The 72,089-nt window shown below is 39.9% G+C and overlaps 5 protein-coding genes across 7 annotated transcripts in view; 1 reads left to right on the top strand and 4 right to left on the bottom strand.

Annotated features, from left to right (window-relative positions):
* Window positions 1-959, bottom strand: part of LOC124276229 — a 2,226-nt gene extending 1,267 nt beyond the window's left edge. The window contains exons 1-2 of the mRNA XM_046711899.1: window positions 652-959; window positions 1-31 (exon numbers count right to left, since the gene is read on the bottom strand). The exon at window positions 1-31 is cut by the window's left edge and continues 1,267 nt beyond it. Coding sequence (XP_046567855.1) covers window positions 1-31; window positions 652-868 — 248 coding nt within the window. The 5' untranslated portion in view covers window positions 869-959. The remainder of the gene's footprint in view (window positions 32-651) is intronic.
* A 3,151-nt stretch (window positions 960-4,110) lies between these two features.
* On the bottom strand, window positions 4,111-9,914 carry LOC124276177. The gene is made up of 3 exons (XM_046711839.1): window positions 9,596-9,914; window positions 5,196-5,333; window positions 4,111-4,405 (listed from the first exon to the last, which is right to left on the bottom strand). The coding sequence occupies exons 1-3, from the start codon at window positions 9,777-9,779 to the stop codon at window positions 4,218-4,220; spliced, it is 510 nt and encodes a 169-aa protein (XP_046567795.1). The 5' UTR covers window positions 9,780-9,914; the 3' UTR covers window positions 4,111-4,217.
* Window positions 9,915-20,840: 10,926 nt separating this feature from the next.
* On the bottom strand, window positions 20,841-33,729 carry LOC124276198 (proteasomal ubiquitin receptor ADRM1-like). Its single transcript, XM_046711853.1, has 10 exons — window positions 33,502-33,729; window positions 29,093-29,209; window positions 28,330-28,456; window positions 26,433-26,495; window positions 25,102-25,186; window positions 24,321-24,598; window positions 23,989-24,009; window positions 23,187-23,347; window positions 22,218-22,320; window positions 20,841-21,274 (listed from the first exon to the last, which is right to left on the bottom strand). Exons 1-10 carry the CDS (start codon window positions 33,697-33,699, stop codon window positions 21,174-21,176), a joined length of 1,254 nt encoding a protein of 417 aa, XP_046567809.1. The 5' UTR covers window positions 33,700-33,729; the 3' UTR covers window positions 20,841-21,173.
* A 682-nt stretch (window positions 33,730-34,411) lies between these two features.
* Window positions 34,412-57,478, top strand: LOC124276199 (phospholipase ABHD3-like). The gene is made up of 10 exons (XM_046711854.1): window positions 34,412-34,729; window positions 41,630-41,793; window positions 45,056-45,174; window positions 46,646-46,706; window positions 48,187-48,232; window positions 49,709-49,821; window positions 51,967-52,140; window positions 52,999-53,047; window positions 53,835-54,000; window positions 55,868-57,478. The coding sequence occupies exons 1-10, from the start codon at window positions 34,637-34,639 to the stop codon at window positions 56,038-56,040; spliced, it is 1,158 nt and encodes a 385-aa protein (XP_046567810.1). The 5' UTR covers window positions 34,412-34,636; the 3' UTR covers window positions 56,041-57,478.
* A 13,607-nt stretch (window positions 57,479-71,085) lies between these two features.
* The window catches only part of LOC124276200 (uncharacterized protein C2orf50-like), a 23,103-nt gene continuing 22,099 nt past the window's right edge, over window positions 71,086-72,089 (bottom strand). For all 3 annotated transcript variants that reach the window (XM_046711855.1, XM_046711857.1, XM_046711856.1), the window contains exon 4: window positions 71,086-72,089. This exon is cut by the window's right edge and continues 403 nt beyond it. The gene's annotated coding sequence lies outside the window, so the exon portion shown is untranslated.

Below are 72,089 nucleotides of genomic sequence, written 5' to 3' on the forward strand. Positions count from 1 at the left end.
GGGTTTGTTTCATCATATTTGTTTCTTGCACCTGAAATATCATAAGTAAATGTTAAACACTAACATTTACCTCATATTATTTTGTTGCAGTGATAAAGTTTCAAAATCGAAAATAATGTTACAAAATCAGCTTGACTATCTACCTCCGCATGAGACTCAAATTGTTTTGATATAGATGTTAGATTAAAGACCTAATTTGAAAACAAACAGCATACCACATAAACTTTGTTAACTTATGACAATTTCACAAGTAACTACGATGTATACATAAAATCAAAACACCAAAACATCAGACTTTACAGAGTGAAAACCATGTCAAACTTTCTTTGTAGGACAGACACGGTTGATATACATTTCATTGAGGTATTATTATATATCTACTGTACATATGTTGATTAAATTGTTGCCATTCGATAAACAAGCAACGGAAAATTAAACAGAAATTATGTCATTGTAGGTAAGATGATTCCTCACAAATGTGCAAAACTTGACTTGGATCTTACGAAAATGAAATTCATGAAAAACATTTAGGCTGCACTAAATTAACATGTAAGTCTATGGAAATTACGTCAAGTGTCCGAATACTTTTTGAACGACTCTGTATATGTAAAAAGTCTGTTGAATATATAAAAATGTGTGTATAACAAGTACCTGATATGAAATGATCAGAGCACACACGAAGCTTGTTGCATGTTTTTTCATCGACATCCGCCCGGTTGATTGCAGCAAGCCAGAGTCGTCTACAACGCTCGCTTTTCCTCTCAGTTGCTTCGCCTTGACCTTTGATGACAACTGGGATACGATAAAAGCTAACCTTATCGCGACCCGACCGGTTGTGACACTTAACAACGGCACAGGTAGTCGGCATATTTGCATAACAATAGGACGACTGAGCCTTTGTTGACACAGACCGCCTACCAAAATGGCGGCTGGTGGTGCATTGTGGGTAATCGGGAAAAGGCCGGAGCCCTCTATAGTGGGCAACATGTTTCACTGCCATCTCTGTCGATTCCACAATCCGGCGCCATGGTCACTTAGCGTAACATAATGTTTCCACCAGTGATGTTAGCCGAATGAAGCAACTGGAAACCAAGAAACGAGGTGCAACGGAGTATTTTACTGTAGGAGGCTGTACGAGGCGATGACAACTGACATGCATCGTGACGTCGGTTACCATGGCAGTGACGTCATTAGTGTGACGTCATGCAAATATTGTACTACAGTACAAAACTCTTCCGCAACCTCTTTATGAAACCGGTTTCGGTTTGAAACCAAAAACATAACAAAAATACGCTATTTTGTCAATTTAAATGCATGTAAGACGTGGGTAATAAATAAAATACAACACTCGGTCTCATTACATACGAATTATACGAAACTCGTGACCTTCCTATGTTATCTGGATGATGTCTCAGTTCGACTCACAATTAAACAGCGACACGGCAACGTTCGCGATGTTTACATTCCCACAATGCATTTAAGTTGTAGAATGAATGAATTCACGTGTTTGTTATGAATGAAAAAATAGTTACGTCAGAATGTGACCTAATTGAGAGGTCATCGGTTATCCAATCAAATCGTTAGAATCTCAGGTCAAGTCGTTACGACACAGGTCAACGCGATACGACACACGTGTGACGTACGAGATTAGTATGCAACTACCCATACGTTGACCACGTGGGTAATAAATAGAGAATACTACACGAGGTCTCATTACATACGAATTATACGAAACGAGTGTCCTTCCTGTGGTATCTTCCGAGGTAACATAACTGCTGCAGTCTGTATGCTTTGTGAGATGTGAGGACAACTATAGGCTGGCCGCAACCAGCGAGTGTGTCATTTCCTGTGCGGAGTTGGGTCCCGAGACAGTTTCGTATTCCGGTTTCGTATTGCCGATTATTTTTTGTTTCTCTGCACCACAGCCGTGGTTGTGATATTGAAAAAATGAGAGATTCGGTGTTCTTATCAAAACAAGACTTAGGTCATTTTCAATTTTAATTCACCTTGAGGGCATATACGTACACATTATTAACAGACATCATCAGACCACTGTATCAGGCCTACCAAAGAAAACTTCCCCACTGGGCAGAAAAACGCAGAAAAGCCCACAATAATCGTGGAAATAGCAACATAAATGTAATACCTCGCTACTGAAACAGTAAAAACGGCAACTTTAAATCGCTAACACAGCATCATAAAACGAGGAGCCCGCAACTTCGATTTTGCGCATGCGCACATGGAAGAGGAAGTCTCGACCGCATGTTGACATTTTCCAGCTTGGACAAAAGTTACATTGCTTTTTAAGTATTTCTGTTGTGTTATTTGGCACTTATCATCATCATACTTGTGTGCGCACTTGTTTAGTTTACTTTCCATTCGTATGAAACGATTGACAGCAATTATTTCGACATATTTAATACTTCTTCTACGCCAGGCGATTCACGGTTGCTCGGAAATTGGAAAGAAGCCGAGATCGTAATGCGCATGCGCAGTAGAGGTCGAAGTTCGCTGATATAATAAATGTTGCAGTTTCATAGTTTTTCGTTGCCGTTTTTACTGTTTCAGTAGCGAGGTAATGTCTGTGGAATATGAACTAAACAGTTTTGAAAGTATGAGTCAGACAAAAGAATGAAGTAACAACCCTTCCCCCAACTCTCTTCTCACTCACTCTCGATCAATTTTCAATAAAGAATTTCACCCATGAGATTAAAATGCATCTGCTGAACGCAAGTTCCGAAAAGACCTACACGCGACATCGTACAAGCGAGCCTCGAGATACTTACACGAACAAGAAAAAATATACATATGACTGTTTAGCTTCTACATATATATATGACCCGTGAAGATCCGGGGTAGAATAGGTCTTCAGCAACCCATGCTTGCCACAAAAGGCGACTATGCTTGTCGTAAGAGGTGACTAACGGGATCGTGTGGTCAGGCTCGCTGACTTGGTTGACACACGTCATCGGTTCCCAATTGCGCAGATCCATGCTCATGCTGTTGACCACTGGATTGTCTGGTCCAGACTCGATTATTTACAGACCGCCGCCATATAGCTGGAATATTGCTGGGTGCGGCGTAAAACTAAACTCACTCACTCTACATATATATATTTTAACCTGGATCTTCACAGATATTCCTGATACAGAAGTATCAGGACTAAGCGTGGGATTAAGGGGTGCTTGTGTAAGGGCTAAGTGTCTTTACACCTATGCTACAGAACGTTCCCACGCTGAAATGAGAGTCGTATACTAGTGATAACGTTTGTTCCGATCAGTAAATTTGCTCTGGTGACTGTTTACAGAGATATGCCATTCGAACGAAACTTACGACAGCTGATGGCTCCAGGACATGTATCATGATGGAATTGAGTGTGAGTGAGTGAGTGAGTTACAATTTAACCTATCGGCATTATTGCTGCCATATGGCGACGAAACCAAGTTTATATACATACACAGTAACATTATATATATACAGAAGTACTTGAAATAATATTTTCATACACATTTATACATAACAAAATAGATTTAACACATGATACACTGGCTAATGGAGCTAATGTAATAACTTTACTAACATTATATGACTGGGATGACTCTGACCCAGGAAGTAACAAAATCCTCCTGCTCCTTAAGATTCCACGATGGATAAATGACGGGGTCATATTTCAAATTCAGAGGGCCCTCGGTGAGTTCATCTCATCACAGAAACTTTAACGATGAAGCAAATCCTCTATTAACACCCAATATTAGACAATATAGTACACAGTGTAATGGCTTGAATAAACAATTAAACCTCGTTATTCCGGACACCTTATCTAACGGGTCACCGTGTTTGGAATTTAGCATTTGTGAGTATTTTAATGCTTGCTACTTACACGATTAGTGTCCGGATACGTAAGGAGACAAGTTACTACTCGCTTATGTGATTATATATGTATGTTATGCCATCTATGAATGTTAATAAATGAAGACAAGTATGTATTGTTAGTATTTTTTATTTCTGTGAATATTTTTACATACGATGAAGATAACTAGATCTACCATTTCTGATATGCATGCAAAAGTATGACGATCATGACATTTAGTAAACATTGATATTTTCACACAAATACATTAATCCGACATTTTCATTAATCCGACATTTTCGTTAATCCGACATATTTGTCTGCAACCACAAGTGTCGGATTAACGAGAGTTGACTGTATTTCATGTTCATTTGTTATTGGAGCCTAGGACAGGTAGGTATTCACTGGCACTGTGAAGCCTCCTGTACTCCGACCAAGAGAACAATCCTGCTAACAGGAGTCCGACGCCTGCGGGAAACTCAATGTAGACTGCCCATGCTTTGTCGTCGAGGATCTTGGCGAGGAATGTCACCGCCCCGATTATTGTTAGGGCACCTGAATAAAACATTATTAAAGATTCAGCAGTTTATATGAAATTTATCATACCTTGAAAATTAATGCCACAACAAATCCTATCCATATCAATTTCTTCTTAATTCCATCTTCAAAAGAGCCACTTTTTTTGTGTATACTCACTTGTATTGTTAGTATTGGCTATTTCAATACCTATATTTATATAGATAATATCCTAATTAATTTCTGTGATGGATTTTCTTGGTCGGTCAGCATTGGGAAACAAAATGAAAAACATCTTTATTATTTGATTAAATTCTTCTCTTACTAAAAGTGAAATAAGATCTATATGATTTAACATAACTGCAAACTAAAATTGCTTGAAAAAACAATAACATTGAAATGAAAACAAGATATTTCTATTTACTCATTGAGTGATGTATGTACCAGACAGTAAACTGGACTGGCAAGTATGTTGGTATACCTTGACTGCAATGCCTAAGAATCCTCAGAACATGTACACAATGAAACACCGTCATTCCGGACCCTGCTAAACCAGTAGTTATACAGGGATATAACTACTACTACTACTACTACTACTACTACTACTACTACTGCTGCTGCTGCTGCTGCCACTACTACTACTAACACGGCTACTACTACTGTTGCTACTACTCCTACTACTACTCCAGATATATAATGAATTGTAAACGACGGTCTATGGCTTGGGGGTACAATTGCACGCCATCCAACAAGTCACCGAGTAGCGAGTCCAAGTTGCCTCTTCCCAGAAGCATTGTCAATCGAAACAATTCTTTGATATGTGACTTACCTGCTGTGATAAAGAAGGACTGACAAAGTCTCATCTTGAAAGGGGAAGGGTTGAAGAGGAACCAGGCTACTACACCAATTCCCAGAACACTGAATATAAACGCAATAGCCTCTAAAGCCTGCACCCAGTGGAATACACCTGCGGCAGAGAAATAGGAAGGGCGTTAGTGATATAAATATTACAATGAATGAGTATGGTTTTACGCGCTTCTAGCAATATTCCAGCAATATCACGGCGGAGAACACCAGACATGGACTACACACATTGTACCCATATGGGGAATCGAACCCGGGCCTTCGGCGTGACGAGCGAACGCTTTAACCACTAGGCTACCCCCACCGCCCCTCAGAAATGGGATTCACACAATGTACCCATGTGGGGAATCGAACCCGGGTCTTCAGCGTGACGAGCAGACGCTGTAACCATTAGACTACTACCGACCCAACAAAACAAGAGAAAATCTGTAAATAATAGAGGCTGGAACTCGTTTTTTTGTTTTGGGGTTTTTAACCCCGCACCCAGCAATATTCCAGCTATTCGAAGCGGGCGGTCTGTAAATAATCGAGTCAGGACCAGACAACCCTGTGATCAACAGTTAAGCATCGTGTTACGCAAATGGGATACGATGACATGTATCTACCAAGTCAGCGAGTCTGGCCATCCGGTCCCGTTAATCGCCTCTTACGACATTCTTTGGTTGAAGCCTGTATGTAATGATGTGGTTCTGAATTCGAGATTATGCTTCTGACATGGGTTTCACCAAAGTTGCAAACATCTACCACATATATTCTTTTAGAAATTTCACATAGTGCTATAACTTACTACTATTCAAAGCGGTGCCGGGTCGAACCCGGATCTTCGGCGTGACGAGCGAACGCTTTAACCACTAGGCTAGCCCACCGCCCCTCTATATGATGTAGAGAAACTAGCGGTTATATTGTGGGGAAGTCCATTGGTTAAAATGGAATCTTACGTGTAAGCATCTGTACATATGCAATGGGATTTCTTTTTGACAGAACATGCAGTGTTTTGGAAACTAAAATTCCAAATAACGATATTTATGATACAATCAAGAGAATTAAGAATAATTGTTATTCAGCCATTTGATTGGAAATTGCGCAATATTTTAAAAAATTCTTTGATAAAAACAAACAAAACAACATCATGTATGTAATGACATTTAGAATTGACTTGTTATGGAAAAATCTTTTTCGATAAGGAAATGTTGAACAACGAGGTGTGTTCTATGGATATACAACTTCTGAACTGTTGTTTACATTGAGTCTACCACACTTTTCCTGCTTGATGTTAACACAATCATATCATGCCGAACTTCCGTTTGCTTTGTCATTTCACTCACTGATGGTAGTATGGTAAATACATCTGTTTACGTGAGATCATTCCCTCCAGCGTGCGTTATAGAAACTGATAGGGAAAACAATATTTAAAATGGTTGACACCACTGTGGTCGTTTGAGTAAATGTTTGAGTAAATGTTTGAGTGAGTGAGTGAGTGAGTGAGTGAGTTTGGTTTTACGCCGCTTTTAGCAATATTCCAGCATTATCACACCGGAAATTGGCTTCACACATTGTACCCATGCGGGGATCGAACCCCGGTGACGAGATAACGCTATAACTACTTGGCTACCCCACCGTCCAGTAAGTGTTTGAGCTTTATAACTTGACGTGGTATGAAAACAATCTTTGTACCATTTCTTCCCAAACGTCACACTGTATCAGTGCAGATAAAACAGTATAAGTTAGTAAAAGGTTATCAAACCGATGAGATTAGAAAAAGTCTCAGTTGGGATGAAAATTTGGTATTCCCCCAACCCCATGTTCAATAGTTTCCATTTGTAAGATATCTCTTAAAACTTGAAGGTTAAAAAAATATATCTGGAGTAACATTTTGGATTTCAAACATGAAGTGCACAATAAGATTATATAACGTACTCATGCCAATAATGGTTGTCACCCCTTCAATTTTTTTTATTGGAGAGGGGGTGTGGGTGTGGGTGGGGTTGGGTTTGGGATGGGGGGGTGACAACCATTATTGGCATGAGTATAGTAATACTGACATCCCATTTTGATGTCTAATAAGGGAATGAAGTCATTTGGACTTACACTATGGCTAATGGTAATTGAACCTGATCAATTAAATATTGCATGAGACAATGGTTCTCAGGAATCGGTTTCCATGGCAAATGGAAATGTTTTTTGGACATTGTTAAATACTAAATCTTTTACAGGCGTTTAGAAAACACGAGGACATGACACGTATGGCTAAAAAGTTCCATTTGTTTGTAACAACCTTTATGGCTACTTGCGAGTTGCACCCTCGTCGGGTATCTACAACACTCAAATTGTTGTTGCAAACAAAGAAGTTTTATCCATAACGGTTTCGTGTCTTCAAACGACATAACCTGTGAATATCCGAGTAAAATTGTGTCTTCAGTAGCCCCAGTCTAAGTAAACTTAGGCTCAGTATTATTCGTTACACTGCTATACTGTGTCTAACAAAACCCAGTAGAAGGTCGCGAGGGTGTCCTCCCATTACGCAGACAGCCAGTTCGCAGACACCTTAAAACAACAACATTTACGGTTCAGTGAACAGATTATCTACTACCTATTACCTACTCATTACAATGGAATAGTCCAAATAAAAACACAATATCAAGACATATGACGAGTGCACCTAATTACGATTTATTTAGAATAAATATTTAAAATATGACGCATCATGTCAATGTGGCCATGGATGTGAGAATTCTTTTCATTACTTCCTTGAATGTCCATTGTATACTACTCAAAGACATAAACTGTTACAATCTTTAGAAAGTATTGTTGAAATTAGAACACTGATAGGTATTAATCGTATCTTACATGGCAATGCGGGTGTCTCATTTACTGCAAATCAGAATGTTTCCAAATATGTACATATCTATATCTCTCCAACAAAACGTTTTCTCAGTTAACTTCTGTTGTACATATGCTATTATTGGGAGGGGTCTTTTCTATCAATAAACACAATCAAACCTCTAAGTAACAAACCTGTTTTTATATTCGCTAGTAATTGATAGTAAAATCAATTTTGAGAAAAGAAATCATTTATCATTTAATCACAACAAATCTCTGTTTACCCACAATCAAACTTCTCAGTAACGAACCTGTTTCAGGCTCACCTAGACTAAGGCTTAGTCTCTGAATATATATAATTTTGATAGTAACAAACAAGCCCATTTATATTGAAAAGGAGCCCTAGTGAGACCAGAGATCGGGGAACCTGAGGAAACCTAGACTTGCTTTATTTAGGGTTTTAGCACTGCAGAGAGGGCTTGGCAGTAGGGAAATTAATGTGGTTCAGGGACTGTGAGACAGACTAAGGCTCACCCTGCTCTACTCACTAGACAGTGGACTGTTCCATTATACCCATAGGTGTTACCCTAATTAACCTTCTAGTTCAGTGTCTGTCAAATGGGTGTCTGTCAAATGGGAGTTAACTTTTGAGCGACCTATGACCGTCCAATCAAACGCGAGACGGCCGAACAGATTTAACCAATCAGACAACGACTACTTGTTAGGGTTCAGCGGGACTTACAAAACGGTTTTTGGATTTTCCCTTCCCTGGTCGCTGACACTGATCTATCAACAAACGAAAATCCGCATAAAACACAGATATTTGGCCTGCAGTATATACGCTTAGGGGTTTCTAATGACATGGTTACTATTTGCTTATATTTTCGAAAGATGAAATCCTTGAATATTGACAAAAACGCTATTTTCAGCGACTGTCTACTCATTGCGTGTATCACTCGGAAACGATCGTGCGGAAAAAAGCATTCGGAATCGTTCGAGTTTTTGAGGTAAAGGTTCAAACGGTATGTGAGAATGTTAACTTTCGCGATTTGGTAAGCTGTGTTCTGATTGGTCAGTCCAAAAGGTTAGCTGACGCGACCTTCTACAAGCCTCAAGGTTTTGTTAGACTCAGTATAGCAGTGTAACGAATAATACTGAGCCTAAGTTTACTTAGACTGCAGTAGCCCCTGCATGTCGTAAGACTACTGAGAGGGGACGAACGGATTCGTTTGGTCAGGCTCGCTGACTTGGTTGACACGTCATCGTATCCCTCTATGTAGAGGGGCGGTGGTGTATCCTAATGGTAAAGCGTACGCTGAAGACCCGGATTCGATTCCCCGAATGGGTACAATATGTGAAGCCCTATTTCCGGTGCCCCCTTCTGTGATATTGCTGGAATATTGCTAAAAGCTGCGTAAAACCAAACTCACTCACCCAATTACAATGTATATAAATCGATGCTGATGCTGTTGATCACTGGATAGTCTCGCCCAATTTCGATTATTTACAGACAACAAACAAACAAATCAAACGAAATAGACTCACTGGGCAAGCCGTCGGGGGCGGCGACACACGTCCCAGCTCCACACACAAGCCACAAACCGCCATGGATGTTGTAGCCGGTGAACCAGTAGGGGGAAGCAAATGCTATAACCTGAATCACAAATCCAACAGCACAGCACAGCAAGGCAAGTTTCACCTTTGCAGAATTCAGCGTTTCAATCGCCATGGTGAAGTCAGTTTGCAGCTTTGTCAAAAGTTAAAACTTTACGATTTTAATTCCCTGTTCAACTGATGAACAGTTTCCGACTGTCTCTCTATATGTTGCGTACTGCGCTTCGAACGAGGCTTCCTGGTATTGTTGGGGACATCCGGGTTGTAGCTGAAATCTGCGTATGGTCAGTTAGACAGAGGGTGACCTTCCCATGTTCCGGTGATTACTTCCGTCACTGAGACCCCCACACGTGCAGACGGCGAATAGTGTAATGGATGCGCCATGTTTGTTCCTCAGTTTGTTTGCAATATAACAAAAACTTGCAAAATTGATGTTTATATATATTATCAGGGGACTTGTAATCATTATATTAAAGGCACTATTTCACTACACACTTCTCTTAAAATACATAATGCATTTCTCTCAATCATACTATCAGCCCTTAGGGAAGCTATCATATAATTTATTTTTTAAACAAAATACGTATTTAGATTAAAAGTTCGAATTAATGAATGCAACGTTGCATTAAATCGACTCTCGCGCCCGAACATGATTTCAAGCGAACCCCATATAGTTATGTCCCTTGGAACGCTCTTTACCGATACCCTATTTATAACGCAACTATGGTGATTGAAACCAGGTCGGCAAACACCGACAAAACCGCGTGCGACAGTTTTTGATGTATGGAGCAATGTTTTGATGTTTACATTCCATATATGACATGTGTTCTCTGTTTGGACGCTGTTCAGATTACGAAAACGTACCCTGGGACTATTGCATTCAGCACTGTGTGTTTTCTTGATCGGATCTGTCATACGGTTGTATGCATTTGATTGAGTTATAAAAGAAACGACCATACACAGTAACGAATATTTCGCGGTGCACAATACCTCTCGCAATCAGCTGAACGGGAACAACAATAACATATACGGTTTCGGTTTTGGGTTGCGGAATATGGACTCGTCCGCCGTTTAGGGTATCGGGTACGTTTCTGTATTTTGACTTTGTTTAGGGTACATTTCTTTGTACAAAAACGTACCTGTGGTACAGTATCTGTGCCGACAACGACCCCTTTAGCATTACTTGGGTTCCAGCAACCAAATCTTCATTTTGAAAACAGGATATTTGTACCGGACATATACCTAGTGGCAATGGAGGCGGTGTCGCCCGAAGGTAGTTTTTGTTTTGAGACGTTGAGTTGAAGTAATTGTTTAGGTGCAGGGGCGGTGGGGTAGCCTAGTGGTTAAAGCCTTCGCTCGTCATGCCGAAGACCCGGGATCGATCCCCCACATGGGTACAATGTGTGAAGCCCATTTCTGGTGTCCCTCGCCTTGATATTGCTGGAATATTGCTACAAGCGGCGTAAAAGTAAACTCACTCACTCGTTTTTTTATGCCAGCTGAGCGCACATCATGTATACAACGGGGTGGATAGTTATTTTCAGTGATCCATTCATAAAAATTGTCACAGCTATTTTAATCGGTTTCATCGGATTATCGAGACTATACTCTGGCGTATATTTATCAACCAAAGAGGAAGAAGCGTTCGGTCGTCATGCCCAAATTCCTGTTCGAATCCCCAGTCTGAGAAGTATTCACCGTGTTCACCAAAAGTAGTCGCTGTATGATTGAATTATGCAGATACGATGTTAAATGTGAACTCCCTAAATCGTGTGGTCTTTGTGTACGATAAATGGCGTTTGGGGTAAATGTACCGAAATTGGCAACATCGGAATCTTATCCATATCCACCAGCAGTTTCATACCTTCAATAGAAATAGTCTCGACTCATTCTCTACCATAGCTTCGTGAAGCAGGGAATCATGGCTTACAAAAATGGCTTACAAACAAAATTAATGTCTGGTTTGCAAAGTTTCGCTTCAGAGGGCATCTCATCTCAGAAAATTGGCATATAGCGAGCTTTTCAAATAATTAGACAGCTCATTTAAGGTTCACGTATTCGAGATTTGGGAACTTATAGGGCCTGTGAGTCTCGTGGGCGCTACTTCCGGTACTAAGCTGGTTCCCGTCTCCCTTTGCGCGCGCCAACTTGCTATATGCGAACGGGGCCAAGCTTACTTACGGTACCAGATTTCGGGTGAGAAGCGTATATTCAAGAACCAGTTCTTGTTCCAAATTGCGCGATCACCAAATATGACTTTACTTGACCGGACCAAGTGTACAACCATACATGGGTGTCATAGTTGTTCACAGTCCTAATAGTTGGATTATCCGCGGATGGTTAGATCGGAAATGTGTTATTCCTGCAAGGATTATCGGTTCCTTACTGTCAACTGACAACCATGAGACCATTCAAAAAAGTATGAAACGTTGTTTTGCACCGGAAGTACTAAGGTCTCGCGAAGTGCCTTGACCTAGTTTACGTATTCGAGATTTGGGAACAAGTAAGCCTAGGTATGGACGAAAGAGAACTGAGCCGGGATGAACGAGGGTGATATGTACCAAGTTATTGCTGCAGAGTAGACAACCACTGCCTGATGGTGGACGTGATTAATTTTCACATTAGGTGTCATGTACCACTCCACGATGATAAGCCATGAGGACAGACATCCATTTCTCTCGGGACGCGGACAAGCACGAACAAGACATTTGAATGTATTTGAAAGGTCACAACATTGCTGCTCCGCTTTGTCCATGTCCTGATCTCTTAGCCAGGGAAAATGCTAGAATTACACAAGTTTCTAAGGTAATAATTAATAGTTTAAATTATAAATTAAAAAAATATATAAATAAAAAGAAATCATTGTCTGTCACCGCTGCAAATATATGTATTAATAGGACAACTCTTACGGTTCCAACACGGCAAACCTTTTCTGTGTGATTTGAGTAGAAAACTGTTTTCTGTCACCACCACTGCTTCTGCTGTTGCCGGTTAAAAAACCGTGTTGCGACACTGAATAACCAACTGAGAAACTGCATAACATTGCAATCCGTGAACATCCGGGTTAGAATCGATCTTCAGTAACCCATGCTTGTCGTAAGAAGCGACTAACGAGATTGGGTAGTCAGGCTGGCTGACTTGGTTGACACGTCATCGTATCCCAATTGTGTAGGTCGATGCTCATGTTGTTGATCACTGGATTGTCTGGTCCAGACCTGATTATTTACAGACCGCCGCCATATAGCTGGAATATTGCTGGTTGCGGCGTAAAACTAAACTCACTCACTCACTCATAACATTACATGCCCCTGTCACCAGGTTTTCTGGACTTTGATAGCCATGTGACTTACTCCTCTAACATACTAGTGTCCCCAATGAACTGTCCGCATAGATGGGCCAAGTATAGAATTACTATACAATGTACATCGATGGGCTTAGCATTCACTACAGCCTTGGAGACCGCCTCCGTGGTGTAGTGGTTAGAGCATCCGCCCGGAGAGCGGAAGGTCGCGGGTTCGATCCCGGACCACGTCATACGTTAAAATATGGTACTTGTTGGTCCCTGTCTGGCGCTCGGCATTAATGGGTACGACAAGGACTGGTCGGCTCGGAGTCAGTATGATGTGTCTGAGTGGGGTATTCATGCTTCACTGCGGCATGGTATCTCAGTGGGCTAGCACTATAAAACCAGCTTAAGTCTGGGCTAGTACAAGCAGCCGCACATACACATACACACGCATGCACGTCGTTATATGAGCGAAATATTCTCAAGCACGACGTTTAACCCAATTTCACCTCACCTCACTACAGCCTTGGACCAAGGCCAGAAAATACGGACTTCTTTGTTTATGTATTTAATGTTCAGTTAAGCGGTCTCTTAAATATTGGCTTCAGTTCTTTCTGCAGTATAATAATAATGGCATTTGTAATGCGCTGAATTCCGCAATTCGGCGGGGCACGCTCAAAGCGCCACAATCTGATTATTATTACCCCGGAGAACCCAAGCTGCCTGTGAGGCGCTAAAAGGTTAATTGTCACATGACTTATCCCACCGGGTACCCATTTTCTGCTGGATGAACAGAGGCAAGTTTGAACAAAAACCCACAGTACACCAATACAAAGCTTGCGAAGAAACCTGGACAAGGATAAATGAACACTTTTACTTCCGTGTGGTCCCTTATATATGTTCCCCAGTATATATCATTATCAAATGCTTACGCGGTGAAGCGGTAGATGTTAATTCCTTAATATTTCCGCAATGTAAATAACTAAATAGGAAAGACATCATTACACGGGCTGTGGCTTAACATTAGTACTATTTGTACTATTAGTGCGCCCCAGGGACACACACGGCACACATACGACGTTTAGCATTATCAAACCCACCTGGAAAGTCAACAATATTTGAAAAATTATGCTGCATTTTGAGGCCTTTCATTTGCACGTGAATATTTAAAGAACAAATAAACTGTTTTTTTTGTACTCTTTTAACCATTACATATGAACGATTCGTGGTTAGTCTTATAAATGCGGAACACCAAATTCATTCTTAAAAAACTTGTGGCTAATTAATACCGAGCGATTAATAGTTGCCAAAACGTCGCCTGCTTCACTCTCGCCCGCCAACGAAACCACAGACAGGTTATGTAACTCTGTCGCCAGAGCCATGAGGAAGGATTTTCAGTTAGTGGTATATAAAGTGTGTAGCAAGCTCGTCATTTTGATGATTTATCGACATCAACGACGACATGCCGAATCGTTGGGTTGTCGTCAATTGCTCCTTGGGGTCGGGCGATGGTGTCACCATCTACAGATTTCCACATGACCCCGCAGTTCGTGCTAAATGGGTTATGTTTGTGAGTGCGAAGCGAGCGTTGTGAAAGCCTGAAACGATATATTACTTGTGTTCAGTTCGCTTTACGGAAGTTAAAGAATCAAAACTACTTACTAGTTGTAGTAAAATATGTATATGATTGATGACCATAAAGATTTTCCATGACACAAGTTGTAACATCATAGGCGGATCCAGAGGGGGGTGCAGGGGTGCGCACCCCCCCTTTTGTCCTGAAAGTTTATTAAATGACCATTGAAACTCTCGTGAAAATGAAGTGTGCACCCCTCCTTTCTCAATTGTGTGCACCCCTCCCCTTTCTCAAAAAGCTGTATCCGCCCCTGAACATAACGATTTCTTCCTCGGAAGCGAGGTTGTGGTCGAAGTAACAATAATATTGTAAGTAGTATTATATTGACACCCACCTCGCTTCCACGAGAGAAATTGTTATGTTGTAACCTATGTCATGCTAAGTCCTATTGGCCATCAATCAAATACGTAATTTACTACCAGAAGAAAGTAGTTTTGATTTTGTAACTCGGTGAAAACAAACCTCAATAGCATTTATCCTCAGACTGGCAGATGTTCGCGACAGGGCGCCGCCATTTTTGAAAATCGTAAAGTCACGGTCATGTACAAAATCAATGACCCCCTTCCCTTCCCATAATTTCTAAATTTTAATGTACAAAATTGCTTCTTCCCCCAGTACGTGTGGACAAAATTGCTGACCCCCGTAGCTCCCTGAACAAAATGGGTGAACCGTGAACCCCCTTAAAATCATCATCATCAAACCCCCACCCCACCACCACCACCACCACCACCCCGGCTATAAATTATGAACGGTTCCTAAAGTCTGTTAGAATTAATTAACACGCACTAGTGTATGTTGTCTGTCTCATTTCACTTCACAGCGAAAACAATGATTCTGTTGAATGCTACCTCAAATGAATAAAAACGAATGCAAACATTAAAATTTAAACAGATTAAAGTAATAGGAACAATGTCAGGCTATTACCTTGTTCGAGGAATGTATCCATCAATATCCACAAAAACGAGTGGTATGACATTCATCTGCAGCTGTTCCAAGTGATGTGTCCTTTAACAGTCTATTATACGAAAAAGTGATATATCGTTTCAGGTATTTCACACTGGTGTATAGTCTCATTGGTCACCCAAGATATGCACATCTGGCAACGAATTGCATAATGTCCGCCTTTCTTTAAAAAAGGGTAATTTAGCTAGCCAATAATGAGCAATCAATCAATGTATTGACGGTTAATCCTTTGAAAGAAGGACGTTGTTTTTACACAGACACAGACACGACAGAGTGTATTCAGTATAGATTAGTAAATCTACATACATAAACACTACCTTTTGACAAATCCGCCGTGCAAGATAAAAGTAATTAATCAATCAGCGTGTTATCGGTTAATCATTTGATCGATGCTTATAATGTTTAATATTTACTCCACACACAAGAAATGCCAAATGGGAACCTTTGTCGGGTAATCTAAGTGGTGTTACCACTAATTATACCTGTTATAATTTCATTAACTGACCATCAAGTGAATGATGAAAATAACATGTGTAGGTTTATACCACCTAACACGGTTACAAGGGAGTATTAATTGCTGTATTGCATGCAATTTTAATACAAAGAGAACTTCATTGTTGCATAAGAAATACAAATAAGCATTTGCTGTGTGCTAAAACTGTATGTACCTATTTACCTAAGTATATTTTCAGATTCTTCTAGCAATGGCAAAGTAGGGTTGTTTAGTTTACGGATTCAAATAAATCAAATGTCAATTTTTAATATCATACGTAATAGAAGTCACAGTTTTACATGACATGATTAAATATCGAGGTAAAAAAACACAGAAATGGGATCAATTTGGATCAGTCATTATACCAGCCAGGCATTAGTAAACCTGAAAAAGCCCACACTGCTTTGCTACTTTATTACAATCAGACAAGAACTACCGGGGATATTTTCAAATAACTGCATCTGATGGGCATCCACCCTTCTTAATGTCGCACTGTTTAGGTTGAAGAAATTAACCGTAACTGTGATGAGCGAGGCTGATCATCCTTTTCGCTATCACTAGCGTCTGGTTCGAACAAATAAGGCCTAGCGACTCCAAGCGATTTTGACAGAATCGTCTATGAAAACAAGTTGTAACTCGGAAACAAAATTGAATGACAGTAGATTGTGAGAACATATAGCTTTCATTTTTCACAACAGTTGTCACGATTTCAGGTTTATACAAACCTGTAAACAAGAAAATTTACCCCCTGAAATGTACATCAATTCTGCAGCGGCCCTGATATCTATTCCTCATATGACGTCACAGAGACGCCCCGCTCTGATTGGTTGAAATTTCGTTCGCGGGTGAGAATTGTGCACTGTGGTCAAAAAGGTCGAATTAAGTTAATTAAAGATCGAAATGAGTAGTTTTAATGACGGGGTTTCATTTATAACGATGCCAATTAATGATTTATGTATTTGTACCCCCCTAGAGTATATTTGATCTTTAAAGGCACATTTTCGACAATATTTTGGCCTATATTATATACATGTATATAGCTTCCTATTGATGCAATAAAAGACTTATTATCCTTTACGACTTGCCTGAAATCGATAACTGAAACTTTGCGGCGAACAGCTTCCAAACAGAGAACACTTGCCATATATGGAATGAAAACAATTGCTCAATATATCAAAACTATCGCGCGCAGTGTTGTCGGCGTTTGCCGAAATGTTTTCAATCATTTGAAAAGAGAGCTCCAAGGGACATAACTCTATGGGGTTCGCTTAAAATAGTGTTCGGCCGGTTGAGGGCGCGAGTGGATTTTATGCAACATTGTATTAATTCATTCGAACTTTTTAATTTATTATTGCAATCTAAATACATTTGTTTTTGAATAAATGATATGGTAGGTTCTCTTATGGCTGATAGTTAGTATTATTAGAGAAATACATGATTTATTTTTAGTGAAGTGTGATATAGTTCCTATAAGTTGCATGTCGCTATTAATTAATCTGCAGAGTTGCGTCCCTTGACCACGCCAGAAAACTATGAAAGTGGGTTCGGTTTGCTCCCATAGATTTTAGGTTTGTCTGTACCATACACGTATAACTGGGTTTTACCGTGGAGATGTGTATCACCTCGGAATTTACTCGATCGTTTAGTATTACCCAACTCATAAACTCCACCTGAACTTAGTTGTTATCTTGCTTTTGCAGTGGTGTGGTAAATTTGATCAGCTGGACCTGTCTTCCATTTAATTGTTTGGTCCTTTGTCTGAACCATTGTTTTAAGTGCAGGTGACGTAATTATAATAGTGTTAACTTATATCCATGAATCACAGTTCGATTAAATCTCTGAGAGAATGAATCATCAGGACCAACATTCCATGATCAAGAGAGGCAACGATCAGAGCTAGCGATCATCTGAGTAGCCCTCAGATGACAACCATGGCTAATGATATATTTGCGTCGTTGGCAATTAATGTCGTCGTTGTTTACGGAAGTGTATACTCCGTTAAGGAAGACTTGGTGGAAATGTACTTAAGAGTTGAGGGCGGAACACGTTGGCTAGTAGGGCTTCAACGAGTCCATTTTCTTTGGCTCGAGTACTCGAGGAGCGAGACTCGACTCGGAACCCAAGTACTCGAAATTCATACCTTTCAAGCAAACGATAACGTAACCGGCATCACGTGTTCCGGTCACAAAGTGAACACTTACATCATTCCGACTATATCGTCGTGTGACTAACATTTCCTGTTGGTCAGAATCAGTATTTTGATGTTTACTTGCCAAATGTTTTTTTTCATCGTAACGCAGTGATATACCGCACAGGCGGCATTTGTTTTTTTTTCTCTTTTCACTGTCCAAAACAAGATACACCCATACATTTGATTTTTTATCGTACGTTCTCCATGTCTATTAAGATAGTTACCTAATCATTTTAAGAAGTGAAATCTCACACGATGCATAATATTTACTCTCATCTGCAGACTTGTAACAACTAATACCATACAGCCACACCTTATGAGGGGTAAACTATTTTATCTAGGTGTTAATAAAAACATTATCATATGGGTTAAAGAATTCAGGGTACATAGAACTCAGTATGTCAGTGCCAATGGCTATCAATCTTCTTTTCTCTCATTGTCTACTGGAGCTCCACAGGGCTGTGTTCCTTCATCCGTACTTTTCTTTTGTATACCAGTGATTGTTACTTGTCAATAAATGACTTGTTTACTGTGAAATTCGCAGATGACGCCACTGCTTCTGGCCTAATTTCTCATTCTGAACATTATTATCGTCAAGGCATTGGCAAAACCGTAATGACAGTTTTTTTTATCAAACCTTTATTCAAAGTGTGCTGAGCTACAATTTTCTATGTTGGTATGGGTGTCTGTCTAATCGCAACAAAAACAATTTTTTGCACTTCTGTTGGAAAGATCGTACATCCGGCAATGTGGAAGATGTAAGCATATTATACTTTCCACATAACTCATTCGATGTATTATGTTTACAGATTGAAAGTATATATAAACTCTGTGAAATATTAACTGTTTGTTCACTTGATCACAGATTCAATGATTCATAGAAATATGTAATTAAATTTCAACTCCAGTAATTACATTTTTTCACCTCATGCCGGCACGACGTTGAAAATCATGTGCTGGCTTGCCGCATGGAGCTCTGGGTAGGAGAGTGTGTTCCCGGCTCCCTTTGCGCGCGCCAACTTGAGGGGCCCAGCTTACTTCCGGTACCAGATTTCCGGTGACAAGCGTATATTCTAGATCCAGTTCTGGTTCCAAATTGCGCGACCGCCAAATACATCCCAAATAATATTTGTAAATATACTAAAATTATTAACATAACTTAACACAATTACTAGAGAACTCACAAAATGACTAAAAGATAAGGTTAGGTTTAGAGTTAAGTTTAGGGTTGGGGGAACGGAAGGAACTCTTTCTTATAACTTTACTAGACCGGACCAAGTGTACGTTGTTTGTCACCGGGAGTACTAAGGTCTCGCAAAGTGCCGTGACCTACTTACGGGCCCAAATGAGAGAATCAGTTTTCTGTATCAACCGACACTGTGACACTGATGTAGCTTTGCTCTATTTGGAAATCCATGTCCTAACAAATGATCTCAATGAAGATAGATTTTTCCAAATCCCATTTTGGATGTTGCATTCTGAACCTTTATTGGTTGACATCAGTCTGGCATTTCCCAGTGTGTGACGTTGACAACAGCAGTCCGCCATTTCCAAGTGTGTGAATGAACTGATTTAGGCCATAATTGATTATAAATATTTTAAAAAGTCTCTATTTCCCCATGGTAGTCCTATAAAGAATACCAAACATCACATCTTGGAGTTTCAACAATACAAATGCTAAATTTAAAAGTAGCAACTACATTGTAATAACTCATGAAACTGTATGAAAAAGGATAAACCTAAAATGTGTCCAAAAGCCAGGGAGATTTTCAGGAAGTATTTTCCAAGAAACATGAGCAAGATTTTCCAAGTTCATTTCATCATTGGCAGAACAAACACAAAGTAAAACATTCACAGACTTGTTGCCAGCTTGTGTTTCTTCAAGTTGGAAAAAACCCCATTCACTCACTCCAGCCATTCTTTTGTACTTGATGACATGGGTTGTTACTTGTGGTGAGGTGAGGTGAGGTGAGGGGTGAGTATGGTTTTACGCGCTTTTAGCAATATTCCAGCAATATCACGGCAGGGGACACCAGAAATGGGCTACACATTGTACCCATTAGGGGAATCGAAACCGGGTCTTCAGCGTGACGAGCGAACACTTTAACCACAAGCTACCCCACCGCCAGTTACTTGTGAGTCCAAACGGCATAGTACTGCATAGACACAAATATGTAAGTAAGGTCCAGGATTAAGACAAATGTCAGTGAAACATATGCTATTTGGAGGATTACGCTCAGTAAAGTACATATTCTAGTACTTTTTTGTGGGTTTTTGTTGGTGGGTTCATAGCTTTGGCAATGCAAGCTGTGTCAATGTACACTTGTCAGAAGGGTACACAAAACTGTGATCTAGACTCATTTCTGTGGAAGCAGCCATGGCTGAGTGGGTCAGATTGCTGATTAGGGGCCTCATCCTGTGCATGTGCGTTTGAATCCTGGATGGGACTCAAAAAGTACTAAATTGCACACTTTACTGTGTCATCCCAAATCTAACATAAGTTGCATTTGAACACTTTCTGAAAGGCATTGTGTATTCAAATGTCAAAAAAACTTGTGAAAGGAGACAAAATGTGTTAAAATTTCAAATAAGTATAAAACAAGACAATAAATATTCATACATTTTATTGGCTCTAAACCACATCATCCTGTATTTTATTTGAAATGAATCCTGTAAACAACCCAGTTAGTGGCCTATAGCTTGACAGCTCATGACCATTGCATACAGTTTGGTACAGCAAATACTAAAGTTTTGAAATGACCTGACATAAGAACCAAACCAGATGATTTTACATATAACCATGCCCTACAACATGGCTATGAATTATTTTCAGCTTGATGTGGAAAATCAACAAAATCACGTCAAAGAATAGAAACAGCTTTTGACAAGCAGGGAGTCAACATGAAATATGTAGCACTGTGTTTTGCTAGGTAAGATTCATCACTGCTCCATCTTCTCCTCCCCCTTGTCCTTATCCTTGTCATCATCCTTATCCTTCTTCTTCATCCCCTCTTGCATGGCCTTCACAAACGCTTCCAGGTCTGCAACATCATACATAACAACTGACATCAGAATCGGGTGTCAGGTAGCTCTGGAAAATGACTGACTGACTGACTGAGTTTGGTTTTACACCGCTTTTAGCAATATTCCAGCAACATCACGGCGGGGGACACCAGAAATGGGCTTCACACATTGTACCCATGTGGGGAATCGAACCCGGGTCTTCGGCGTGACGAGCCAACGCTTTAACCATTAGGCTACCCCACCGCCCCCTATGGAAATGAAGTTGACTGACATTGTCCTTAGGGGTTTGATTGCCAAAGGAAATCCACAGATTGCATTGCATATGGGAATGTTTCCAAATGATAGGTTTACCGAACACAACTGTGGACAGCAAATTATGTCACCTAAGACAGCTGGATAACCCCTGCCCGGAGACCTTTCCCTTTTACTGTTATTAGGTATCCACAGTGTCAATGCATTTGCTGATTAAACATGCAAAAATATTGGAAACATATCATCAAATCTCCCGGACACCGTCTGGCAATGTAGTTTTATAACCAACAAATTGCCTGGTTCCAGGAAATGCTCAGACCAATGACCACTGAGATTACATCACACAAATGGCAAATATGTCCTGCAACATATGCCACAGTGATGGCATACACTACACATTACTTCAATTTCAGGCAATGGTTCTCACAAAACTCCTGAACACAGTCCGGTTGTTTCAACTCTGAAGAGTTCTATACAGCTGTATTTCATTACTTGACTAAATGAACAAACAGACAGTGTCACTACTATACCATAAATTCACAGTATGTATTCACAGGTGATGGAGGTAGCTAACAAGTCTTAACAACGATGCCTAATGGGTATCAGTCTCAATATGAAATGCAATAAACAGCTCCAATATCATTCTCCTATCTGAAAGGCCCCTCCCCATGATGTTTGATGTACATGATGCTAATCTCGGTGACATACCTCCCTCTGCTGCAGCATTGGCTACATCCTCCCCAAGCCCAAACTGTGTCATCAGCGGACCCAACTGACCAGACTGCAGGGCCGCACTGAAGGAAGTCAGGGCCTGAAACATTCACACAGATGTAACAAGAGTCATCAAAAGATGACATATCCCCCCGGCCCCACAAATTTGAAAGAACAAATCATCTGACAGTTACTTAAAGTCCTGCTTGATTTTTTTTAGTCCAAATCGTTTCAATGGAAATCATGAGTAATTTAAATGCCAAAATCTGTAAATAGCAAAAGGCACCATTTCAAAATTTGCCTAATATATCTGCCAAGTTCTGCTGAAAGATATTGAACGCTTTTCAAGTTGTGCTCCGGAAATGAAGCCCACCCCTCCCTTTTGGGACTAAGTCCGAATCGTTTCCATGGAAACCAGGAAAAATAAATCTGCCAAAAACCTGCCAAATAGCAAAAGGCACCACTCGGACATTACATGCCGAGGGCACAACAATACATATATGTACACTAAGTGTCATAGAAATATAAAAACCTTTTTTAATAAAAATCTCTCCAATATGTTACATGAATTTCATATCTAAATTTCATCCTGACCTTTCACTTTTTTGATGAGCAAAGCCACAGTTTCATTTCACCAATGTCTTTCATTGATGACACATTATTACCACACAAGGACAACATTATACTGTTCATGGATAACTTTAATTCTTTAACAAAGCACAAGCTCTAACTGACCAAACACTTTCAAAATAGGAATCAGATTCAGTCTGATCCGTATCTGAAGGTGATTATAGAAGTATGTAATCTTAAACTAAGTGTGAAAGTCATGAACCATCTTCATCACCATCCCTTGTATCCCTCTCACCTTTGGATATGTATATGATCTATTGTCACTATATGGTCTAACTAACAACGGAAAATATCTACACTGTCAGAGTAAGCATGTCAGTAAGAAAGCTCAGTTACCTGACTGAACTGGGGTGACTGAATGGTGTTTTTAAGTTCCGCCTCTGTCTTGGGGAGGGACTCTCCTTCTGGAAGAAACTCCACCAGCTTGTTCTGGATGTCTGGGTTGGCCAACAGGGGGATCATAACCTCGGGACTGAGTGCCTGGGCAAGGTCTAGCCCTGTACAAGGATCAAACATCTGGTTTTTAGAAAAGTATATGGAGATGGCTTTTAACATCTGATTTGTGAAATGTGTTTACAACATTCAGTTAACATCATGGAATGTTTGCATCATGCTGGAAAACATCTAACGCTGACATGGTTTGTTGACCCTGATGACTGGTGAAACCCATTACCAAGGCTTTAGTGCTATAGATCGTGGATGACAATCAGTGTGGGATCAGGATTTTAGCTCTCCCAACAATTCTTGGCAAGGCTAGGGGAGGCAACTCCTGACGCCATATTCACACATTTTAGACATAACGCCTTTCAGTCACGTTTGATCTTTGTCTTATGCAACCTAAGAATTACTGCAGATATATGACAGCAGCCTATATTAATTGAAACTAGACAAGACAATCCAGTCATTGACCTTATGAGTATCATTCTACACAATTGGGATACAATGACATTGATGAAAATAGTCAGTCAGCTAAGAATGATATTTACAAGTACGTGTTTTGAGGAAACACTTGTCTTCCACTAACAATTAACAAAAGCATAAAGAACCTTATAAAATAATTTCAGACAAACAGTCAGAAGAACTTCAGGAATAGCTGACAATATATCCTTGTATGAATAATCCAGAATGTTGTACATACCTTCCTTTTGTGAAGCTGGCACTGAAAAACAAGAAAATATATATAAATATGGTTACTGTATTCCCGTGTTTCGAAAACAATATCTAACCTAAGATAGAATAGTTAACAGAATAGCATAATGATCTTTGGCAATGTTTTCTATTCCAAAACTGCATCATAATAACTCAAAGAAATTTTATAACTAAAATGATATTCAAACAGGATAACTGGTTATGACTTGCTTGAAAACATACTTAGAAATAAGTCCAGCTATATTACAGTGGGTTGTTAATAGTGAGTAATGACAATCATGGGTTGTTGGTGTCTAATTCCACTCTCGCGTTCCTACATACCGTTCATGGTTGAGAGTATATTTTGTAGATCACTAAGCTGTATCTGTGGTCTTCCTGCACCCCCACTGGTGCTTGCAGACGCTGTGGTGCTGCTGCTGCTGCCGCTTCCGCCACTGCTGCTACTTCCACTCCCAGTTGATGCGGGTGTGGTGGGCGTGGCAGTACTACCAGCTGGTTGTGAAGGAAGGGCAGCTGCTGTCAGTGGGCGGGGCTGAGACATCACACTGTCCGCTGTTGCTGTACTTCGACTTCCGCTGGAGGACTGAGCTCGCATTGGCCTGGAACAGTCAAAATATTTCTAAATGTTTGTGACCTGTGAAGATCCGGGTTAAAATTGATCTTCCGTAACCCATGCATGTGGCAAGAGGCAACTAACGGAACTGGGTGGTCAGGCTTGCTGACTTGGTTGATGTATCCCATATGCGTAAATCGATGCTCATGCTGTTGATCACTGGATTGTCTGGTCCAGATTCTATTATTTACAGACCGCCACCATATAGCTGGAATATTGCTGTGTGCGGCATAAAACTAAACTCACTCACTAAATATTTGTTTGTTGATTAATGTCAAATTTAATGATAATATCTATCCATAAATAATAAAGTCTTTAGGAGACAAGTTTGTGAAAGACATCAAAAGCGTTAATCTATGGGATAGATTGAAATGCATAAACAAAGTTAGTGAGCCTCACTACTTATAAGGAGCCAAGTTGTATACAGCTGAAAAACTGATGATGTTGAGGACACTTTTAAACATTAATAACAGTTTCAGTTGTACTCACGGTTCTGAAACAGTTGACTGAGCACTACCAGGTCGCACCATCAACGATGGCAGGCCACCGCCAGGGCCTCCAACACCAACACCACCTGAAATACAGACATCACCACACTACCGATGTACAGTGAAACACGGACCTTGTCACGATACTGTTGTACAGTGAAACACACACCTTGTCACGATACTGTTGTACAGTGAAATACAGACCTTGTCACGATACTGTTTTACAGTGAAACACGGACCATGTCACAATACTCTTGTACAGTTAAATACAGACCTTGTCACGATACTGTTGTACAGTGAAACACGGACCATGTCACAATACTGTTGTACAGTGAAACACCTTGTCACAATACTGTTGTACAGTTAAACATCGACCTTGTCACAATACTGTTGTACAGTGAAACACCTTGTCACAATACTGTTGTACAGTGAAACACCTTGTCACAATACTGTTGTACAGTGAAACACAGACCATGTCACAATACTGTTGTACAGTGAAACACCTTGTCACAATACTGTTGTACAGTGAAACACCTTGTCACAATACTGTTGTACAGTTAAACATCGACTATGTCACAATACTGTTGTACAGTGAAACACAGACCTTGTCACAATACTATTGTACAGTGAAACACAGACTTTGTCACGATACTGTTGTACAGTGAAACACACACCTTGTCACAATACTGTTGTACAGTGAAATACAGACCTTGTCACGATACTGTTCTACAGTGAAACACGGACCATGTCACAATACTCTTGTACAGTTAAATACAGACCTTGTCACGATACTGTTGTACAGTGAAACACGGACCTTGTCACAATACTGTTGTACAGTGAAACACGGACCTTGTCACGATACTGTTGTACAGTGAAACACGGACCATGTCACAATACTGTTGTACAGTGAAACACAGACCTTGTCACGATACTGTTGTACAGTGAAACACAGACCTTGTCACAATACTGTTGTACAGTGAAACACAGACCTTGTCACAATACTGTTGTACAGTGAAACACGGACCTCGTCACAATACTGTTGTACAGTGAAACACGGACCTTGTCACAATACTGTTGTACAGTGAAACACAGACCTTGTCACAATACTGTTGTACAGTGAAACATGGACCTTGTCACAATACTGTTGTACAGTGAAACACAGACCTTGTCATCATACTGTTGTAGATTGATACACAGAATTTGTTACAATACTGTTGTGCTTTATTGTAGCAACATTGTCCATCATTGTATGCAAGAGTCATTCTACACAGATAGGAAACAAATTACCCTTAGAATCTCTCGTCTTAAACCTTGTAAGATTCAAAGACTTACCCAAGAGCTGCATCAGTTGTTGCTGGCTCATTCCTCCCAGAATACTTTGCAGGTCCTGCTCACCTGTAAACAGAAAGAATTCACCTGATTAGCTGAAAAAGAAATAACATATGGTCTAGAAAAACGTAACAATTTACCCAAATCAGTTTCAGTAATTCAAAGCCACAGACACCACTGATTGGATTGGATTGTTTGAAAGTTTAACGCCGCACTCAGCAATGTTTCAGCTATATGGTGGCAATCTGTACATAATCAAGTCTGGACCAGGCAATCCAGTGATGAAAATCCTGCGAAGCAATCTACGCTATTGGGATACGATGACATCTGTCAATCAAGTCAGCGAACCTGACCACCAAATCACATAAATTTATAGTAAGGCAGTTAAGACAGAAGAAGAGGTTGAAAAATAGTTGTTCAATCAAGAAAATGGTGTTTGAGATAACTGAAATTGACCGTACATACATTGTATTTACTAAATCTTTGTAAGGGAACAATTTGTCTTTGTTAAACACAACCTTCTGTTGCCATGCAAGCATGATGTACAAGGCACTTGAAAGCTGTGAGTGCTGAATCCAAACAGCAATTTAAGGCAACTAATATGCAAGGACACCTTCCAACAAATCTGAAACCACATCTACGAATTGTCAGTCTTAGTAAACTTAGGCTCAGTATTATTTGTTACACTGCTAAACTGAGTCTAACGAACCCTAGTAGGTGGTCATGTCAGCTAACCTTTTTAACTGCAGTGTTTCCGCTGACTAAATTATTCATCGGACACTGTGTCTGGCAACCTCAAATTTTACCGGTCATGAATGAAATTTGCCGGTCATATCCTATTACCATACTGTAAGTACTTATTTTAAAGTTAATTTTAGCCTGGGTATTTCCGAAACATAACAATGTTTGCGACCATGAAAGCACAGCCAAGACAGTGATTTCGCTTACCCATGATTTTTTTATTTTAATACATGATTATTTACTGGACACAGTGTCCGTCTGGCTTTCAATTTACCGGTCCCCAACAACTTTTACCGATGATTTTCAGGTATATACAGGAGAACGGAAACACTGAACTGACCAATCAGAATACAGCTTATCAAATCGCGAAAAGTTAACATTCGCACATACTGTTTGAACTTTTACCTCGAATACTCGAACAATTCTGAATGCTATTTTCCGCATGATCGCTTCCGAGTGTTACACATGGATGACGCATTATTCACAAAAACTAGTAAACAGTCGCTGAAAATAGCGTTTTTCTCAATATTCCAGGATGTCATCTTGCGGAAATATATTAAGCTAATAGTAATCATGTCATCAGACACCCCTAAGTGTATATATTGCAGGTCAAATATCTGTGTTTTATGCTGATTTTCGTTTGTTGAGAGATCAGTGTCTGCGACCGGGGAAGAGAAAATCCAAAAACTGTTCTGTAGATCCCGCTGAACCCTAAATAGTAGCCGTCGTCTGATTGGATAAATCCGTTTGGTCGTCTCAAGTTTGATTGGACTGACTGACTGACTGAGTTTAGTTTTACGCCGCTTTTAGCAATATTTAGCAATATTCCAGCAATCACACCAGAAATGGGCTTAACACATTGTGCCCAAGTTTGATTGGACGGTCATATGTCGCTCAAAGATTATCTCACGCGACCTTCTACTAGGTTTTGCTAGAATCAGTATAGCAGTGTAACGAAAAATACTGAGACTAAGTTTACTTAGACTGATGAGTGAGTGAGTTTAGTTTTACACCCGCTTTTAGAAATATTCCAGCTATATCACGACAGGGTGTACCCATGTGGGGAATCGAACCCGGGTCTTCGCCGTGATGAACGAACGCTTTAACCACTACGCTAACCCACCGCCCCTTTAGACTGATGAATTGTTGAATGACTCACCAAGGCCTGAGAGCTCTGAAGGCAAGCCACTGCCTCCAGCTCCACGGGATGATCCAGGGGTGGGAGGATTGTTGAGATACTCATTGACCTTCTTGCAGTGTTCCTCATCCTTATCACTCTTAGGCTCCTGCAGCAGAACACATTAAAGATAAGAGGAGCGAAGATATGAAAGGCCGTTGATCAGCATCTTAACAAGCTTGGGAGAGTGAGGGAGTTTATTTATGCCGTTTTAGGAATATTCCAGCATGGGAAACCAGAAATGGGCTTCAGATATGGTACCTATGTGGGGAATCGAACCCGGGTCTTCGGTGTGACAAGTGGAAGTTTTAACTTACAGGCTATCCCATAGCCTGTAAACTAGTATAACAACACAATGGCCACAAACTGAAATAGTTGCAGGTTTCAGATGAGTGAGGTATGGTTCTTTTTAAACTAATCATGAATATTCATTTTGTAGTGATTGCGAATAACAAACTGAATTCATGAACATGATGAATGGATACGGTTCGATTCACTGAACACGTGAATCATAACAGCCACAAACATCAACGATAAGATTATAATATAATATAAAAATATTATATTATTAATGTAATAAATGGTAATAAACAACCTCAATGCAACCATAGACAGGGGTATACCCTGACCTAGGATTCAAACACATAAAGAGCTCAATCCTGTTTAGCAAAGGGACAGAACTCAACAAAGTATTTGAGGTGCCTATAACTTCTAGATAAACATGCTGTCACTAAAAAGATCATACCTGCATCCAGAAGATCATCTTGCGAGTCGACGACTTGAACTTGAGGACATAGACACGGCCAGTAGTGCACTGTGGGACATGCTTGAACTCAATGTCATCAGGGAAGATGATAAGGTCCTGTAACACAAGGAATGGGCAGCTGAATACAAATCCTGCACTTTAATTAAACAACATTCATGGATTTATTTCGAACTGCTCAGAGGCCAATACTGGGTTGAAGTCAGCAGCAAATGACAAGTTAATACAAGAGTCATCAGAAGATGACAAATCCCCCGGCCTCCATAAGTTTGAAAGAGCAAATCAACACACAGTTACTTTAAGTCCAACTTGATTTCTTTGGACTAAGTCCAAATTGTTTCCATGGAAATCATGAAAAATATAAATGCCAAAAATCTGCAAATAGCAAAAGGCACTACTTCAAGATCTGTTTGATATATCTGTCAAGTCTTGCAGAAAGATATTGAACTCTTTTCGAGTTGTGATCCAGAAACGAAACCCAACCAGTCTCTTTTGACACTAAGTCCAAAACGTTTCCATGGAAACCAAGAAAAATAATAATGACAAAAATCTGCAAAAGGCACCACTTTAGCTTATGTGTGATATATCTATCAAGTCTTGAAGCAAAATATTGAACGGTTTTCGAGTTGTGCTCCGGAAACGAAGGTCACCCCTACCTTTTGAGACTTAGTTCAAATCGTTTCCATTGAAACAAAGAAAAAGAAAAATGAAAAAAATCTGTAAATAGCAACAGGCACCAGTTTAGGTTCTGTTTGATATATCTACCAATTTCTGTTGAAAAATATTGAACGGTTTTCGAGTTATGCTCCGGAAACAAAATGATTACGGACGGACGGATGGACAGACAAGGTGTCGACTATATCCCCCCGGAGTAAATGCTGGAAAGATAATAAAAATTACAAAAACTGCAAATAGCAAAAGGTACCACTTTAGGTTTTGTTTCATATATCTACCAATTTTTGTTGAAAAATACTGAACGGGTTTTGAGTTATGCTCCGGAAACAAAATTATTACAGATAGACGAGGTGTCGCCTATATCCCCAGGGGATAATAAGTCAGTTTTGAAAAAAACATTACGGTTGGTTGGTTGTATAACGCCCCACTCAGCAATATTCCAGCTATATAGGGGCGGTCTGTACATAGTCAAGTCTTGACCAGACAATCCATTGATCAACAGCATGAGTATCGATTTACGCAATTAGGACATGATGACATGTGTCAACCAAGTCAGCGAGTCTGACCACCCTATCCCGTTTGTTGCCTTTAACAACAAGCATGGGTTACTGAAGACCAATTCTAACCTGGATCTGCACGGGTAGAAAAACATTATGGATGGGCATGGGAGGTTCAAAGTGTACAACTATAACTATATTTTGCAATACACAAGTCTGTATTGCAGCACATATCACAATATATTGTGCAATTCCAAATTATGCATTTAGAAGCAATTTGAAACATAACTGAACGAACTGAAGTTCATAAATAGAACAAAACAAGATGCGGGTGACAAGAAGTCACATAAATCCTATTATTCAAGGGTGAAAACAAAGCCTTATAAATAAATCAATTAATAAGCTCAAAAGGGTCTCATCAATCAAGAAAAAGGTAGTGGCAAACTATCTAAATCACAACTGCCTAAGTGAGGTGAAGTGAAATTGGGTTTTATGTCGTGCTTGAGAATATTTCGCTCATATGACGACGTGCATGCGCGTGTATGTGTAGGTGCGGCTGCTTGTACTAGCCCAGACTGAAGCTGGTTTAACAGTGCTAGCCCACTGAGATACAATGCCGCAGTGAAGCATGAATACCCCACTCAGACACATTATACTGACTCCGAACGACCAGTCCTTGTTGTACCCATTAATGCAGAGCGCCAGGCAGGGACCAACAAGTACCATATTTTAACGTCTTTTGGTATGACGCGGTCGGGAATCGAACCCGCGACATTCCGCTCTCCGCGGGCGGACGCTCTAACCACTACACCACGGAGGCAGTCACTGCCTAAGTAGTATTTAGCTCATGAGATGACAATCACCAAGTAAGAAGGTGGAAAATAGGTGCATTTCTAACCCTGGTACCAAAAATGGCAACAAAAGACAGGAAGTTTGGGCAGGTAGAGCCTTATGGTGACAAAAGCTTTTTGAACTGAATGTTGGTCAACCACTAGAATTGAACAGGCAAATATGCAAAAAGAGAGGGTACTGCCAGATTTGGCTGCAATGGATCCACAATAAAGTGAATATTAATTTATCACGACAATGACCAGTGACCACATCACTGTCAAATAAGTTATATACAGGTAACAGAGTGTTGATTAGTTTCCAACCTGGCTTGGATATATTCCATATTGCATAGTTTTGATATATAACACCCAAATTCAAGTAAAACTATTTCTTTTAAAAATATTCATGAATGTTTGATTCTAACTGAATTCAAGATGGGATACAGTTGTTTTTGCTGAATACTCGTGTGAATCATAACAGCCCTACTACCCATGTCAGTAAACGACATGTTGGACTGTTAATGGAACATACAACAAAGCACCTAATTACATCGGACCAAGGAAGATGATGAGGAGATGGAGCCTCATTATCAGTGCATCTGTCTACTCAAATGACATAAACATCTCCACAAGTAACAAAGGATTGTCAAATTGCCTTCATTTGTGTGCCCACAGCTTATTATGCATATTCAGGAGTATGACAGACTATGTAATGAACTAACATGTACTTCATTTGGAAATATAGACCTCAGCTACAGGGAGCCTTATGACCACAAGCTTAATAACTAATAAGGACAGCAAACTAAAACCTTCTACAATGACGGTAATGGAGTTACATGTATTCAGTAACAAGTTGTGTGACACGAGACAATAAATGTAATCAATAATTTGACATCTACATAAATACCATAGAAGAAAATAACATTAGATCTCATACAAATGCTGTTAAAATCAGATTTTAATGTATAACGCTCACGGAGATAAGGTTGAAAAGAGTAGTTCTATAAAATACAGGAGAGCGTTTACTGCTTTGGTACTTAAATCAAGCAGCATTTAGGGATCCCCTTAATTATTCAAAACCTAAATAATTTCAATAAGGATGACAAAATTGTACTCAAGTCTATTTTTGTCTATCCCATTACAGGTCGAACTGACACAATGTCATACCATTCTGAAATATTCACAGATACTGTCATCTTTGAATTGCAAGCATGACTCAATATTGCTTACATGTAAGGTAAAGCACAGCCAGTGCTAAAGCTTGCCTAAAAATTGCTACTTTTTGTGGATTATGTTCAAGTGCACCATATTATTGTCATTATAATTTTCTTTAGCAGTTCTTTCATACATAGTTGTAAGTATAGCCTCGACATGAAATTCTCAGAGCACATGTTGATGTTGATGATGATTTGGAGTTTTTACATGTGCATTCTGACATGATTCATTCAATGTCTTTATAAAGACAGTTGTGTTTCATAAATTCGTTTTTTGACAAAATGTTTTTTGATGTTGATTGTCATAACTTTATCCAAAACCCAGAACCCGTGCCAGACAGCTTCTGAGACTTAGTGCTATTACAGATAATTTTGTTTCTTTGTTGTTTACACAACACACAGAAATATCCCAGCTGTATGGCAGCAGTCTGTAAATAATTGAATCTGGACCAGACAATCCAGTGATCAACAATATGAGCAATTGGGATTATTATGATGTACAAATAACTGTCAGTAGAGGGATTGTAAAGCTGTTTTCCACAATATTCATGTCAGCCTCTGCTCCTTGAGGAACGTGGCCATCCAAATGGTTTTATCTTTTAGATTTTGTCTTGTTTTCACAGGGACTTTTATATTTTTTGCTGCTCTTTTACAGATAACTCTAACTTTCAACTAAACACCTCCCAAGTCTGTTCTAGTTGAACCCTACGAACCATTTTGAACTTCTTAAGTTTATCATGGTAATTTGATTTACACATAGTTTTGATCTACATAATTGTTACAAAAAGAATTGACACCATTAGAAACTAAAACAGTTTGGGTGGCATGATACGGCAATTTTGAACTATCGAGCTCCCTACAGCATGATCTCGATACCTCTTCTCAGCACTACAACAACGCTACGCGCTGTGATGGAGTTTGCCACCGTGGTCACCGTATTGTACTATCTACCATGCAACATTTTAAGAGTTTTACACATGATTTTCAACGTCGTGCCTGCATGAGGTGAAAAAATGTAATTACTGGAGTTGAAATTTAATTACATATTTCTATGAATCATTGAATCTGTGATCAAGTGAACAAACAGTTAATATTTCACAGAGTTTATATATACTTTCAATCTGTAAACATAATACATCGAATGAGTTATGTGGAAAGTATAATAATTTGCTTACATCTTCCACATTGCCGGATGTACGATCTTTCCAACAGAAGTGCATAAGAGAATCATCAGATTGATACACATATACTTGACCCTTCCTCTTATCTGGATGAACCATCTTTTCTTTCATGTACATTTTACCGGCCCGAAATTCAACCAGATTTTTACTCTGAGTACGGCCACTCGTCGAAGTTCCAAACAGCGCAGCCATCTTGAAATAGTTACAATCGGAACGTGCGATCTGGACTAGCTAGTTTTTCCGAGATTCCCCGAGTTGTACCGACTGCACGATCGATGGCCTTTTACCGTCAAAGTGCATTAATGTTTTTTCTTGTTTTGGGTGTGTTTTAATGACGAGATTTGAATGAGGCCTGGATGATATAATATGTATATATTTTGGGAAATTGTCCTTTGTGTATAATAATATATTTATATAATAATGTACGACACATGATGTATAATCATTCTACATGAATATCTTAAAAAGAAATATTCTTTGGTGAATAAGTCCTATACATAGTTTTAGATAGTGAAAGATTGACATTGATCATTGTAGAAATTTGCAACATTTGTTAACTACGTTTGCGTAACAGATATCATTCCCTCTTTTGGGCTCCCCAATACGGACGAGTCCATTCTGTACCAAACAGGTACATTACTATAATATATGCCGTTCACATATATTTGCAAGTGCAGCTGAATATGTGAATTTATCTTTTGGGCACATTTACTCATACCCACTTTATGTTCTACTCTAAGGACTTAAGATAAGCGCGATTTTTTATTAAATGGTCATCTATTGAAAATGTGAAGATAATGGAAAATACCCATAATGTGAAACTAAAATAGCAGACGAACCGGTCATCGGTTAAAATAGTTCCCGATGAAAAGTAGGCGTGTCATGATTTGATGAATAAGAAAGCGACTCAGTTCCTAACAAAGGACTTAATCTCACCAGCAGATGTAATCCAGTGGCTTTGGGTCACGAGAATATTGCCAGTGTCATAACATACTACACTTAGATTCTAACGGGACCGTTGAATTGGAATATTATTTAACGGGGAACACAGTAACCTGCACCGCCCTCGCCGAGAGAAGTGGCAGGGGTTAGGACTGTCGGACAGGTCAGAAGAACTAAAGCCTGTAAAATGCTTACTATCTTTCGTGATAACCCATCTGCTTCACTCCTAGCAGCCTGTGGAGGAGTTTATTTCGTCTACTACATCTCTCGAATTGTCAAGGTGAATACTTTTCGTTTTTTCCGCATTCATGATGCGCCATCAATTTGTCAGAACTTCATTTTACCGATCGGGTGTAACCCCCGAGTTAGCCTAGCAACTGATCTGCCAAAGTTGAGATGATGGAAGTAATATTTGGACTTGTACAGGGTACTAGTGGAACTCACATGATTAGAATTTTGCTGTGATTAATGGCATTGTGAATGTTAGTGTAACCAAAGAGGAAATTCAGCTGATCCTATTTAGCAAGTCATTTGAATTTCATCATAACGGCCTAGCCTCGGTCAGACAGGCCCTGCAACTTTAATTGAATAGGTAATGCGAGATAGCAAACCTGCCGTCCGAGCTTTTGGATCAATTTCTCCCTCTCGTCCATATATTTTCTGTTTTTAAACTAATGTTCATATAATGATGTAAGACGGTTATAGGCCAGTCATATGATATATTTCATTCAATGCCGCTTCTAAATTCATCACACCATCATTTCAAAGACCTAATCATCTGGACTGGACAGTCAGTATCAGCAGCATTTGTGCAACATTAAAATTTTGTTGAGAGCCACAGTTTTTAAGACATCCTAAGCCACCTTCAAGTATGATCTCTCTGACAAGTTTTGTGTGCCAATTAAACATTGAAGAAATCTCTTAATATTTTGCAATGTTATCCACGTACGTCTTAAGCTGTCCCAAGAATGTTTCAAAATGGTGACACATAATTTGGACTCTTTTTATTTGAGTGGAGTATGATTTTAAACGTTTTTACTTTGTTAAGCTTGATGTAATAACCAATTCAGGAAGGATGTCCCATTTGTATTAAGAATGTAGATTGCCATTTTGAAGTCCAAAGTCCAATATCAAGAGTCCTAAAATCGCTGTGTAAAGCCAAGCCAAAAAGCGATTGTTTATTGACATGGACAAACCAGCTCATTTGTAGCTGGACACTTTACATAGACTAAACAAAACCAGCATCAGCTTTCATGCAATGCAGAAATATGTGCCCAGTATCATAAACATTTAACGGATGCAGAAAAAGGGATTCGTAGTCATAATATAATTGCACTAAATTCTCAAGAAGAAATAAAAAGTTATATTATATAATAATTACATCTGAAAGCACATTACGCTACACTATTTCATTACTTTACAGGAGTACCTTCAAATGTTCGGGACCAGTGAAGGTCCGGGTTAGAATATTGATCTTCAGTAACCCATGCTTGTCATAAGAGGCGACTAACGGGATCGGGTGGTCAGGCTCGCTGACGTGGTTGACACATGTCATCAGTTCCCACTTGTGCAGATCGATACTCATGCTGTCGATCACTGGATTGTCTGGTCCAGACTCGATTATTTACAGACCGCCGCCATATAGCTGGAATTTTGCTGAGTGCGGCGTGAAACTAAACTCATTCAAATGTTCGGTAAGGACCCTTAAAATAAGTAATTGGGGGCCTCTTGACTCTTAGCTAAGGGCAAGGTAAAACCCAGGAACATCTTATATTCTGGGCTGTGAGTTCATAGAACTGCCACTGGGCAATGTGGGCTCAAGCACATGGACAAGTTTCTTACTTGAATATGTATCTTTATTAGAAGTTTTTAGAGACCATATGTCATAAGATATGACAAGGAGTTACCAGTCAACATTATTTAGTTGACAGTTTGACATTTGAACAAAGGATAGGCGTACAGTTGTTTTGTTTCAAATTGAATTGCAACCATGCACTCTCCTACCCAGAGTTCCCTGCGGCAAGCCAGCATAGTACCTCTGCCACAGGCCAGGAAAATGTGACGATTCGTCACATCTTGCACCGTCCATTCAATATAATGTACAGATTTCTTTTACTCTTTTATTTTTGACGAGTCTACACATCTAACTAAACATCTTTAATAGAATGAATTAGTTTCACTGAGAAAATATCCAAAAACATGAAACACTATTTCGATTTGCGTAGCAATCCTTTGTTTACATAGGTTGTACGGCTCCACGTGCTGTCATCGAGGCCGACGGAGAGCAAACGATGCAGCCAGTTTGATATCTAAATATGTACTGTAATAGACCTAACTGTTGCAGTTGTGGAAGAATATATATGTAACAATGTAAAACATTATGAAAAGAGCGCCGAAGAGCTTTCGTGAGTCCAGTCTCTTCTTATCATGAATATGCGCGTTTGATTACAAACAAGAGAAAAGTCCGGTCACGTGATATGCAAATTAGCCTGTGGCAGTGATGTTATGTTAAGTCATCACTGCGCCGGAGTGTGGCAACCATGCTGAATAACAATTTCTGTTTTATCAGGCGATATTATTTGGGCTGACTAAGTGTGTGAAATAAAACAATTTGCCAGGCTACCATTACTTCAGAGGCCTTGACTAACTTCTTCCAAAAGCATGTCTAAAAAAATTGCAGCTTTTGGGGACAAATAAACCAACACATGAATTTTTTGCAAGCCAAAAGAACCAGTACAATTTGAAACTGTGGTCCTGACATGAGATTTATCTGCCATGAGCATATAAGTGCAGGCGTTCATTTGAAACACTGATGCCGCTAGTATGACCTTTCTATGTTTTTAACAGAGCCTTGGAAATACATTATGCTCCAATTTCCTGATCGACCCTAACTTAAAGTGCATATCCTAACTTTTAACAGTTGCATTCATTGTTTGCTACAAAACAACGTATTCACAAGTTATATATATTCTCTGTATATCAGAAAATATAATTAAAGGGAATGCAGGGTTTTTGCCAAAAGCACCCACCAGTCCACGGAATTGTGAAAGTAAATCTAACATGGCTATTCGTAAGCCCGTTAATTATATTTCCCACAAACAGTTTGTATTACTTGAAGAGTTAATTTATAGCATGTTATATTTACTTGTGTATCAAGTGTAGTTTGGAAATATATTTTCAAGTTCTGGAACTCTTGCTGTTAGGTACTACCCAATACTGGGCAGATCTTTCTTATGGAAAATATTTATTCTTGCCCAAGATGAGTGTTCATTGTCTTGAGTGAAAATGTCAATCATGTATCAAATACTTTGCTTATGAAACTGAATTTTATTCATAGTTCCATCTACAGGACATATGCTATGTAGTTCTTGACGGTCTTTCAAACATCAGAGCTACAGATAACATTTTGGGTCATTGAGTTATGTACTCATCTCTGTTCATCTCAATTTGGTGTCCTAATTTTCCTTTGAGTAACCAAATAAATTGTACACACCTCACTCAAACTCAATTGGGTATTTTTTCATTTTCCATTAATTGTAAAAATATTATGTTTAGATGTTATTTATATTTGATCTGTAATATAGAAACGATAAGAAAGACTGCAAATTGCCTTGTTCATGTGTTGAAATAGAACCTCTCAATATACCTGTTAGTTTATCTATGCACCTGTACGCAAGCTATGGTTTGACATTTTTGTGTGTACGCATGTAAGATCTAATATATTGAGTATTTACAAAATTCACAACTTGTACACAATTAGACTTAATAAGAATTGAGTTTTCACATAAGTTTTGAGCAATTTTCGCAGATACGCAGCTTATCTGTACCTCTGAAACATAAACAGACTAGTACAGTGTTGAAAATATTGTAAACACCTTGTTGTATCCATGAGTGCACTGTCACGTGTCTACTTTATTGACTGATATGGATCACTCAAGGTAGTAAACAAAACCTTGTTGTCCTGTCTGTACGGCAGGTCAAGCAGATAAGTGTCACATGAGTGCAGTGCATATCAGTATCTTCAATCAACAGCTGAGGAGCGAATGTTGCTGAGTTTTTAAAGGCACAATGTCACACATTTTCGACAATATTTTGGCCTATATTATATATATTGGGGCATATGCACTTACTTTAGCTTCCTATTGCTGCAATAAAATACTTATTATCCCTTACGACTTGCCTGAAATTGATAATTGAAACTTCGAGGCGAACAGCTTCCAAACAGAGAACACTTGCCATATATGGAATGTTAACAATTGAAAGCTGTCGCACGCAGTGTTGTCAGTGTGTTAAATTTAATATTGTAATTGAAATCTTTTTTAAATAAATTATATGGTAGCTTCACTGGGGGCTGATAGTTAGTATTATTGAGAGAAATACATTATATATTTTCAGAGAACTGTGGTGTGATATAGTGCCTTTAAGATTCAGCCTGATAAATAGTTTGTGGTTTGATACAATCGTGACAATAGCCCTTCAAACCAATGTTCAGTAGGTAGTGTAGTGATGTCAAGAGATGGTTAACTGGCGTAGCAATTGATACATCAGTCAGCAACTTAGCCGCTGGACCAGAGCCAGAGTCAAGTGAAATTTCTTCTGGTCCAGTAAGATCACATTATACCCCAGCTGTTGGTATTGTATTGTATCTCTCTCACACCTTGTGTTGCTCGTTTGGTGAGTTTTAGACCATTTGTATGTAGGGCTCGGCTTGTTGTTGATGACGATCAATTTGATGCAGTTTTATTATGACCCTCCTCCCATTTACACAGAGACCTTCCATGTTGGACTATAAGTGCAATTTTATGAATATTTAACAAGTTTGTCACTCATTTGAATAATTGTTGGACATTGTTGATTGGGTTTAATTTGAAGTACGCATGATAGCAGCCATGGACTGAAGTTCAGTAACAATTGATGAAGTTGCTTGATGGCCATGTGTTCACAGCCAGTAGTTTACAGCATGGCTAAATTATAGAACTGATCAATACTTTTTAATATGTTTTGATCCAAAATCACCTTGTTAAGTGAGTGTTGCTGCAGTTGTTAAGTGCAGGGTCTTGGTAAAGTTTCTATGAACTAAGGCTGTTACGATTCACTCGCATATTCGTTGAATCGAACCGTAGTCCTTCATGAATTCAATTCATTATTCGTGGTCACCAGAACCGAATATTCATGAATATTTACAATTTTTTTAAGGGAGTGTGTTTTACTTGAACCCTTATGTCCTTTTTCAAAATGAGATATGTAAGAATGCAATATGTACTAGCCTTGTAGTAGTGCAAGTCATGTGAGTTTGCCAAGGCCGCACATGGTGCTGTCAACTATAACTATTACATACCAAATTTGAGTGTCATGAGATGACTGGTTATTGCTGTGACAAATTAACACTGTCAACATGGGCAATCAATATTGTGCATCAATCACTTAACTACAATATTATATTCGTGAATAATTATTCGTATTCGTTACCCAATATTCGTGATACGTATCATATTCGCCACATAGTGTATTCGTTGCAGCCCTACTGTGAACTGCTTGAAGTCATGTCATATATTTTTTTTAATTACTTTTCAGTATATATCTTAGAATATCTATTCATCATTGATTGACTGATGATTAGGGCTGGCTTTTGATGTAGCTTATAGAGATCAATACTCGTTTATCAATAAGTATCGGAGATGTAACTTTGAACAAGAATGCCCATAAAGGTCTGAAAAAGTATATTTCATACCACTGGTCGGTTCGTAACATGTTTATGCATGGGTTACTTGCAAAACAGCATCCTGAACATAATTTAGAAGCAGCCCATGAATAAAAACTTAACTTTGTGTATTCGGTGAGTAAATTAAAACTTTATTTTATTACAGAAATTTATATCCAATATTATCAATGACACTGTTTTCCTATCAATAATAATCATTACTAATTTTTCCTATCGACGATATTTCCAATTATCAATCTATTCAGCCAGCTCTGCTGATTATGTCAATTATTGATCACAAGTATAGAGGTTTGTTTCTATAGCAGATTGCAACATGGCATTACTGCCTCTGATTTCAGATTGTCAGATCGTCAAGTCACGTTGTATTTTATAGGACAATTGTAAACTGCACACATTCACGTACACCATGCACCATACAGGCAGGTATTTAAAATTTTAGTCCTCAGTTCAGATGCATTGATGACCAAAATCGATAGCCAGGAAGAGTGCTGATGCGATAGAAAAATTATGTAGTTTTATGTTTGTACAAGAATATGCTATGCTTATAAATTTCCAAATAGCAGGGACATTTTTTGCATTTAGCAGCATTTTCTTGCAGTCTAAGTAAACTTAGGCTCAGTATTATTCGTTACACTGCTAATAGTGCTATACTAAATCTAACAAACCCTAGTAGAAGGTCGCGTCAGCTAACCCTTGAGCGACCTATGACCGTCCAATCAAACGCGAGATGGCCGAATGGTTTTAACCAATCAGACAACGACTACGTGTTAGGGTTCGGCAGGACTTACAAAACGGTTTTCTGGATTTTCTCTTCACTGGTCGCTGACACTGATCTATCAACAAACGAAAATCCCCATAAAACACAGATATATGATCTGCAGTATATATGCTTAGGGGTTTCTAATGACATGGTTACTATTAGCTTATATTTCCGCAAGATGACATCCTTGAATATTGACAAAAACGCTATTTTCAGCGACTGTTTACTCATTGCGTCCTCCATGTGTATCACTCGGAAATAGCATTCAGAATGGTTCGAGTTTTTTAGGTATAAGTTCAAATGGTATGTGCGAATGTTAACTTTTGCGATTTGGTAAGCTGTGTTCTGTCAAAAGGTCAGTCCAAAAGGTTAGCTGACGCAACCTTCTACTAGGGTTTGTTAGGCTCAGTATAGCAGTGTAACGAATAATACTCAGCCTAAGTTTACTTAGACTGCTGAGTGCATTTCCTTGCTGACCAACACATCATGTTTTAGAACTTATGACTTCTACCTGTTACGGGTTGGTGGGGTAGGCTAGTGGTTAAAGCTTTCGCTCGTCTCATCGAAGACCCGAGTTCAATTTCCCACATGGGTGCAATGTGTGAAGCCCATTTCTGGTGTCCCCTGCTGTGATATTGCTGGAATATTGCTAAAAGTGGCGTAAAACTAAACTCACTCACTCACTCTACCTGTTACAGAAACCTTTAATAGCTTGCCAGGATCAACGGTTTTTAAAGTTTCTGAAGAATCACTGCCCGGTTATATCTGAGAAGTACTGGCCAACATGGTGGTGTTCCGAGTCCAGGCTCCAGACAATCTTCCGTGCCATCCTCCAGTCCTCACCCCCTCTCACATACAACAGGTATGATGTTTATTTATTATTATTATCATTATATTTATACAGCGCTATAGTCCATCACATCTACATGCAAGCTCAGAGCGCTTTGTTTTCCCTTGATCATTGGATGTCCATCTCAATGGCACATCATATTTTCAATCTCAACTCCCTGGGGAGCATACAACTCTTGCAGCCACTAGGCACACCAAGTTAAGGTGGCTTTCCCATCCTTCCGAGGTACCCATTCACAGCTGGGTGGACTGGGACACATTGTCACAGTACTTTGTCCAAATTTTACTGCACGTTGCTGTACCTGCAACTAGGTGTTTGCACGTATTCACATCGCCACCATCTGGTCATGTACCAACGGATTCGTTGGTTCTTTTAAGTGCACAGGGTTGTGTACTGTACACTAGGGGTTGTTACAACGCTGAAAGAGTATGCACAAACAGTTGACTCCAAGGTTTTTACACCCGATCCCGGCACCTTAAACACGCTTGATCACCAGCCTGGCGCCTTTGACAGCTCACCCACCACGCCGCCTCTATTTAAGTGTAGGTTAGATAACATGGATGTTTTGGTCCTTCTGAAATGTGAAAGTTAGATGCTAAACTTTCTGCAAGTAACATTAATTTTGTCTCACTTGTATTTAAGCAACATTGCCTATTCCTGATTCAGAACAATATTTACATCCATTTGGTGATATTTCATATCTGGACAAGGTATACAAAGGTCAGGCTTGATAACTGTTGTCAACCTATGGAACATAGCCCAGTTGACATATTGTATCAACAACTCAACATTATCATACAATGGAGATACCAAACTACTAGTGGTGTTCCGATTAATTGAAATAATCGAAGATTGGTCGCATTGACCAAACGACCAAGCAATCGATCACATTTTCTCATAATCGAACATAAACGATTTTTGAACTGCTTTTTCAGTCTTTGAGTTACTTGACAATGGAACATATCATTGAAGTTGTCAGTGCCTGAAAATGTTTAATTCATAGAAAACTTACTTCACTAACTAAAAAGCAATGACTGAATATTTCTTGAAGACTCCAGAAAGTTTATGTTCATGATATATAAGTCATCACTTTAAAGTAGCAAGTTGCATCATGTTATACATATCTGGGTGCCGTTCCACTAACCGATCTTAGCCCTATGCCAATCGTAAACCCCTAAAATCCCAATCTTAGCGTGACGTTACGATCGGCATACCGTTCCACTAACCAATCTTACCTAAGTCAATCGTAAAGTTAAGATTCAAACTCTAAGTTGCTCATGACCAACTTAGGATAGCTAAAATCAATCGTAGAGAAACCAAAATGGTGGCTTTCCTATTCTATGTGAAAAATAAGAGCGAGCATTTCACCGTGAGCGTCCCCTAAAATCCCCCATGAAATGAATTTGTATATTTCTGTGATGTAAACAAACACTGCACTGAAGCCTTACAAATGTCAGGCCAGTCTGACCACTGTCGTCATGGGAACACAACCGAGCGAGTCGGTGTGACACATTTGTACAACAATATTGCAACGTCATGGTTAAGAATAAAGACAGCAGTGAAGTGAACAATGTTCTGAAGCAAAAAGATACAAATATGTTTGATTTCACTGCGCATATTTGGTGGGGGATTCTAAAGGCAAGCCGCGTGTGATTCAAGATTAAATTACATTTGTGACGTCATTCCATTGTCTGTTCGCTCCATTACTTTTCAGGAATGGAGCGATGTGTACCAGTTTCAAAATAAAACCTTCATTTTGTCATTTTGACATTTAATTTTGATAACAGAAATATTCCCAATACTTCGAATGTAATTTAAGTAGGGTAATATCCTCGTAACTCTCCATTCCTTAAAAATAATGTGCCTCGGCCCCTCCGGGGCCTCGGCTCCATTATTTTTAAGGAATGGAGAGTTACTCGGACATTACCCTCTACTTAAATTACATTTGTGACGTCATTCCATTGTCTGCTCGCTCCATTACTTTTCAGGAATGGAGCGATGTGTACCAGCTTCAAATTAAAGACTTCATTTTGTCATTTTGACATATAACTTTGATAACAGAAATATTCCCAATACTTTGAATGTAATTTAAGTAGGGTAATATCCTCGTAACTCTCCATTCCTTAAAAACAATGTGCCTCTCGCACGAAAGAGTCTCGGTCTAAGCTTGGATCGGATCGTAAGATCGGGACCGGCTACGATCGGCCTAAGATCGGTTAGTGGAACAGGTTTCACTTTTAGCTAAGACGATTGTAAAATTGGCGTAACTTGCTAAGATTGATCTTAGATAAGATCGGTTAGTGGAACGGCACCCTGCAATAACAACCTGGATAGGAAACTCTGAAAAATGACGCTAACCGATGGTTGTTCGTTGGTAATGAAGCAATCATCAATTGTGAGATTTCAACCAATTCCCAACACTACAAACTACAATATATGATCAGCTTGTGCATGTGTCTTGAGTGGTGGAGCCTCAGGAGAAACAGAAAGTTTCAGCAGAGGTCTTAGTCGCGTTTCTTTATTGTTTATTGTTCCTCAGTGACATTTTTATTTCTTCCTAGTTACCATCACAACCGTTTGTGATGGTTTATGCCATATTTGTCAGTCTGACATGCTGTTAGAGATCATACTGTTAAATGGAAGTTGTTTTCTGTAGTGTTCTACTTTTTTAAAATGTTATAAATTTGAACATTATTTAGGGTCTGTTCATGCATTATACTCATTATTCATAACTTATTGTTGCATGAAATGGGGTGAGCGGGCCGGCAAAAGGGGATACCACCAGTCCCAACGCTCCCTGGGGCGGCGGGGTAGCCTAGTGGTTAAAGCGTTGGCTCGTCACGCCGAAGATCCGGGTTCGATTCCCCACATGGGCACAATGTGTGAAGCCCATTTCTGGTGTCCCCCGCCGTGATATTGCTGGAATATTGCTAAAAGCGGCGTAAAACTAAACTCAGTCAGTCAGTCAGTCAGCCCAACGCTCCCTATAATAAATGACCCCTTATTGAAGTTTTGCCATTGTGCCCCTAACATTAACTTCAAGGAATTCTGCAGTGTAGCAGAACATTTTCCCATGGGTGAATAAATGTTTTCTGATTATTCGACCATATTCTTTCCCTGCTCTTGTTGCGAATGCACATGTCAGGAAAAGGGTCATTGCTCATCAAAAGTTTTATGTGTGAGACTGCGACCAAGGTGACTTGAACTGCTATTCAGACATGCATTAAAGGTGAAAATACTGAAATGGTTGAGTGGTTATATTCATCTGTTTCAGTGAGATCATTGACACCCCTGATGGAGGACAGATCAAACTGGACTGGGCGGAGAATACTGGGGACCATCGCTATGACGACAACCTCCGACCAACCGTCCTCATTCTACCTGGATTAACAGGTAACAAATCCATCTCTATGGGATGATGATGATGACAGCAGGGTGTACATGTGGCCCAGTCAGTTGGGTGCACTATTAATCCATGTAGATGTATTTACTGAATACATTTTGTGTCATGTCTGGTGTCTCCCACTGTGATATTGCTAGAACATTGCTAAAAGCTGCTTACACCTAATTCACTCACACACTATTTTATATGCTTGAGTTGGCAGACTATAGCAATTTAATTATTGTGATCAGTCACTTTTGGAACTTTGAAGTTATATATTCTTTTTTAAAGGCATCAAGGAGAGACTGTTCAGAGACGACAAGACTTTATGGATGATCGACTTCTTTATTTTCACAACAGTGACATTTCAGTATAGATTCTTATGCCGTTTTCAAGTATATCTGTCTGTATAAGAATCTATACCGAAACGTCGCTGTTGTGAAATTAAAGAAGTCGATCATCCATACAGTTTTGTCATCTCTATACCACCAACTTCTAGAATGCCACTCAAACAGAGACTGTTCAGACAAATATACTGTTTGATGTTATTTACCTTGTTTAATGACGTTCCAGTCAGCCAAATCATTAATGGCATGTTTTCTATTAAGGTGTTTGTTTATGGTATTTCTATTCCACTGGGACGACACTGGGACGACAATACACCCTTACAGTGATAGTGATAAGTGACATAGACTATGGTGTACAGTAGGGATGTCACGATACATAAGTTTCATGAATCGATACGTATCACGATACCCATGTCACGATTCGATATGTATCACGATACCTATTATTCGCGGCATTATTGCATAAATTTAGTTACATTTTGAACATTAGTATTTCATGTTTTATAATTGTCCATGAAAAGATCAACCTTTTTTATTCTCAGAGATTATAAAGTTCTAATTTCCCATCTTTGTGCATGAAAAATAATCATTTATAACTCTCATAACATAAAAAAACATGATACAATTGCAAAATGTAAATGATACATAAACATATTTAAACTGATACTTTCAAAACTAAATATCGATAGAGTTTTGATCGATATGCAATTTTTTCAATGTGTGACACAGGACACTGTACAGATAATTCAGGACTTTACAGTACTGTCATGACTGCAAGAATAGCTCAGCTTCATTTGTCCTGGACCCAGGAACTAACTCAGGAACTATGTTATCAGCAAATACAGGATTTCCTGTTATGTGCAGTGGCATTAAAACTTGCCACACCCATGTTAAACTGTGAGAGTGCCACTGATAAACACTAAAACAGTTCGATAGGATATAAAATATGTTTTGATTCCTCTGAGTTGGTCAGATATATCACATTTTCCAATAAATTAATCATAGCGAGTCTTGTTTTAATAACAGAAGTCATGACACCAGGGCACATTGAAAATATTTCATCCGTGCCATTTTTATTTTCCATGCCATGGCACACAAACTGACTACTATTTTGATCCCTGATATATAATTTCAGGAAGCAGCAATGAGCCATATATCCTCCACATGGTGCATGATGCCATTGACCTTGGCTACAGGTGGGTATCCAATAGTGTTTGGAATTGGTTAAAATCTCATAATTGATGATTGGTTCATTACAACCGATCAATCATCGAAAATAATTGGTTAGCGTCATTTATCAAATTTTCCTGGTTATGTTTGTTAATGCACAAAGAATAAAGGGTGGGGTGTCAGCAATTTTGTACATAAAAATATGTTTAATATCATAGCTTAAAAATTATGGGAAGGGGGAAATTGATTTTGTACATGACATAATGGCTGTCACTTACTTTGTACATAAACTTTGGGGGTACATAAATTTTGGGGGTCATTCACATTGTACATAAATTTTGGGGGTCATTCACATTGTACATGCATGTACAATGAATGACCCCTAAAATTTATGTACAAAGTAAGTGACAGCCCGCCCCCACATGTCATGTACAAAATCAATTTTACCCCCCAAATAATAATTTTAAGCTATAATATTAAACATATTTTTATGTACAAAATTGCTGAAACACACCTAGTACATGTGTACAAAATTGATGAACCCCTAGTTCCCCAGAACAAAATGGTTGGGGACCCCACCCCACCCACCCACCCAAAGTTAAAATCATCATCACCCCCCTAGCCATAAATTATGAACGGTCCCATTTGTATTTGATCTGTCATATGAAAAACAGTAAGAAAGACTGCAAGTTGCCAAGTTCATGTACGGAAATAGAATCTCTCAATATACCTCAGTTATTTTGTCTGTCCTCGGTAATCTCTATCACATTTTTGTGAGTACACATGTAAGATCAAATTTATTGAGTATTTACAAAAATTCAAGCGTACTTGTACGCAATAGACTTATTAGGAATTGAGTTTTCACATAAATATTTGCGTAATTTATGCAGATACACAGCTTATCTGTACCTCTGAGTACTTAAAGTCAAGGGGAGATCACTCCCACTTTCTTTTTGTATTCACAGCCTGTGATAAGAAAAGGTCATGGTCATAGGGACAGCATGCAATTGTTTTGCTGGTGTTTCTTGCATAACATTTTGAATGGAATGATTGTTTGCTATCAGCTGTTATGCATGTGTCAGGTTCGTAAATACAGTGTTTGAGGCAGGTTTTCTAGGGTCTGTTGTTTGCATTTTGAAAGTACAAGTGGAAACCACTCAGTTTTGTAGTGAGAAATGCTACAGCAGACATATTAAGCCGACCTGTTTTGTCCACATGCCATCTGTTGTCTGCTGTCTTTCCTGATGTAATCTCCAAGAACAGGCCTGGCCCTGTCTGAACTTTCATCAGAAACTAACGATAATTTAGCACTAAGATGGCTAAAATATATACTTTATAGCTTCAGTCTGTTTTAAAATGACACCTTTATGACAATCCTAGTGCAAGGATAACTTCATGAAAGGACTGTCTGGTGCTCGGGAACCCTCATGATGCTTTTAAGAACAGTGGGAATATGCTGTATGATTACCATGCTAGATTGACAATATTGATGCTGTTTACTTATAGGTGTGTGGTGTTCAATAACCGAGGCAATGGAGGTGCACAGTTACTGGTAAGTATATACACACTGCTGTGAGTCAGTCTTTGGAAGTCCATGTACATTATTGAAGATGACATGGTTCCCTGTGCCTTAAAGCACACTTAGAAATGAAACTTTGAGATAGTTATACCTTGCTCAGGTGTTGAAAAATACCATTTCCCGACGCCCGGGTTGAATGAAATTCTCCGGTCACTCAAATAAATATCCGCATTAAACTTTACACAGGTACAGTACTGCCAAACTACTGAAAATTTTTGATGTATCTATTTTGATGGTGAAATAAAAATGCAATCGTCTGTTATTTATAATTGATAACAATTATTTGCAAAAGAAACCAAATTGTTAATTGTGGTCAAGTGAAATTAATATTTGGTCAAGTAGATTTTGAAAGTTTGCTGGACCTGTGTCCTGTACCTGATTTTATTATGGTAGTCCTGAAATAATGGGAAATGACATATGGAAACTGGTGCGCATGCTAACATGCTTGATGCACAGTAGTGCTGGGAATTGGTAAAAATCTCATAATTGATGATTGGTTCATTACAACCTACCAATCATCGAAAATAATTGGTAAGCATCATTTATGAAATTTTCCAGATTATTTTTGTTAATGGACAAAAAAATACAGAAAAAAAACGTAGTTCTTTGGTGTTTTTTGCAAATTACACAAAATGCATTTGCAAATTTCACATCTTTAAAGGATGACTAGTAGGTTAGGAACATTAATTTCTTGGAGTCTTGAAGATAAATTCAATCATGACTTGGAACGAGCTTGTAGTGGTCATGAAATGTAACAGACAAAACCAACCTTGTGAAAATTATTGTTAATGCAAACAAGTGTTCCAGAATTGTTTATGTTCGATTATGAGAAAACATGATCGACTGCTTGGTCGTTTAGTGACTGCGACCAATCTTCGATTATTTCAATTAATCGGACCACCACTAATGCACAGTGTATGGTTCACAAAATACATCTTATATTTCTCAGTGTAAGCTAAAGGGGATGTGTTACTGCTTATCATCTACATGATACATGTTGGTATCTCAAAATGTATATTCGCCAAATTTCTATGAAGGTCAAAGTTGATTTTCTGCTTGGCTTCAACTAAGGTTCAACTAAATATGTTTGTTGGGGGTCCTCTGGCACACTCCCCCCAAAAATACATATCTGTCCCTGGGATCATGTGAGGTAATACAGGTGGTTCAGCGGTGTAGGGTGTGCCCTGGTACACTGTTTAAATCCCAGCTCCCTGCCAGTCTTGTTCCTTGTCTGTCAATCAATCAATCAATCAATCAATCAATCAATTGGGGTGACACCAACACTGCATCATTTAACACATCACAATGTTTCAGGCACACTACAGTACATGTGTAAGCAAAGGAGATGTTTGATAAAATGCTCAGAGGACATGAAAATGGGGTTAATTATATAAGCATTTACAAGTCATTGTGCTTCTCACCCACTAATACCACTGACCTTTGTGACAGACGCCACGGACATACTGCGCAGCTGACACAGAGGACATAGAGCTGGTGGTCAGCCACATCAAGATCACACACCCTGATGCCCCCGTCATGGGGGTCGGAATCTCGCTGGGCGGGTATGTATGTGGGGGAGAACAGTGTCATGGGGTCGGGATCTCACTGGGTGGGTATGTATGTGGGGAGAACAGTGTCATGGGGATCGGGATCTCACTGGGTGGGTATGTATGTGGGGAGAACAGTGTCATGGGGTCGGGATCTCACTGGGTGGGTATGTATGTGGGGAGAACAGTGTCATGGGGGTCGGGGATCTCACTGGGGAGGTATGTATGTGGGGAGAACAGTGTCATGGGATCGGGGATCTCACTGGGTGGGTATGTATGTGGGGAGAACAGTGTCATGGGATAGGGATCTCACTGGGTGGGTATGTATGTGGGGGAGAACAGTGTCATGGGATGGGATCTCACTGGGTGGGTATGTATGTGGGGGAGAACAGTGTCATGGGATCGGGATCTCACTGGGTGGGTATGTATGTGGGGAGAACAGTGTCATGGGGGTCGGGATCTCACTGGGTGGGTATGTATGTAGGGAGAACAGTGTCATGGGATCGGGATCTCACTGGGTGGGTATGTATGTTGGGAGAACAGTGTCATGGGATCGGGATCTCACTGGGTGGGTATGTAAGTGGGGGAGAACAGTGTCATGGGGATTGAGATCTCACTGGGTGGGTATGTATGTTGGGAGAACAGTGTCATGGGGTCAGGATCTCACTGGGTGGGTATGTATGTGGGGGAGAACAGTGTCATGGGATCGGGATCTCACTGGGTGGGTATGTATGTGGGGGAGAACAGTGTCATGGGGGTCAGGATCTCACTGGGTGGGTATGTATGTGGGGAGAACAGTGTCATGGGATTGGGATCTCACTGGGTGGGTATGTATGTGGGGGAGAACAGTGTCATGGGGTCCGGGATCTCACTGGGTGGGTATGTATGTGGGGAGAACAGTGTCATGGGATCCCGGGGATCTCACTGGGTGGGTATGTATGTGGGGGAGAACAGTGTCATGGGGTCCGTATCTCACTGGGCGGGTATGTATGTGGGGGAGAACAGTGTCATGGGGTCGGTATCTCACTGGGTGGGTATGTATGTGGGGGAGAACAGTGTCATGGGGATTGAGATCTCACTGTGTGGGTATGTATGTATGTGTTAGTTATTCACTAATTTGAAGCAAAGTGAATAAAACGTGTTGAGTAATATTGCAGCCAATCTTTCCCACACACAAATATTCACATTCTTATCAAGGGACAGTCAGGTAGCCTAGTGGTTAAAGGATCACTTCTCATGCTTAAGACCCAGGTTCCAATCCCCATCTGGGTACAATGTGGGAAGCCTGTTTCTGGTGTCCCCCTGCCGTGATGTTGCTAAAACCATAATCATTCACCCACTTTCCTATATGAGCTCCATAAGTCTCATCTCCCTTTTGTCAGTAAGTCACATTTCCTTAACATGATGGGGGTGGGGGGCAGCCTAGTGGTTAAAGCATTCACTCGTCATGCCGAAGACCTGGGTTCGATCACGCCCCAAATGAGTACAATGTCTTGAAGCCCATTTCTGAATTGTAAGCCCACCATAATGTGCTGGAATATTACTAAAAAGCTGTATAAGACTAAATTCTCTGACTTAGATAACAGAGGCTCAGATAAGCTGCGATATCCGGGTAAAAAAATCATAGATGCAGCATTGAAAAATAATTGTGGCGTACCAATTACACATTTAAAATGTTAGATACATAAAAGTTTAAAACAAATGCGCACTGAAAAACTCGAATATATTTATAAAAATCGCTTTGTGTAATGGAAACAGACATCGATTGCTATCAAGTTGTACTGTTAGTATAGGACAAGTGTTGTAATGTCAGTATAGGATGAGTGATTTTTTATGAAATAATTTCCATTATATTTAAGTTGGTTTTGATTAGGTATGACATAAGGCAGAACATACCTGCTTAGTAAACTTACTCAATGACGTAATACTTAGGTGAGTAAAGTGACTGAAATACGCACATATTTGAAAGCAGTGGGTAACGGAAAATGACAAACCCACTCAACATTCATAATACCCACTCCAAAAAAATACAGTGGGTACAGTACCCACATGAGCTAAATCTTATCTGGAGCTCTGCATTAACATAATCATGAGTAACAAGAGGCACACTGAGACAAGAACCACGACTTACACTGACATGTAGTCCTCCATTACTTGCAGAATGATCCTGTTCAACTACCTGGCCAAGCTGGGGAAGGATGCCCGTCTCATCGCGGGGATGTGTGTGTCAGTGGCATGGAATGTGTTCGAGTCCACATTGTCTCTGGAACAGCCACTGAACTGTTTCCTGTTCAACAAGCGTCTCGCAAGACTCCTCACTGACACTGTCAAGAAGTAAGCCCACGCTTGGTTGTGTTACTCATACTCTTTACTGTGTGGAGTTTACCAGTCAGGAATATCAGTCTTGGTATTATAGTAACATTATTGGACGATAGTTCACTGGCTGAAGTGTTTTCTCATCTCTGAAGACCCTTGAAGATCCGAGTTAGAATTGATCTTCAGCAACCCATGCTTGTCGTAAGAGCCGACTAACCGGATCGGGTGGTCAGACTCGCTGACTTGGTTGACACATGTCATCATATCCCAAATGGGTAGATCGATACTCATGCTGTTGATCACTGGATCGTCTGGTCCAGAACCGATTATTTAAAGACCGCAGCCATATAGTTCTAATATTGCTGAGTGCGGCATGAAACAATAATCCAACCAATCATCTCTCTAAAACCCCAGGTTTGATTCCATGAACTTGTACAAAACTTTGTCTTGGTTTTGCCAGTTAGTTCACTTCAACACTGTCAAGATGATACTACAATTTATGGGGATTTCTGTTGTTGCTCCAGCACTCTTTATTTTAATCTTTGAAAAATAACCCCAAGACTGAAAGTGAAAATGTTAGCTTAGATTGTTGGTTTACTGTTATATCTATAAAAGGTTAAATTTCATTTTTAAGAAATGAATGTTCAGCTGTAGAGCTCAAAATGTTTCATCATTCAAAGCCCAGAATAGAATCATTAGAATAGATCTTTTGTAATCTCACCAATTAACTTGTCTGTGTAACTTTTATGTGTATGTGTAAATATATTAACAACAACTATATGCCATTAAGTGTATCTCTGTTTGCTGCTTCACAGAGTAGACTTCACTATGTTATATTATTGAAGTGTCTTGAATGTAGATGCATATTCATTGCAGGAATATGAAGCTGTTTGAGAAGCACTACGACATGGAACACGTTCTGAAGGTGAGCTGATAAAGGGAGGTAACCCATGTCTTGAACATGAGCCCCAATTATAGGCTAGAGTGTTGTGTAAATGGCTGATTATGCATCATTGTACCCAAAATAGTTTTTCTGTGACAGGACTAATTACAAACTGGTTGCCATGAAGTAAGTTTGTTTGTTGGAGCAAGATGCCTAGAGTTTGTCGACAGTCACCACTCCTTCACATGAGCTCCTCATGCCAATGTGTATCACAAGATGTGTAAAATATTGAGGTAGTAATTCAACCTGTGGAGATTCCGAGAAGGTTAGAGCCTGTGTCAGGGTTTTTACCTTGGCTTATAAAAGTGGATCCCCATCAATAAATGTTTACGGGTCCTTCCTGGTAATTTGAGGGCCCAGTAAAGTGCTGAAATGGTAACTTCTTTGAGTGGCATTTAGAAGTTGGGAAGTACAATATAGAACACACTTTATGGATAACAACGTCGCACTCACTAATAAAAAGAAGTTGTTATCCATAAAGTGTGTTCTATATTGCTGAAATGGTGTTGTAGATCAGATATTTACTTCAGAGCCTGGATTGAATCAGTTATCATGTGCACAGTGGTCATGACTGATGGGTGAAATAACAACTCTCGATGCGTTGCAGGTTTGTTCTCGGTATTTTTGTGTGTCTCTCCTGACGTGGTATTTGGCGCTTTCAGCATCCATTCTCTACATTAGTCTGTACTGGATGTGCATTTGGGCGTCACGTAAAACTCATGTTTGTATGTATCTGATGAGGCAGTAATGTTGTCATGTCATTTTCCAGAGCAACACAATCCGAGACTTTGACGAGCGCTTCACGGCCAAGGTTTTTGGGTTCAAGTCTGTGGATGATTACTACAAGCAAGCCTCCCTCCATGACAAAGTCCACGCCCTCAAAGTTCCCGTCCTGTGTCTTAGCGCTGCTGATGATCCCTTTGCTCCCTTTCACAGTCAGTACCAATATATCTGCTACTTTCATGTGCAGATTTCATCCCTTTGATGCAGCAGAATCTGTTCTTCATGGGTTTGAATCTCGGATTTTGATTATTTTGATTTATCACCTGTCAGTACAGTACCACTTTCTGCACTAGGGGCTTCCCTTCCACACCTGCCAGGCAGGATCTGGAGCTTCAGCAACTCATGCTTGTTGAATGAGGCAACTAATGGGGTCAGCTGGTCAGTTCACTGAGTTGATTGATGCACATAATTGTAACCAGTTGTGAGGATAGACCAACATGATGTGAATCACTTGATTGTCTGGTCCAGACTCATTACTGACCGCCTTCAAATAGCTGGAACAACAAACAAACCAGTAGGAGGCATGTGTGTGGTCCATGTCCATCGTACAGTGATGTCCGTACACACCGTACAACTTCCTTCACTTGGGGCTCTCCTTCCACACAAAACCTGAAAAGATATGGGTCTTCCACAAGTCATGCTTGTTGAATGAGGCGACTTGCGTGATTTGGTGGTCAGTCCTGCTGACTTGGCATCTTGGCATAACATGCATGTCCACATCATGCTGCCACGTCTTCTTATAACTGTAATACTTCCAAAAAAAGTCATAAACCATATTCATTCACTCCCTCTCTCATTATTCTCCCGCACTTGGCCAGGGAAGATCTCGACTTGTCATAAGAGGCGACTCTCCTTGTTATAAGAGGCGAACTTCTGGCAAATATGTTATCAGGCTTCCTGACTTGGTGGATGTGTCTCAGCGTACCCCAGATGTGTACATCAATGCTCATGATGTCAATCACTGGATTGCACGACTGGATTATGTACAGACCTGCTTTCATGCCGACTGCGGCATTTAAACACAAACACTACCTTCCTCACTACCTCACTCACCGCCTCCGTGGTGTAGTGGTTAGAGCGTCCGCCCGGAGAGCGGAAGGTCACGGGTTCGATCCCCGACCGCATCATACCAAAAGACGTTAAAATGTGGTACTTGTTGGTCCCTGCCTGGCGCTCGGCATTAATGGGTACAACAACGACTGGTCGGCTCGGAGTCAGTATAATGTGTCTGAGTGGAGTATTCATGCTTCACTGCGGCATGGTATCTCAGTGGGCTAGCACTATAAAACCAGCTTCAGTCTGGGCTAGTACAAGCAGCCGCACATACACATACACACGCATGCACGTCGTCATATGAGCGAAATATTCTCAAGCACGACGTTAAACCCAATTCCACCACCACCACCACTACCTCACCTCTACTCACGCTACATAGCACCCACTCTACCTCACTCACACCTCACTGATTACCTCCACTACCTCACTCATTAACTACCTCACTGATTACCTAACTCACTACCTCACTGATTACCTAACTCACTACCTCACTTGGGGTGGTGGGGTAACTGAGTGGTTAAAACAGTTGCTCTTCATGCCAAAGACCCAGGTTTGTTTCCCTACATGGGTACAATGAGAAGCCCATTTCTGGTAGTTCCCGCCTTGATATTGCTGGGATATTGCTAAGTGGTGTAAAATCCAACTCACTCTCTACCTCACTCACAACCTGTGACACATGAAATCCGGGTTAGAATTGATCTTCAGTAACCCATGCTTGTCATAAGAGGTGACTAATCGGATCGGGTGGTCAGGCTCGCTGACTTGATTGACACTTGTCAATCTATGCCAGTTGTGTTGATTAATGCTCATGTTGTTGATCACTTGATTATCTGGTCCAGGTGCAAATATTTACTGACGGCCGCAATATAGCTGGAATATTGCTGAGTGCGGTGTAAAACTAAACCCACTCACTCACTCACAATCAGTTCTTCTCTGCTTCAGATGATTATTCTTCAATTTCAGCTATTCCACTGAAGGATGCTGAGAAAAACGACAACATTGCAATTGTTGTTCCATCCTGTGGTGGCCATATTGGATTTCTAGAGGGCTGGTTCCCTCGCCACAAAACCTATATGTATCGCTGGTTCGCTCAGTTTGTGGATGCTGTCTTCAAACACGGTGTAAAGAATGAATAGATGCAGTCAACGAGATGCAGATGAGTGAAGAGATCACAGGTCATCACAACAAGTAATTGGTAACACAGGGTCAATAATATTTACATCTCTTTGTTAAACATGTCTGCCATCTTTAGATCATGATCTTCAATAACTTATTATGGGCCCTCTGCACAAGCTTTTTATAACAAAGTTACTAAGATTTCATTTTGTTAATATCCAATACTCACACTGAAACAGCTGTGCTTTTTAAACATTGGTATGTTTAGCACTGATCTATTTTCAAAGTCTGTAAACAAACTACAAATGTTTCAAGAAAGACTTATTTCAATTGAAAAATTCCTTGAATTGATGGTGTTGATAGGGCATCCAAATTATTGGCAGGGGTGAACTAAATATTTCTTTTATAATTGATTCCCAGTTATTTGAAGCAGAAAGATCACAAGACACTTGTAATATTTCACTTGATCTCAATTTCTGTGTAAATTGTGCTGCTCTGGTCAGAGTGGCTGTTGAAGTCGTGACGTTTGTCTTCTGACCTGTAGAAGACCAGCCCATGAAGAAGTTAAATGTCTAATGTAGTCAATCCCTTGCCACTTAATGTGAGAGTTGACTGCAGGTTTTTGTACAGAAAGAACTAGTCTTAAACTGTTGTTTTGGGGCTTCAACTTACCAAATCCTGGTACTACATCTCACATAATATGATACCTGTACTTCAGAACAAGACAGTGATGGTGGACATTGCTCTGGGCTCACATAACCTTGGTTCAATGTGACAAAGTGGTAGCACTACAGCTCTTAAGTGTTAACTAAGGGTTCGTTGAAGTATTGTTGGTATGACATTCGTACAGCTAAGTTCACTTTGAGACGCAAGCCTATGAGGTGCCTCTGACCCAGTTATGGTCTGTAGTTCCAGAGTTGTATATTTGGTCCATCTCGACAGATATTTCTCAGAGACAATACAATGGTGGTGATTATGCAACAAGTCCTTGTACTAGCACTCACCAGTTCCTCAGTAGTTTTAGTATGTTTTTTATTTCATGTAAGTTCGGTCCCACCAAGAACAATCTTAAGTTTTTGTGCAATAATCTCTTACTGATAGTCTTCATTCATTGACTGAAGCACCATCTTACTGTTAATATTTTTCTGTGTCACTTTTTGATCCTCAGAAATAGCACATAATTGTACTTGAAGCTTGTGTCAAGTTTAATTCTTCACACATTTCTTCTATCTTAATGATACTGTCTTAAAAGACTTTTACTAACTGTCTCCTGTCTGATACTGCTGTGCGTGTGGACTCACATCTGTTGGGACTCACGTCTGTGTGGACTCACATCTGTGTGGACTCACGTCTGTGTGGACTCAAATCTGTATGGACTCACATCTATGGGGACTCACATCTGTGGGGACTCACATCTGTCGGGACTCACGTCTGTGTGTACTGGACTCTGTATGGACTCACATCTGTGGGGACTCACATCTGTGGACTCACGTCTGTGTGGACTCAAATCTGACTCAAATCTGTGGGCCTCACGCCTGTGTGGACTCAAATCTGTCAGGACTCACATCTGTGGGGACTCACATCTGTGTCCATATGCAAATAGCTTTGGTAGCTGTCAGGACAAGGCTGAAGTGATTGACTTGTCGTATTGTCAATTGTATCTCAGTAGACACATGAAACACCAAACCTTTCACAGTAAGTGTTATATTATCAGGCAGACTATTCACAGGTACCTATTTCCAGTCAGTACTGCACAAAATAATTGCAGAGCTTAGGTCATCGTAAGTCCCCTACTTTAACATAGGCTTATGGTAGCCATAGCGCTAAGTGCAACGGGGCCCAGTGCATCATTTGCAACGTGTTTTTGTCTTGTGCAACAAGGTTATAACCTAAGGTTGCACAATGTGCAGGTAGAGTTTCTTTTCTTAAATTGAGCCCTGACAACAATGTCATAGATCAGGGCCTCCTTTCACAAAACACTAAGGTGATCGTAAGTCACTAAGGTAACCTTAGTGCAATGTTAAAGAATGGGAGTTAAGGTTAACCTTAGTAAAGGTTGCGTCGTGAAAGGAGCCCCTGGAATATTACCACATGATCAGCAAACATGCCAGACCAAGTTATGTGAATCACTCTATGACCTCATAACCTAATACTTGACCTCACCAGCACAATGTGATGCATCTGATCTTCAGTGAATCACTACAGCTCTTTGCCTGACAGTAGTACTGACATGTAGTTTTAACTTACAACTTCTGTTGGCAACTATTCACAAAATCTTCACTAGACAGATGGCAAGCTTTTCAACAGTACACTTACATTTGATCCACATATAAATTCTTTCACCTGTGCATGTTTTCCAACAAAGAATTTCACCCAGTGTCAAGATTCTGGTTAATCTGAATTCGTGGGCTTCTTTCATTATCTGGATATTGAAGTATCTGACTGAGGTGGTGGATATAGTGTCCGAATAGTGTTTCGTGGGTCACTCTCTAGGGACCACAAACTTGATGACGATGCAATTTTACAACTAACAATGAAAACTTACTGTTTTTGTTATTTACAGGTTTATTTGTTCTTTGTGTGTATAAATTTTGGAACAATTATATATTTAACAAAGATGTTTTTGATTTATGTTGAGTGTCTTTTAGTGTATGTACATATTTAAAGATTGTGAATAAAGTATGATTAATATGAAATAATGAAAATATGTTCGGATAAAATAATAATTTGTTTCTTAACTGTGTGTTTGTTATGATAATTTTATGAAAAGATACCTGTAACAACTTGCATAAAATTTTGTTGAGAAATTATATGCTAATCTAATATTACTGAAAAATTCTACTATTTATTCGGAACTAACTGTCCTGATGTAGAAAAATAGCATTATTATTAGTGCTGGTGTTGGCATACAACCTGCGATACGATACATCACGATACTAAAATTTTAGTCACGACGATTTATTGCCAAAGTATTGTGCACTTAAGCTGCGATACGATACGAATCCCGATACAAGGGTGGCGATACGATACGTATCACGATACTAAAATCTTTTATTCTAACACCTTAAGATAAAAACAAAACTATTTTAAAGTGTTTCGTCAAATTCCGCCAGCGTTTTTCAATGTTCATTCGGAAATGAGGTAATTAAGTTTATACACGGACTTTGTGAATGGTAATAAAATACGAGCGCGCTATGTTTGACACAGTTCCTAACGCAAGAATTTCCGAGAAACTTATGAAGGGAAAAATTGTGATTCGACAATATTCAAAGTAAAACATCAATGTATCGTGGCCCATTAGAAGTATAGTATCGGGATATACGACAATGTAAAACTTTGTATCGATTCACTGTATCGGCGGCCCATGGATCGATGCATCGATGCGTATCGATGAATCGTCACACCACTAATTATTATATCGACAAACCTTATGGATAACTTCCTATGAATATATTGTACTTCCCACTTCTAAAGTGCCACTTAAAGAAGTTAATTATTGATAACTAGACACTGACCTTGTGTCTTAATATTTTGTGTAATATGTATGTTATCGTTTATGAAAGTTTTTATTTGGGTATTATTCATGGAAACAGTCTGCTTAATGTACAGACATATAACCAACACTAGACTTATACAACATATTAAGGATTCTTGCCTTGATCCAGAAAATGGACTAGTTATTATATGTTTATGTTACATTATTATGAATGTAACTGGCAAAAGTACTGATTTCTTCGTGAATTTCCTATTGCTAAACAGTGTATATTCTATAAGGAGTCTCCACAACTTTTGAGGTAGTTTGTGTCAAGATAGATGTTCCAGTAGCTGTTTGTGATTTTAATTTCTGATGTTAGTGTGATTTATCTCCACTTGTGTCTTGTTTAAATGTGCACGTTTGTCAGTTGGACTTTTACGGGTTAGTTAAGTACAATCATCAATCCTGTCATGTCCATTAGTACTGAACAATACTGTTGTGTACTTGTGTAGTATTCATCAGTTTACGGTCGGTGTGAAGAAATGATTCAGTGATGGTGTTCCTAAGCTACAGACTCTGTTCCTGGAATCCACAGCTACAAGAATCAGAATGTTTGTAAATGGCTTTTAGAAGGTTATATGATGAGTCTTATGGATTGACAGCGTCTTGATTGTAACAGATGCGACGTTTTGATGAACATGTTATCACCTTTGTCAAGCAAGTTATGATGATTGTGTTAGCATCTACACCGATATGTTAGATCTGTTGCAATAAAGAAACTGTCAATCCACAAAACTTCTTCTACAAGAATCAGGTGGTTAAAGCGTTTGCTCGTCATGCTGAAGATCCAGGTTCGATTCCTCACATAGGTACAATGTGTGAAGCCCAGTTCTGGTGTCCCCCGCCATGATATTGCTGGAATGCTGCTAAAAGTGGCATTAAACTAAACTGACTGAGTTTGGTTTTACGCCGCTTTTAGCAATATTCCAGCAACATCACGGCGGTTAAACTAAACTCACACACTCTACAAGAATCATGGCTGAGTATGAGTATACTTCGCTTGTGTCTGGCAGACACCTGCCAATACACTACACCTTAGCCTGACCTGTGTATTTATTAATAATCACATAATTTATGTATTTTTTGTCAAAGGTAATATTAATCTAGCTGATTACTTCATGAGCTGGAATTTTCCTACTTCCTGTCACAGATTACAATGGTAAATCTGAATGTGTGATACTATTAAAAGTAAACCACTTGAGTTGAACAAATGCTTTATGATAGCATCTACCTCTAATCAGCAGACCACATAGTGGAGAGGAATGTTTTTAAAGAAGTAAATTATGCATTGTAATGTTTGGCAGTACCTGTCAGATTGTAAGGTAGGTGAATCCTGTCACCTCGAATGATTTTAAGTTCAGTATTTCACTTGTGATGATGGCTGTGGTTCTGATATTGATGACAATAATACAATGATAAAATGGCTGGATCCTGAGCTATGGTAGCTGTCTTGAAGATCTTGGCAGAAGTAGCAAATACAGTGTTTTTGCTGAGCGTTGCTTTGAACCTTGCAGCTGTGGATTTTGGAAACTGATTGTTAATGATGAAGCGTCATGATATAAATGTTTGTGTATATACGCGGACGGTATATTTGAGAGGTTGTTTGTGTAGAGGTATACCTGGAACATCTTGTGATGAAGAAATGTAGTTATTCACTCTTTTTATTTATTCAAATTTCCATTCTTTATCTACTTGTTCGTACTGTTATTATTTATATATTTCTTAGAATATGATTTATTATTGATTTCTGTTGAATTTGGTCACATACTTTTCATACATAACTGCAACCGATCCTGTGTTCACGGTGACCAGCTGGTCAGTGTTAACTGTCAGAATCAATGTGTTATTACGATGATATTTCTATTTTACTTATGTTTCTATTTTGTATTTTTTTACATATGATGTAATAATTTTGTATACATTCTGTAGTTTCTTGATGTTCTTTCACCACAACATATAATCTTATGAGTTGTTCATTAAGACATATCACAGTATTGTATTTGATTGAAAACTTAGTGCCTAGTTACTGTGTATGCACGCTCAACGAATCTAATGTGCTGGTGTATAATTGCACATGCGAATATTCTTGCAAATAGATTAGAATTCAATTACATAAAAGGCACACCTGTTAGATTTGAAAGGCAAATGTGAACTGAATTTGATGTTTCCACCATATTTGTGTACCAACAAGGGGTAAGAACTATTTCATCCATGACCCAGCATTCCGATTTGGACCAGGCACAATGATGTTCATGAAGTGAACTATCTACAGATCTGTTAGGACCCGTGCTTGTGGAAGCACTGAGAACCTTATTCAGGATTTTATAGAGCAACTGTTTGTTATTTTTGGGCCCTTGTTGCAGTTTCAGAAAGGTAGAACTGCCTGAACATGCTTACGCTTAACAGTCCTTGAAACACCCGGACCAGCTGTGCAGCTTTGAACTGTTTTGAAATGTGTTTGTTTGGACAGTTACGAAATAATTACTTGAATCTGTTGATTCCACTTCCGGAGTCATTTCTATTGATTCTGCTTTCGGAATCATTAGACTTTAGTGATTTCATGAACTTAAATCTATGTTGTTAGTTCTCTATAATTTTGTATACTGATGTATAGTTGCTTCAGTTTAGCATGGTAAAATGCACATTCAGAATGGCCCGTGAATTTCTTTCTGAGAATCAACCTACCGAACCATCGTGTTACATCTTTATTATAGCTCAGCAGTAATAAGGGAAGCTATACACAAGTCTCTATTTACGTTTGTGTACATCTAACCTTCAAAGAGTATGGTAAATGCTAATAACACTGTTCGGTAGTAGATAGTTGTTTCACCTACTTGTACCTGGTCCCAATATTTGAGGTTGCTGATACAACTGAGAACAAAAGGTGGTTGTTATCAACGGCTGTGCCGTCAGTTTGATGCATGGTGGGTGAAGGCATTGTCTTTCATATCGAAACTTTCACATTTCTTGCCAGAATGTCTTTTCAACTTAAACTCCTGACATGCTGTATAGTTGGTGATTAGTGCTGATGGTGGCTGTTTACTGGATGAACTTACAGCATGAAGGTAAACTGCTTCAAGGGAGACAACTCTTGTACTCTTAGCTAACATTCAGGGCTATACTTCATAACCTCATCTTATAGCCTCAATAGTCCTTAAAATGTTTGTAGAGTCCTTTTATAATAATGTGTCTAAGATTAACTTTCTTCAGCAATATAAAATAAATCTGATTCTGTTAGCATCCTTACAAATGTCTTTTCACATTCCCTGACCACAGCCAGATCAAAGTTGACCTACAGCATGTCAGTTCTAATTGTAGTCGTGCAATATTCTTCCATCCTTTCATATGCAAACCACTATTGTCCCTCACGGTCATGCATTGTTATCCAGCGTACTGTATCTCCATTCAGTTATAATACCTGGACCCAAGCATTTACTGCTGTAATTTCATTCGGGCGTTGATGCCACTGTTTCCTATTTTGTGTTTCTGAGCACAAAATGTCTTTGGCGTATGATGGCTTTTTTAAATGAGTGTGTTATGATCACCATATGAATTTGAATCTGGCTGAAAACATGCTAAGATGGTGAATAGGTCCAGGGTAAATATTTTACAAGAATGACAATATAATACTCTGGATAAAAGAGTTGTTCACCATATTCATTTGTTTGTTTTATGGTGTGTTCCTACAGACCAACTTTGCAATGAACCAAACAGATCATGAAATGTTTACGTGTTTTGATAGTTGGTATTTCTAGATGTGTCATGTGACTTGAAGATTGCACAATTGAGATGAAGTATTTACACAGATACAAATCAGAGTTCTTTCTGTGAGCAAATAGTTAAACATGACCTAGTGCATTTACCTCAGAACTCCTCTTGTTAACTGATAACTTCAGCTTGGGGTATTTCGAAACAGTCAGTCAGGGTTAACGAAGCTTAGCTTTGATTACACAATGCCATTTAGAAAGTGGTCAAATGCAACATATGTTATATATGGGATTACACTGTATTAGTAATGTACATATTCTAGTACTTTTTGGGGGTTGAGTCCCATCCGGGATTCGAACCCACACCCTCAGAGTCAGGCTCCAGATCGCCAGCACACAAAAACAGTCGCCAGTGGAAGTCATGGTGGCTGAGCGGTCTAGGCGTCTGACTTTGTGTGCTGGTGATATGGTGCCTGACTCTGAGGGTGTGGGTTCGAATCCCGGATGGGATTCAACCCCCCAAAATTACTTGAATTTGTACTTTACTAAGAAAGTGTAATCCCAAATAAAACATATGTTGTAAAACTTAGCTGTTGTATAAGACAAGTGCACAAGTGACAAGTAACTTCAATATATTTTTATGAGAACTCTTTAGGTAGACCATCTGAACTGAATCATTTCCAAAACCTAACATTTATAACTTGTAATAGAAATGTTTTAGATGTTTGGCCAGATGTTAGCGTTCCAGCGATGTTAGTATAGGGTCCAAAGTTGGTTCATTTGCTAATCAAAATGAAATATGAATTTGGCTTAAGTTATTTTAGCACCTGAATCCGAAAATTTTGATGTCTGCCAAAGAAAGCCAAAATTTAAAACACGCTTTTGGGGGTGTAGATACCGCTAAGTGACAGCAGCAGTCATGTTCTCATTTAATAGATTTAATCTTTTCTGGACTAAAGAAATCAGATAAACTTGCCAGAATGCTTTGTTCTTGAGTACCTACAATTTGTTAGCTTTGAAACTGACTGGCTTATGAAGGTAACGAAATACAGCCTTTCACGGAGTTCAGATCTCCAGGCAGAGGTGTTGTTTCGGAGTAAAAGCTCTGATTTTATTGAGATACCTCTAGTTTGAACACTACCTGTATTGTGAGTGATCACACTTGCAGATCCTTGCTGTATTCACAATGGAAACCAGCACACAGTGCTTGATGTGTGTAGACATGTGATAACCTGCATGCCTGGCACTGTAGATGGTAAAACCGGGGACTCACAGCTTGCCAAAATAAACACTTCCAAGTTTACAGACTCTTGTGTTGTATTTTGAACAAAATCAAACAGGATTGTTTAATTTTTTGTGTTTATGTACGTTTTGAGGTCGGTTTAGAAATTTAGGGGGCAGTGGGGTAGCCAGGTGGTTAAAGCATTCACTCGTAGACCTCAAGCGAAGACCCGGGTTCGATTCCCCATATGGATACTATGTGTGAAGGCAATCAACCACCGTGATATTGCTGAAATATTGCTAAAAGCAGCGTAAAACTAAACTCACTCAATCACCCACTTCATAAATAGAACGTTATGGATGATCACAGAGTATCAGATTCCTGACATAAGAAAATTGATGAGGTTGTCAGGCTTGGTAATTTGGTTGATCGGTACCATTATAAAGGTGAAAAACTGTGTCAGCTCCTTGTTTGTCTGGTCCAAGCTTTATTATATACAGGCTGCCATCACATTGCAGGTATATTTCTGAGTGCAGTACTACAATCCATCAAAATCAATAGCAATTGGGGGTGGGGTGGGGGGATGGGTGTGTGTGTGTGTTATCCTAGTGGGTAAAGCATTGGCTGGTCACTCAGAAGACCCGGGTTAGATTCCCCACATGGGTACAATGTGTGAAGCCCATTTCTGGTGTCCCCCGCCGTTGCTGAAATATTGCCAAAAGTGGCGTAAAACCAAACTCACTCACTCAATAGCAATTATGTTCATGAAACTGCATCTTGCCATTCCTTTGTTATTGATCTGATGACATTACCTGGTGTGTATTGAATTGTATGATGGTTTGATCTGAACCTTTTGAACATTGATCATCTATGTCAAAGTTGAAGGTCATAGCATTAAGAAAGTATACTGATCCTGATAAATGTTATCCTCAGGATACACCTGGGATTACTGTAGTGAATTGAAACTAGGTGCATGTCTTTTTATTGGGCAGGCACTGAAGTGGCAGTGATTGTAAAACCTTGTGACCTTCTTTTGAGTTCAGAGTCTCTGAAATAATTCTTAACATATCTCTGCCTCTGTGGACAATGCCACAGACTGCACTGTTACAGGATGAGGTATTCTGACATAAAAATGTCAGTATAATTTAACTTTTTAGGATGGTCTGTCTCTACCTCCAGTGACACTGACAAACAGCTGTCATCACTATCACTGTCCCAAGATTAGCTGCCTCCGCCTTCAGGTGCACAGACACTCAGTTGTCATCACTACCACTGTCCCAAGATTGACTGCCTCCGCCTTCAGGTACACGGACACTCAGCTGTTGACACTACCACTGTCCCAAGATTGGCTGCCTCCGCCTTCAGGTGCAAGGACACTCAGCTGTCATCACTGTAACTGTCCCAAGATTGGCTGCCTTCACCTTAAGGTGCACGGACATACAGGGGACATCACTGTAACTGTCTGGGATTGGCTGCCTTCACCTTAAGGTGCATGGACACACAGGTGGCATCACTGTAACTATCAAGGATTGGATGCCTCCGCCTTCAGGTGCATGGACATACAGGTGTCATCACTTTTTGGGGGTGTAGATACCACTTACAAGTGACAGCAGCAGTCATTTCCAGTGTTCTCATTTAATAGATTTAATATTTTCTAGACTAAAGAAATCAGATAAACTTGCCAGAATACTTTGTTCTTGAGTACCTACAATTTATTAGCTTTGAAACTGACTGGCTTATGAAGGTAACGAAATACAGCCTTTCACTGAGCTCAGATCTCCAGGCAGAGGTGTTGTTTCGGAGTAAAAGCTCTGATTTTAATGAGATACCTCTAGTTTGAACACTACCTGTATGGTGAGTGATAACACTGGCAGATCCTTGCTGTATTCACAATGGAAACCAGCACACAGTGCTCGATGTGTGTAGACATGTGATAACCTGCATCCCGGCACTGTAGATGGTAAAACGGGGGACTCACAGCTTGCCAAAATAAACACTTCCAAGTTTACAGACTCTTGTGTTGTATTTTGAACAAAATCAAACAGGATTGTTTAATTTTTTGTGTTTATGTACGTTTTGAGGTCGGTTTAGAAATTTAGGGGGCAGTGGGGTAGCCAGGTGGTTAAAGCGGTCACTCATAGACCTCAAGCGAAGACCCCGGGTTCGATTCCCCACATGGGTACAATGTGTGAAGGCAATCAACCACCGTGATATAGCTGAAATATTGCTAAAAGCAGCGTAAAACTAAACTCACTCAATCACCCACTTCATAAATAGAACGTTATGGATGATCACAGAGTATCAGATTCCTGACATAAGAAAATTGATGAGGTTGTCAGGCTTGGTAATTTGGTTGATCGGGTACCATTATAAAGGTGAAAAACTGTGTCAGCTCCTTGTTTGTCTGGTCCAAGCTTTATTATATACAGGCTGCCATCACATTGCAGGTATATTTCTGAGTGCAGTTAGCATCTACACCGAAATGTTAGATCTGTTGCAATAAAGAAACTGTCAATCCACAAAACTTCTTCTTCTACAAGAATCAGGGTGGGGTAGCCTAGTGGGTAAAGCATTGGCTCGTCACTCAGAAGACCCGGGTTCGATTCCCCACATGGGTACAATGTGTGAAGCCCATTTCTGGTGTCCCCTGCCGTTGCTGAAATATTGCCAAAAGTGGCGTAAAACCAAACTCACTCACTCAATAGCAATTATGTTCATGAAACTGCATCTTGCCATTCCTTTGTTATTGATCTGATGACATTACCTGGTGTGTATTGAATTGTATGATGGTTTGATCTGAACCTTTTGAACATTGATCATCTATGTCAAAGTTGAAGGTCATAGCATCAAAAAAGTATATAGATCCTGATAAATGTTATCCTTAGGATACACCTGAGATTACTGTAGTGAATTGAAACTAGGTGCATGACACTGAAGTGGCAGTGATTTTAAAACCTTGTGACCTTCTTTTGAGTTCAGAGTCTCTGAAATAATTCTTAACATATCTCTGCCTCTGTGGACAACCACACAGACTGCACTGTAACAGGATGAGGTATTCTGACATAAAAATGTCAGTATAATTTAACTTTTTAGGATGGTCTGTCTCTACCTCCAGTGACACTGATAAACAGCTGTCATCACTATCACTGTCCCAAGATTAGCTGCCTCCGCCTTCAGGTGCACAGACACTCAGTTGTCATCACTACCACTGTCCCAAGATTGACTGCCTCCGCCTTCAGGTACACAGACACTCAGCTGTTGACACTACCACTGTCCCAAGATTGGCTGCCTCCGCCTTCAGGTGCAAGGACACTCAGCTGTCATCACTGTAACTGTCCCAAGATTGGCTGCCTTCACCTTAAGGTGCACGGACATACAGGGGACATCACTGTAACTGTCCGGGATTGGCTGCCTTCACCTTAAGGTGCATGGACACACAGGTGGCATCACTGTAACTATCAAGGATTGGATGCCTTCGCCTTCAGGTGCATGGACACACAGGTGTCATCACTGTAACTGTCCAGGATTGGATGCCTCCGCCTTCAGGTGCATGGACATACAGGTGTCATCACTGTTACTGTCCAGGATTGGCTGCCTCCGCCTTCAGGTGCATGGACATACAGGTGTCATCACTGTCACTATCCAGGATTGGCTGCCTTCACCTTAAGGTGCATGGACATACAGGTGTCATCACTGTAACTGTCCGGGATTGGCTGCCTTCACCTTAAGGTGCATGGACATACAGGTGTCATCACTGTAACTGTCCGGGATTGGCTGCCTCCGCCTTCAGGTGCATGGACACACAGGTGGCATCACTGTAACTGTCCGGGATTGGCTGCCTCCGCCTTCAGGTGCACGAACATACAAGTGTCATCACTGTAACTGTCCAGGATTGGCTGCCTTCGCCTTCAGGTGCACGGACATACAGGTGTCATCACTGTAACTATCAAGGATTGGATGCCTTCGCCTTCAGGTGCACGGACATACAGGTGTCATCACTGTAACTGCCCCAAGATTGGCTGCCTCCGCCTTCAGGTGCACGGACATACAGGTGTCATCACTGTAACTATCAAGGATTGGCTGCCTCCGCCTTCAGGTGCACGGACACACAGGTGGCATCACTGTAACTATCAAGGATTGGCTGCCTCCGCCTTCAGGTGCACGGACACACAGGTGGCATCACTGTAACTGCCCCAAGATTGGCTTCCTCTGCCTTCAGGTGCACGTACATACAGGTGTCATCACTGTAACTGTCCGGGATTGGCTGCCTTCACCTTAAGGTGCATGGACACACAGGTGGCATCAGTGTAACTATCAAGGATTGGCTGCCTCCGCCTTCAGGTGCATGGACACACAGGTGTCATCACTGTAACTGCCCCAGGATTGGCTGCCTCTGCCTTCAGGTGCACGTACATACAGGTGTCATCACTGTAACTGCCCCAAGATTGGCTGCCTTCACCTTAAGGTGCATGGACACACAGGTGGCATCAGTGTAACTATCAAGGATTGGCTGCCTCCGCCTTCAGGTGCATGGACATACAGGTGTCATCACTGTAACTGTCCAGGATTGGCTGCCTTCACCTTAAGGTGCATGGACATACAGGTGTCATCACTGTAACTGTCCAGGATTGGCTGCCTCTGCCTTCAGGTGCACGTACATACAGGTGTCATCACTGTAACTGTCCAGGATTGGCTGCCTTCACCTTAAGGTGCACGTACATACAGGTGTCATCACTGTAACTGTCCGGGATTGGCTGCCTTCACCTTAAGGTGCATGGACACACAGGTGGCATCACTGTAACTATCAAGGATTGGCTGCCTCCGCCTTCAGGTGCATGGACATACAGGTGTCATCACTGTAACTGCCCCAAGATTGGCTGCCTCCGCCTTCAGGTGCACGGACACACAGGTGTCATCACTGTAACTGCCCCAAGATTGGCTGCCTCCGCCTTCAGGTGCACGGACACACAGGTGTCATCACTGTAACTGTCCGGGATTGGCTGCCTCCGCCTTCAGGTGCACGGACACACAGATGGTATCACCGTAACTGTCTGGGATTGGCTGCGTCCGCCTTCAATTGCATGGACAAACAGCTGTTATCACTGAAACTCTCCAGGTTTGGATGCCTCCGCCATCAGCTGCCACGGACACACAGGTGTCATATTCAGTGTCACTGTCCTTGATTGAGTGCTTTCATCTACAGGAACATGTGTCAGATCTAATAAACCGTTTTTGATTGAGATTGTTACAATCATATAGATTGATCCAGGATAAACCATTGTTTGTTTTAGTCTTTCCATACAATTCTAAGAAACACCTACAGTTGTATAGTTGTATATCTTGGTATCAGTTTAAGACTGCAATATCTACCAAGCTTTATTATGATATGATGGTATTGTTTAAATTGTTCTGCTATTCATTTTACTAATATATGTTTACATGCGATTGTTAGCGAGTAACCACTCACGACTTTATAGTATTTTAAAGTACATTTGTATGTGTATATAGTGCTTCTCCATTATAAAGTTTTGAGTAAAGGGAGATCACTCTGTAAATCTTATACTGTCTATATGTTTTAAAAGCGATAATCAATTTCATATATCCACTGGGTTATGCATCACGATAATTTGAGCTTCCGCTTTTTTGGTCAAAACGTAATGAATCAATGACACGAATCAATGGTGTAACGGAAGTATAACATCTGACTTTATTAACTGACTGACTGACTGACTGAGTTTGGTTTTATTCCGCTTTTAGCAATATTCCAGCACCATCACGGCGGGGGACACCAGAAATGGGCTTCACACATTATACCCATGTGGGGATTTGAACTCGGTCTTCGGCGTGACGAGCCAACGCTTTAACCACTAGGCTACCCCGCCGCCCCGACTTTATTGACACCGAGTTGGGGTGTCATATGAATCCAGGCACTTCAACGTTCACATACCAAATTGGGAGCCGTTTTCCCAACGATGGCGTTCGAACCTTCTGATCTGAAGTCGAACACCTTGCCCACATGACCAAAAGACGTAACAGTACTACTGGTCAGCACTGATCTTCATGCTTGTGGTAAAAGGTGACTGACGGATCGGGTGGTCAGGCTCGCTGGCGTGGTTGAGGGATGTAACTGTATCCTATTTGCGTAGATCGGTGCTCATGATGTCCATCACTGGATTGTCTGGTCCAGACTCGATTATTTACAGACCGCCGCCATATAGCTGGGATATTGCTGAGTGCGGCGTAAAACTAAACTCACTCATTCACTCACTAGATTCGATTATCTAAATACATATAACAAGGCTGGAAATAACCCATTGCCCGACGCCCGAGTCCAGTGTTTTTTTTTCTGTCGGGCAAGCAAATTTGTATATCACACTGTACCGGTGTCCAGTTGATACTCCAATGTTAATTATGTTGTTTATTTAAAAAATCAACAAGAAAACGGCCGGTAAAGTGGAAAAATTATCAGGGCAAGTAATTTTACATGTGCCACTGTACCGGAGTACACTAGCAATTTTAAAGTTATTTCCACCCCTGAATATAGCTGGAATATTGATTGAATGTGACGTTAATCATCAAACCATATAACAGAACACTATAGTATTTGTGGAATGTCAATTTATTAATCATACGGTTCTGAAAATATGACTTCAATATAATTTTCATGGTTGATGTTTGGGGGTTTGGTTTTGCTATGTATATTATTAAAAACAAACACTGAACAAAATAATAACATTAAACAAATATTCAAAAAGCATACATAACAAACAGCGGCAATGAGCTTTGTTTGTGAAATCTCTCATAAATTAATGTACAAACATAAATCAAACTGTACAATATACAGTGAATACAGAATATACAAAAATATATACAAAACAATATCTTTAATACAGGTGTTCGTTGAGACAGCAATTCTGGTATGTAAGCCCAACAGCTAAGGCTTAGGGCGGTGGGGGTAGCCTAGTGGTTAAAGCGTTCGCTCGTCACGCCGAAGGCCGGGTTCGATTCCCCACATGGGTACAACTTGTGAAGCCCATTTCTGGTGTCCCCCGCCGTGATATTGCTGGAATATTGCTAAAAACGGCGTAAACCATACTCAGCCAGCCAGCTGAGGCTTAATATCCTTAATTGATGCCTTCACAGCCATTTCTTTTCTTTTTCTCGCATGCCTTAACGCTTGTAGCAATCACAAATCAGCTTATTGTTATTCATTTGACATATTGTTCCTTAACAAAAATCACGGTTTTGAATTAATACATATAATAAAAACAAATCAGGAACTGGATCATCAGTTAGCTAAAGATTTGATATAAGATAAAATCTAAACAGAACGCAACCACGAAACAAATCATAAAATGTAACAAGAATGTTAAAGAATAATTACTTTAGTAATTAGCATGTCAAATTTGCACAGGACCTTTTGCGCTAATGTCAAGGTAGCTTTGGAGAAAGTAGACGTATCTACCAATACGCTTTAACATTGGAACATGGATATAAAGGATAAGATAGGTTCGTGAAAGATGCAGATGGCATGCCCGGCTCTCAGGTCAAGAACTCCTGGGTAATAAGCACTCGACTTTCACAGTGAGTCCCTTATGAAAACGC

This window comes from Haliotis rubra, unplaced genomic scaffold (assembly GCF_003918875.1).
Source record: "Haliotis rubra isolate DU_JTF1 unplaced genomic scaffold, ASM391887v1 Scf207, whole genome shotgun sequence".
Taxonomy (NCBI): Eukaryota; Metazoa; Mollusca; class Gastropoda; order Lepetellida; family Haliotidae; genus Haliotis; species Haliotis rubra.

Bases quoted from the DNA above. Each gene is read 5' to 3' on its own strand.
- LOC124276177 (XM_046711839.1), bottom strand. From the start codon at position 9,779: ATGGCGATTGAAACGCTGAATTCTGCAAAGGTGAAACTTGCCTTGCTG. The intron at 5,334-9,595 runs GTGAGTCTATTT...TCTCTGCCGCAG, and splicing joins CGCCCCCGACGGCTTGCCCA to GTGTATTCCACTGGGTGCAG. The intron at 4,406-5,195 runs GTAAGTCACATA...TGTTTTATTCAG, and splicing joins GTCCTTCTTTATCACAGCAG to GTGCCCTAACAATAATCGGG.
- LOC124276198 (XM_046711853.1), bottom strand. From the start codon at position 33,699: ATGGCTGCGCTGTTTGGAACTTCGACGAGTGGCCGTACTCAGAGTAAA. The intron at 29,210-33,501 runs GTAAGCAAATTA...CTTGTGTTACAG, and splicing joins CATCCGGCAATGTGGAAGAT to GACCTTATCATCTTCCCTGA. The intron at 25,187-26,432 runs GTAAGTCTTTGA...TCTGTATTTCAG, and splicing joins ACAACTGATGCAGCTCTTGG to GTGGTGTTGGTGTTGGAGGC.
- LOC124276199 (XM_046711854.1), top strand. From the start codon at position 34,637: ATGCTTACTATCTTTCGTGATAACCCATCTGCTTCACTCCTAGCAGCC. The intron at 34,730-41,629 runs GTGAATACTTTT...TACCTGTTACAG, and splicing joins ACATCTCTCGAATTGTCAAG to AAACCTTTAATAGCTTGCCA. The intron at 46,707-48,186 runs GTGGGTATCCAA...GTTTACTTATAG, and splicing joins GCCATTGACCTTGGCTACAG to GTGTGTGGTGTTCAATAACC.